At 39.8% G+C, this 72,089-nt stretch overlaps 3 protein-coding genes across 12 annotated transcripts in view; 1 reads left to right on the top strand and 2 right to left on the bottom strand.

Moving 5' to 3' along the window:
- The window catches only part of LOC105922212 (zinc finger protein 182), a 61,189-nt gene extending 39,579 nt beyond the window's left edge, over window positions 1-21,610 (bottom strand). For 3 of the 5 annotated variants that reach the window (XR_004930041.1, XM_036133477.1, XM_036133478.1), the window contains exons 1-3: window positions 21,380-21,610; window positions 10,929-10,947; window positions 795-1,445 (exon numbers count right to left, since the gene is read on the bottom strand). Coding sequence is in view for 4 of the 5 variants with exons in the window: in XM_036133477.1 (XP_035989370.1) it covers window positions 795-1,445; window positions 10,929-10,947; window positions 21,380-21,520 (811 nt within the window). In the remaining variant the exon portion in view is untranslated. Of the gene's footprint in view, window positions 1-488; window positions 1,446-10,928; window positions 10,948-21,379 lie in introns of all 5 variants that reach the window. The other 2 variants (XM_036133480.1, XM_036133479.1) reach the window with 2 other exon arrangements.
- Window positions 21,611-25,296: 3,686 nt separating this feature from the next.
- Window positions 25,297-66,950, top strand: LOC105922213 (zinc finger protein 664). 6 transcript variants are annotated; one of them, XM_036133495.1, is made up of 4 exons: window positions 25,544-25,666; window positions 32,771-32,940; window positions 33,088-33,373; window positions 65,447-66,950. In XM_036133495.1, the coding sequence occupies exon 4, from the start codon at window positions 65,470-65,472 to the stop codon at window positions 66,409-66,411; it is 942 nt and encodes a 313-aa protein (XP_035989388.1). In that variant the 5' UTR covers window positions 25,544-25,666; window positions 32,771-32,940; window positions 33,088-33,373; window positions 65,447-65,469; the 3' UTR covers window positions 66,412-66,950. The 6 variants fall into 6 exon arrangements, with proteins under 6 accessions (XP_035989384.1, XP_035989387.1, XP_035989388.1 ...); XM_036133494.1 differs by lacking the exons at window positions 32,771-32,940; window positions 33,088-33,373 and adding an exon at window positions 36,401-36,581 and having other exon boundaries at window positions 25,306-25,666; window positions 65,595-66,950; XM_036133493.1 differs by lacking the exons at window positions 33,088-33,373; window positions 65,447-66,950 and adding an exon at window positions 36,401-38,892 and having other exon boundaries at window positions 32,771-32,981.
- Window positions 44,575-54,883, bottom strand: LOC110367647 (zinc finger protein 37 homolog). Its single transcript, XM_036133512.1, has 2 exons — window positions 54,601-54,883; window positions 44,575-48,029 (listed from the first exon to the last, which is right to left on the bottom strand). Exons 1-2 carry the CDS (start codon window positions 54,758-54,760, stop codon window positions 46,960-46,962), a joined length of 1,230 nt encoding a protein of 409 aa, XP_035989405.1. The 5' UTR covers window positions 54,761-54,883; the 3' UTR covers window positions 44,575-46,959.
- Window positions 66,951-72,089: the final 5,139 nt, after the last annotated feature.

Below are 72,089 nucleotides of genomic sequence, written 5' to 3'. Positions count from 1 at the left end.
GTGAACATTTAAATGATCAATACGCGAGAAACGTTTTCCACATATCTGACAAGAAAAAGGGGTCTCACCTGTGTGGGTTCTCTTGTGAACATTTAAATTACTTAAACAAGAGAAACGTTTTCCACATGCCTGACAAGAAAAAGGGGTCTCACCTGTGTGAGTTCTCTTGTGAACATTTAAATGATCTATGCGCGAGAAACCTTTTCCACATGTCTGACAAGAAAAAGGTGTCTCACCTGTGTGGGTTCTCTTGTGAACATTTAAATTACTCAAACAGGCAAAACCTTTTCCACATGTCTGACAAGGAAATGGTCTCTCACCTGTATGGGTCCTCTTGTGAAGATTTAAATGATCAATACGCGAGAAACCTTTTCCACATGTCTGACAAGAATAAGGGATCTCACCTGTGTGGGTTCTCATGTGAACATTTAAATGACTCAGTTGAGTGAAACTTTTTGTACATGTCTGACAAGAAAAAGGAGTCTCACCTGTGTGGATTCTCTTGTGAACATTTAAAGACCCCAATAGAGAGAAACTTTTTCCACATGTCTGACAAGTAAAAGGTCTCTCCCCTGTGTGGGTTCTCCTGTGAACATTTAAATAACTCATACAAGAGAAACTTTTTCCACATGTCTGACAATGAAAGGGTCTCTCTCCAGTGTGAGTTCTATAATGCTTTTCCAATTCACTCTTTTTCTTCCAAGTCTTTCCACAAATGTCACATTCTAAAGACTTTTTCTTTGTGTCAGTACGAGAGTGACTCTCTGACCCAGTGGAGCTGCTTCCTTCCTGACCTTTGGGCTCAACTACAGGAGAGATATGAAAGGAAAGCTGCTCAGTTCTTGCTTCTCTTTCACTTTCTTGAAGAGTAAAAGTCTCCCTTAGAGCAATAGAATGCTTCTGGACAAGCTGCTCTCCCCCATGACTGCTGCAAACATCCTCCTGTCTAGTTATTAAATATTCTGGATCGTGCTGTTCATGTTTAAGCCTTGAATAATCTGGTTCCTCTTTTTCTTCCTTAATCAGTGGAAGTTCTGGTTTCTCTTGCTGTTCAATCTGTGGTTCTGGTTCCCTTTGTTCCTCTTTAGCCAATGAAGACTCAGGCACCACATTTTCTTCTTTAATTAGTGGAGGTTCTGGTTCCTCCCTTTCCTCTTTAATCCACAGAGGTACTGGTTCCCCCTGTTTTTCAATCAGAGGAGGCTTTAGTTCCATCTGTTCCTCTTCAGACCATTGAGGTTCTGGTTCCTCCTTTTCCTCTTTAATCCATGGATGTTCTGGTTCTCCCTGTTCTTCAGTCAGAGGAGGATCTGATTCCATCTGTTCCTCTTCACACCACTGAGGTTCTGCTTCCTCCTGGTCATGACAGGACCTTCTCCTCTGGTTGCAGAGCTGTTGGATGGAAGAAGCTTCCTCCTCCATGGAGACATGTGGCTTTTGGAGGTCTGTGAGAAAAAAAGAAAAAGACACTCATTATTCCCGATTATTTGAGAATTTAGTGCTGCCAATCGTAACACCTGGGTGCCAAAGCAGGCGTGCTCTCTTGTCTCCTGGCAGAAGTGTGTATTTACCTGCGTGAGAAAATACACCTGACTCTTGTGTTGCGTAATCAACCATGTGAGATAAATCAGACTGTACGATGGAAACAACATGAGTGAGACTTTTACAGGAAATAGGGGACTGTTCTCACAGCAGGGGGGCCACTGCATAAAACCCCCTTACCATGACCAATTGGTCGCTTTTTGCCTGCTGCTTTAGCTGTATAGGGGAGGCCACTCTTCTTCCTCTGCGTTGTACCGGAATGGAGTTCTGAGACCCGCCTCATATGCAGGCTGGATCGAAGCTAAGTCTGCAGTCTGTTGTCTGCGTAATCAAATGCCGGAGTACGAATCAACCTTCACAGAAACCAGCTTTTGTAACGCTGCTCAGGTTTTGCAGGAGAAAAGCTGACCCAGGAGCCAAGGTACTCCTCTGGGGTCTCCACAGTCCGAGCCCCCTCCCCGCCCGCTCATGATGACCAAATAGAGCTTTAAAGTCTTTAAAAGTTATCACTGAGCTCCCGCTAACCTTAGTGATGTTAGCTTCTACTAACTCAAGTTACCATCACTTCAGCTTGTTGTAAACCTAATGTTTGTTTTTGCTCAACCATTGTTCGATAGTGCTACAAGCTTTATTACAGCATTAATAGGGAATATTAATGTTGAGTAAATCATGTTTTGTGTAACCTTTAGGACACTAAAAGGTCACTGATTTTTACAGGGAACTTTCTTTAAAATGTTATTTCCTCAAGTAATGTTTTATGTAACTCAGATTTGCATTGTCAATGGGTTGAAACACATCAGATGTTCTAAATTAGTTAAACTAATTTAATCTCATTCCGTATTCTTTAAGATGAACTTTGGTTCTCTGAGATGTGCAGTGAACCCACAATTCACTGAATTATTTGTATGATGATGTTTTCAACTACTTAGTTTGTTCTTTTGTTTCTTTTGTGTGTACATACAGAGTCACGTGATTGAAGTCCCCTGAAATGCGGACGAGTGCCTGGGGGTGCTTTGTCTGCATTCTATGTGTATGGGAGTATTGTGGACACCCAAAGAAGACGGATGGAAACGAGTTGGAGGAGGATGGTTGCCCGACTTGCAAGTCGTGCTTTAGACCAGTGAAAGCCAGGGGTGGGAACACTTCCAACATGATAGCGCCTCTGCGGGATCACCACCCTTTGCTGCATGCAAAGTTCAAGGTAAGGACGTCCCGTCTTGAAACTAACAAGCTACCTTTAGTCTCAGGCATTACTGTGTTTTGCCCGCGTTACTAAGTCAGACAGCTGGTGTCTGCACTGGTCCCAACATTGTCAACCAGAGTGTTTTTGACTTCTTTGATTGTGTTTTATTCTTAGCTGAAAGATGAAAGAACTGAATGCCACATTTATGTACAATATCTGTGTTAAACATCACTTCGACATCTAAGAGGTCATACAACTTCCCATATTATGGAAATATATAATCAGTTTTTGTATTAATCATGTATGTTTCTTAAAGCAGTAAGAGTTACCTAAGTTCTAATTACAATTGTAAACTTTCTGAGTGGAGTCTACATAGGATGGGGGTCCCCAGGCTCACTCAAAGCTTTAAATTTACCCAACCGTCTAGTGGGATACTAGGCTAAGTGGGAGTCACATGATGTTTTATGGGGGGTACCCGTCAAGAAGGTTTATGGTAAAAGCTTTTTTATTGTTGTTAATGTTTTTCTTGGTAGAATCCTAGAAATACCTGTTCAATGAATTAAAAGATAACTCCTTGGTTGACACTGGAATGTGGATCTGTTCTGTTTGTGAGAACACAAGCACAGATAGAAAATGAGTGTGGACATACACGCCACCCCCCCACCCACCGGTCACTCACTGAGGGGCCGACTATGAAAAGATACACCCCACATGTCAGAGTTCTGCCAACGCTTTTGCCGTTTTTCAAAAAGAAAATGAAACAGCTGGAGAATATTACTCCTGGGGAACGGTTGTTTGGGGGAGTGGTGGCCTAGTGGTTAGAGCAGCGCGCTTGCACTCTGAGAAGGTTGCAAGTACCCGGTTCGATCCCAACTGCCTGCACTCTGGGTCCCTGAGCAAGACCCTTAACCCCAGATTGCTCTCCGGGCGCCGCACATGGCAGCCCACTGCTCCCCAAGGGTAATGGGTTAAAAGCAGAGAACACATTTCATTGCTTTGTACTTGTGACAGTGCAATGACAATAGAGTTGAATTCTATTCTATTCTATTGTTCTCAAGGATGTAATTCTCCAGGTCCGGAAGAGGACCCGCTTTTTAAGTCTTTGTTTTCTGTCATAATCTACGTGAAAGTATACAATATGATGTGACAATGCATTGCAGGGAAAATAACTTCTCCTTGCAGGAGATTGGAAGATATACTCAGCTTGTTTAGAAACTAGATTCCAATTAGACAGAAGAAGAAATAATCTTAAACCTCCAAACAGGAAACAGGCCTAAAAAAAAGGCACAAATCCAGTTCTCCAGTGATCCAGCAGACTTAAAGGGGTGGAGACAGGCTGCCATGAAAACCTAAACAACCAGATAAAAATCAAACTTCCCACAATGCAAAACTGAAAAGGAGCCATTCCCAATGAATGATCACAAAGGAAAACTTTGAAATTATCTGCAGAGATTTTCTCACATAGTTTGCGGCGAGGCAAACAACTCCAAAAGTGATCCCAATACTAGTCATGCCACATCATATGATAAGGCTGAAAATAATTTCTAACACAGTTTTTTCTGTTTGAATCCGTATCGATTTGGGACATAAGAAATGATGAAGGTTAAAAACAGTTTTACGATTGTGTTTAGAAATGTGTTGTATGCAGTATATACTTTAACTACGGTCAGTCGTCTGCAAGAGAAGCCTTCAAACTATAATGAACTCTTTATAGTTAGGGTCAGTTCTCTGCCAAACATGCCCCAATCCCTCAAAGAGACAAGCTTCTGATGGAATTGAACTTTGAATAAACTGTCTTCTCGTCCACAAGAGCCCAGTGACTTTACTGTCCCAGATCATGGCTGAAGAACCCATTCTGCTGGTGAAGATTCTCAGTCGTCCAGGTCATGGTCATTCCAAAAAAAGTAAAAAAAAAAAAAAAACCCAAAGCAACTGGACTTGTTTTTCGTAGTTGAAGACGTTTCACTTCCTCTCCAGGAAGCTTTCTCAAAGAACCCATTGTCAAATTCAAAAAAGGAGAATCGGCTCTCCATGATCAGATCTGAGGAGGGATGTTATGCAACAGTTATAGGGAGTCAAATTAGACTACAAGTTGTAAACTACATGAAACATGAGACTTTTAAAGGCATAATGGGACTGTTCTCACAGTTGGGGGCCATTGTATAAAACCCCATTGCCATGGACAAATGCTCGCTTTTCGCCCGCTGCCTTAGCAGCGTTCGGGAGAACACCCATCTTCCCCTGCGAGAGGATCCCCCTGAAGTTCGGAGAACCACCACATAGTGTGTGTAGGTAGAATCGAAAATAAGTGCATCCCTTCCCATTTCCAACATTGGAACTTAAGCAGCTGACTACCATGGAAACAGGCTGTTTGTATCCTTCTCAGGTTTTACTGGAGAAAAGCTGATCTGAATACCACGCCTTCCAGCTGAGACGAGGCTGCATGGAGGGGTTTCTTGTGACATATCGAATGCAGAGGTCCCCGCGTCCACAGCCCGAGCACATGGGGCCAATATAAACGGGTTCACGGCCTGAAATGCGTTAAGGACTACATTTATTTATTGTCTGATATATTAAAGAATTATTTTTGTTCTTTGACAATGTATTTTGGGAAAAACTGGTTAGTTTTATTTAGGGCTGGGCAAGTTAACGCGTTAATTTCGCGTTAATTCATTAGACTATTAACGGCGATATTTATTTTATCGCGCATTAACGCATGTTGCTCACATGCTTTCAGGCAGTGTCACACGCGCTGACTGCAGCACTCTGCTGCTCCCCCTCCCCTCTCGTACATGGCTCAGCGGCGCCAGCCAATCAGCACGCAGGCTCAACCTGGCCCGCCCAATCAGCTCGCACACAAACTTAACACACAAACAATCACATTGCTGAGAGAGACCGCAGCAGCGGAAAAACATGAACAGGGGAAGTAGCACCGTTTGGCTTTATTTTAATACCGTAAATGAAATCATGCTGTATGTTTTGTAAAAAGCCGGTTCATTTCAGTGGAAACACAACAAATTTATCTAAGCACATGAAAAAAACATGAAAACGTCGAGCCACAGAAACGGAGAGAGGAGACGAAACTTCTCTCACTGCCCCGACAGACCCACAGACGTCTCTGACTGAGGCGTTTCAGTCCTCCATGGAACATCCAGGTAGATCAGTGTTCATCTTCAGCAGCAGTTCATGTTAACTTTCAAAGTAGATATTATCTATTATATGTTACTGGAGCCCACACAGAAAATGTAATTAAGACCTTGAAAGAACCCAGTACATAAATTAAAAAGTGTCATTTAAGATAAGATAACATTAGCTAATCCTTTTAGTATCCGACAACGGGGAAATTTATAGGATTAAAGCAACAGGCAGGTGCACACAACACGGACAAAATTACATAAGGATTGAAATATATAAGAGGTGGATTAGCGAAAAAACACTGAACATAACATTATTGTTATTATTATTATTATTATTTAATTGTAATAATAAAATAAAAACCACAATACCCATAAGGTCAACAGTTTCATGATACATTAAGCTTAGGGACTGGCTAATATACAGCAGGTCAAAAAAGGCCATATTTTGGCTGCAGTGCTTGCTGTTCTCTTATGAAGAAAATATCAACTAGTGCACTAAATTCAATAGATGGGTTGAAAATATCCAGTATAAAATATGTGCTACAAATGTTACAACACTTTTGTTCATATGGCAGCAGAACATTAAAATAAAAGTGCTCTTTACACTACTTTTGAATTCATTCTTGGAGTTTGCGCATACAATGCGATTAATCATGATTAATCGGGCAAATTATGCGATTAATCGCGATTAAAAATTTTAATCGTTGCCCAGACCTAGTTTTATTATGTTTCTCATGTACCGAGAACCACATGTAACTTGTGGTGGGAACTTATGACAATGTGTTGTGAGAAAGACGGATTGTGTATTCCTTATTTTGCTTTGCTGTATTCGCAATGTTATTTTGCTTCACACACTGCTGAGATGCCGGGAACGGTTTTTGTTTTGGAAACATGTTTTGGAAATGGGACGAACAGATCAGCTGAGAGAGAGAACTGACCACTCTCACTCCCATCTGATACTTTGTTTATGGGTATAAAAAGGAGGGAACCGCCCTCAGGCGGTGAAGTCTGCCATGTGAGGATGCCCGGCCGCATTGATGTCGCTCTAACCGGACTGACTGACTTCCCAGTTCTGTGCCATGGGGAGAGACCTGTTGAACATCACGCCTGTTTGAAAGCTTGTTGGCTTTGATGCTTGCTACTTTGCTATATTCTGTGGGGAATAATGAAGGACATAGTTATTCTAGCAGAAATAGTGTTTAAGAAGTGCTTGCTGTTTTGTGTTGCTGTATTCTGTTGGGAATAATAAATACGGGCACTATTATCCTAGCAGTAACAGTGTTTGTGTTTTTATTTGTGTTTTTGCCGATCTCTTCCGAACCTGAATAACAATTTCATAAAACATTGTCATTTAAAAATTACATCGTTTTACATATTTCTTATGTTCCATGGTCAAGATAAACTCTCAAAAAATGTTGAAACACAATTTAAGTTCCTATTTTTTGTAGGGTTGGGCAAGTTAACGCGCTAATTTCGCGTTAACTCATTAGACTATTAACGGCGATATTTTCTTTAACGCGCGTAAACGCATGTTGTTCACATGCTTTTATTTTGTGAAGGTCTGTTGCTGCGTTGTAGGGGTTTGAATCAGAACAGTAGGTGGCGATAATGCGCCAATAACCTCGCTGTCAGCCCAGCCTCGGATTCAGAGTAAGAAAGGTGCTGGCCGGAAAAAAACAAAGCCGACATGCGGAAGGCGGCGTTTCCCGCAGGAATTTGCTTAGGCGAGGCGGTGAGTTGGCGGCCAGAACAAGTTTTGTGCGGAGCGGGGGGGTGGGGTGGGGGGGGGGGGGGGGTCTGTTTAGACGCCGTCGGTGAAGTCGCTTCTCGTTTCAAAGTATCCATGTATTTTTGCCTGTTTTTCCCTGCCATTCACCATATGCACGCGAGAAAGCAACAACAAAAAACCGCGTGTCAACGTCAAATAAACGCAAGCAACGCAAGCATATCGAGTTAGCAAGCATTTCAGTTTAAAGTTCTTCCAGCATCGAATATGACAGAAATAAGTTAGTTGTAACCACTGCCAAGTTAAACTTTGGTATTGAACATAAAATGGTAATGCTGCTCCCTGCTGTTACCTCAGAAATTGTTTTTGGTAGATTTTTTTCCCCATAAAGAGAATTCCCTGTCAGTGGCAATAAGCTTTAATTTATTATTATTGCTATTTTTTGTTTTACATGTTTAAGTTGAGCTTTACACTAAATATGTGTTACTGATAAGTGCTACAAATGTTACAACACTTTTGTTCATATGGCAGCAGAACATTAAAATAAAAGTGCTCTTTACACTACTTTTGAATTCATTCTTGGAGTTTGTAAATACAATGCAATTAATCGCGATTAATCAGGGCGATTAATCGCGATTAAATATTTTAATCGTTGCCCAGCCCTAATTTTTTTGCTATGCTGACGTTGGGAGAAGTCACGGAGAACGTGGAATGGTTTAATTAAAACAACAGCGTAGTCGTTCCATTAGATGGACGTGCGCGTATGTGGACGGAATGGAGCAGTTATGGAGGATGAGGGATTTCGGGGTAAGTTTTATTACGCACGTGACTAAATTAGAATTGGTTTAAGAAAAAAGTGTAGCGATGGGCTAAGCCCAGCAAATATTCTTAACACTGAAACTGTAAAAGTGGTCATCCTTACCCCCTCTGATTTTCAAATGCTTTTATTTCTGTTAAAATAAAACCCTGGTTTCTCTCACTTCACAACTTTTACAAAAAATTTATCCAGATGTTTTGTTAGTTTTCCTTAGCTTGTCCATTTAAATGTTTAAACCTATTATATTTCCAGTATTGCTTAGTTTAGAAAAGTATATATACTTTTAACCAGGTCCTTTTTCAGAAGACAGAGCAACTGACAAAACAGATTAAAATATTAGAGATGGAGCTACTTTTTCGTTTCTTATCTGTGTACGTCTTGAACAACCGCTTTTGGCAGCTAATTCTAGAAATTATGGCTTTTTTATAAATGTTGACTGAGTTAAAATTTTAAACGTCTGCAGAATGTTCTCTGCTCCGCGATTTGCAATCATGCCTTGCAGTCCCCACTTTTCTACCAACACAGCAGCGGTTTAAAGCTGTGAGTCACATTCAGAGCTGTTAAATTAACAATCATTTACCTGTATGGATGCATATAGAACACAAAGAGAGGGATAACGCATTTACATCTGATGTTAATGAAAAGCGCAAAATTTGGTTTTCTGTATAAATTCTGTGTGATAAAAATAACTCAGCAGTGCAGTTAAATAAAAAATATTGTATTTAAACAAGTGTAAACAAGTATAAAATTGTAAGACACCAAGTTGGACTCCTTAAGTGTCCATTGTCCTAAGAAAATAAATATTTGCTTAAATATATATATATATATATATATATATATATATATATATATATATATATATATATATATATATATATGTTATCTTTTGAATGATGCACAACTGCACAGGCTTTTTATTTATTTTTTATTTTGAAGCATCTATAAAATCATTATATCAGTGCAGTATTAAATTATCAATAAGATTTAAAAATGCCCCCAGAGGGTTTGTGTATGCAGCCTTCTTTAAAAGCTTGAAATGGACCTACTGTCAGGCAGTTCAGTATAGCGTCACTACAGAAGGAGCCGCTGTACAGCTAAAGATGGACGGATCACACACAGATCAGGGATAATGAAGCAACAAAGAAAAGGACAGGGTTGTGTAGTTTTGGTAAAGTTTGATATTAGTACTTACCTTAAATCAACTAGTTACTGTTGTAAGTACACATTTATGCTAAATTACATTTCCTTTACATTCAATCTCCTTCAAAATCGAGAGTATATTGTAGTATTATCTATATCATTAGCATGAACTGGAGAGTGTTCCCTACCTTATACACACACACAGTCATATTGGTCTAGATCAGGGGTGTCAAACTGATTTTGGTTTAGGGGCCGCATTCAGCTTAATCTGATCTCAAGAGGGCCACATGAGTAAACTCCTTGCAAGATTAAATAGAACTAATAAATGTGGACTTGTTGTTGATTTTTATATTAAATTAATTTCACTTTTACACAATATATTATGAATAACCTCAGCGTTTTAAGAAAAGTATGTGCAATTTCAACAATACTTTTACTCAGTTAAACATTTACTTAAGTGCATTATCCATAAGAACTGATCACAGTGATTGTACAATGTTGAAAAACATTTATTCACATTTTTTGGAACTTAAAAACACTGTCCTGCATGACAAAATACATCAAACAGATAAAAATTATGAAATGATTTAAAATCAATTTTCCAAACCTGAAGCTTAATCTGCTAATTAAAACACAGCGCCGCCCGTGGACAATATAGCAACTGCAGATTTTCAATTAAACGAAGTACATGTTTTTTCAATAATTGTTTTATCATTCTCTTCCTTTTATCTCCTCTTTCCTTCGCCTTTTCTTTTTTTCTTATTGTTCTTCCTTTCCTCTCCTACTTTCCCATTGTAGTGTCCGTATCATTTGAGATATTCCCCGCATGAATCATAATAAAACTATTCACATTCATAAATTAAGCGGAGCACTATGGCAAAAGCAGTACTGCTCCACTTGTGAAAGTCAAATCTGATGAGCTCTTTTTGGCATTAAGACAACAATTCTTATTGCCACATTGCCAGACCGGACACTGGGGAATTTTTTTTTCTTCCTAATAATGCATTTAGCCAACGGGCCGGACTAAATTGTTCGCGGGTCGTATGTTTAACACCCCTGGTCTAGATAATAAACAGGCAGCACCTGTAAGACGGACTAAATGTCACATGAATAACAGAGAGCTGCTGCAGTAAAAAATATGAGCTTTTGCTCAATGTCGCTGTACCATCCTGTTACACTTTCCGACTCGTTATACCGACTTAAAGACCGTTCTAGTTAAATCTGCCGACTACGGAGGACAAAGGGGACACCTTATCTGATCCCGGACACTCTTAGTTTCAGGTGTGAACGGAGCCTCAGAGACTGAAGTGTGGTTGGAAAGCTGAGAGCTCAGATTAGAAACTGATCAAACTGATTTATCAGACACTTTTTGTAGCTTCATACCGATTCTGGGGAGTTTTATCTGGGGTCTCCAGCAGCTTTCCAGCCGTCTGGCGTCTTCCTCGTAGCGGACGATGGTTTTCTCAACCTCTGAGAAGATTTCTTCAGCAGCAGCAGTTAGTCGCTCTCTGATAAACTCTCTCAGATGCTAAAATTAAGACATTGTTGCTGAAAAATAGATACAACACAACCGTCTTCCAGCTGAGCTGCTGCTGGAGCCTTTCAGGTTCACTTCCGGTGGACGTCACTGAGACAAAGCCGCTGATTGGTCCATTTACCGCCCCCTGCTGGACTGGAGTGGAGCAGCAGAGCAGAATCACAAACAAGGATTCTGAGTTCGGTTTCCAGCACTTGCATCATAAAACAATGAAGGAGAAAACAAACTAGAATCTGTAATAAAAACACTTTGTGGGGAAATGCAGGAACAGCAGTAGGATGTACAAGAGAAGGTTTTACAAACATAATCATGACTGATGTTCTATCAGTTCCACCTAGTCAGATTTTCCTGCTTTAATGGTTACTTTTGTTGTTCTTTTTATATCTCTCCTTGCATGTGTAGAAGCAGACTCAGAGGATGTTATATTACTCTCTACCTTTCCCATCCTTCTTATATCACCTTTTCTCCTTTTTAGAATTTTGTCTTATCTTTTTCTTATTTTTTCTCTTCTACCTTCCCGAGATCTGTTGAGCTCTCTTTGGCATTGTGACAACAATTCTTAATGCAACACTGCCAGACAGGACAGAAAAAAAGAATGATAAAGATGTATGATAAACAAAGAACGTCTGGGATAAAAAGTGTTCAAGATATCTTTAACTTAATTTTGCCAATTCATTATTTGCTTTCAAGATATCTGAAATTTAATTTGCACAAAACAAATCTTAGTTGCTGCCTAAAAATATATTTGAATTATTTTGAATTATGAGGTAATTTAAGGCATCTTTAATTAGAATTTTGACTAATCAAAACATAAAGCAAGCTATCCTCAAATGTACTTTTTGACTAGTCATTTCTTCTTATGATGTTTACTGGCAATTGGCAAAAAACATTGAGGTGTGCATTGCTGCCATTGACTGGTCTGGAGTGTGGTTTATAATGAATTGAAATCTATTCACATACATACATACATATCATAATATTGTATTGTTGTAATATTATACACTGTTTAAGGTTATTTAATGTTTAATAAATAACTCTCTGTTTGTTAGGTATTGTCCGGTGAATATCAGCCCAAACAGCTGATATCAGGACAATAGTTAAAAGGGATGAATTCGAGCTTTGGCGATCTTTTAACAGCAAACTCTGCACACATGTAAAATAAAGGAGTGACAACTTCTCTTAAAGTTCAAGAATTTAATTCAAATAAATAAACATCCAGAGAACATCACTATGTAACGCTGTTTATCTGAATGAACAATATATTTCAATCAACAAATCCTCTCTACTAGGCTAATGAAACTTAACACTACTAAGCAGAATGAAGATAAAAGGAAGCTAAGAAACTATGTACACAAAAGAAACAAAAAGACAAAGTAAAATAGTTGATGACCATCATTAACAATGTTCCCTGCAGATCATAGTTAAAGAACCAAAGTCCACCGTAAAGAATGTGGAATGAGGTTAAATTACCTTAACTGGTCATGGTGTGTGTTTTAACCCCTTCACAATGCAAATTCTGAGTTAAACAAAACATTATTTGGAGAAATAACATTTTAAAGAATGATTTGCTCAGTAAAATCCGTAGCTTTAGGATGCTTGATTTTGTTAATGCAATTATTCCTCTAGGAAGCTAGGGGTCGCTGTAGCAATCGGTGGGTGAATCCTAAAGTTGTACAAAACACCATTAAATCAACATTAATGTTCCAAATTAATGTGGTAATAATGCATATAGCACTATTAAAACAAAACTCTATTTTTTTAAAGGCCTTAAGCTGCATTTATTCTTAATGAGCGGACCGTAGAACACATACATCATTATCCCTTCAACGTATAAAACACTTATGGAAATAACGTTTGTTACAACCGTAAAAAACTCACTCATACTATATCAGCAACGCTTGGCTTCAAAGATGATAACGGTAGCTATGCCTGTTAGCTTCATGTGTTTTAAAAACACAGTGATCTGTCCATCTCCCGCTCCATCTTCCCTTCATTCGTGAACAAGACCCCAAGATACTTGAACTCCTCCACTAGGGGCAGCACATCCTCTTTTAAAACCTCAGTCCAAGGTTTGGTGAAAACTTGGCATATCATATCCGTTTGTTGCTTTAAAATTGTCAGTGTTGAGAGATAAAACATGAATTTAAATTTACATATGGGGAAATTCCATCATACTACAATAAATTTTGATCACTGAAGTCATTTTGTTGTCATTAGCCTGAAATCATACGTGAATTCCCCCGTGGATGCATGGCTATGGGATACATGGGTGTGGCTATACAAGTCACCTTTTTCTAAAATTGGTAAAAGAACATGGCAGTCTCATGAATAACCATTATCACTTTGAACTGGTGACACACACCTTCAGGCGGCATTACCATGCACTGAGTCATGTCTACAAAACCATACTGTTCCGATGCAGGATTGCCATGAATCTGTCACAAAAGTGATTGTAGTAGCCTTATTTCTTATCTGATTCATATACAATATGGCTTAAATAAAGCTGAGAACATTGCATATTTTATGCATTAATGTTTTAATGTGTAAAATATGCATTCTTCATTAATATAAATCTACAAACAGTTGGGTTTCGATGAGTTCGGTCAAGATACTAAACAAATGTATTCTATATTGAACAGTAATTCAATTTTACACAATTGCCACTGTAGGAGACATAGTTTATTACATTTTAATAAACAATAGCTCCACTGCTTAATGATATATTTCATCCTATGTCATGACGGTTAGGAACATCGGCACATTCAACAAACAAACGAGTGAATTAGTCCAGTTTTTGTCCTTTATTAAACTTTTAGAAATCACAGCGGCTGCGGTTCTCCACAGCAAAGGGAAAATAGTGAAAATAGAACAACTCAAAACCACTTGTATTGTTTTTACCCAATCTCTGTCATCCTTACTGTTTGCCATAGCAACCAACAAAGCAGAGATTAAATTCAGGTGTATCAGGAGTCAACGGCAAAAAACATGCAAGCATTTGCCGCACAAAGAAGTAGATCAACACAAACAGAACATTTAGTCTGTTTTCACTGTTTTTAGTGTTTTCAGGCTTGATGAGTATTCTGCTGTTATTAAGTGAACACATGAACACCAGCGGTGGTTGATTAGCTCTACTGATTAACTGTCAGAGAGTGGGGGGGGGGGGGGGGGGGGGTCACACCTTGTTTTAGTGTTAACTGAACTGAAAAACACCAAATGTACATGTTCAGGTTGTCAAAGTGAAGCTAGCCGACCTTACCACTTTCTTGATTTTTTTTTAAATTATAACTTTTTACTGATCTGTGAAATGAGAGTTTCACCCCTGGAGCTTGTTATCTAGTTGTTGGAGCGTTAATAGCAAAGAATTGTGTCTATTTTTCTAATTCTTGGCATGCTGTTGTAATTTTCCCACATGATAGTCATGGGAGGTCCAATCCATTAATATTTATCAATGGATGTGCATTTTCTGCAACATTTTCAGTGACGAGAAAAAAAACAGTCATGACATTTGGCTGTTGTGTTTAGAAACTCTGTTTTCATGCTTGATAAAAATGTTGATTTGAAGCATATTTATACGCTTTGCAGTTTAAGATGGCACCTCACATCAGTCTGACTAAAGATGCAACGCATCACGTTATTTGGAGAACGGACAAAATACCAAAACTAGAGGTGAAGTACATCAACGCAGTGAAAGGTAAGATACCATATCATACAGCAAATTAAATCAAAGATAATTCAAGTCAAACTTTCCAGTAGCTAAAGAACATTTTAGCAACTTATAAATAGAACAAACTTATGTTTTATAGGCTGTGGTGTCTTTGCAAAAGGTTCAATTTACGAGAGTTTCCAGTTGACTATCAGGGAGAGAGGATGACAGCAGGAGAATCTGAGAGGAGGAGGAGAGTGTACCACCCTGCTGGCTTTATGCTGGCTTTATGTTTACATTTAAGTGGCAAGGCAAAACATGGTGGTCAGGGCTGAAATATGAAACATTATGATAACTTTGCATAAGTTTTTTATTCTTATTTCTGCTTTTAATCTGTTTTTGTCCTTTAAGCTTTGATGCCTCCAGAGAAGATGGATCAGTTGGTAAACTCAGAAATGATGATCACAGATGACCAAACTGCAAAATGAAAAAGAAAAAATGTGAATTATTGTGAAGCAGGGCTTAGGGAGCTTGTCCTGCAATTGGCAGGTTGCCGGTTCAATCCCTCCCAATGACTGCCTCAGTCGTTGTGTCCTTGGGTGGTGGTCAGACGGCCCAATGGCACCGATGTATGGCAACCTCGCCTCCATCCGTCTGCCCCAGGGCAGCTGTGGCTACTAGCATAGCTCACCACCGTCAGCATGTGAACGGATGGGTCATCGGACTAATACATGGCTATACAAGCACAAGCTATTTACAATTTGTTTGCCCAAACAAGGAGAAGAAATCACATAATTATGGAGCTTCAGACGGCCATGGAGGACACAGGTAAGTAGCTCAGTAAGTGGTGAAGAAACGAGAAGCTTCGCTGAAACAATCAAGAATTCTGGTCAATGTAGAAATACAGAATATATTAAACATTTCGCAATATATTCTATAGACAGTACAGTGGAAACATGTATGAACTAATTTTAATTCTTTGAGTTAATTTAAAAATGTAGGTGCATTTGTTTAAAATATTAGCCTCTATTGAAGCATGTGGTTGTCTATGTTTGTGTACCAACACTTCAGTTAGTTCAGGCCCTCAGAGGAACAACAGTGACTCTGAGGATGACACAGCTCCTAAACAGCTAATTACTTCAGATTTAGTTCAGCGCTTCAAACTGTTTGGTTTGTATGTCCATTTAAATCTGTTACATTCTGTTTCTCAGAGAGAGTTTTAGGGAGTAATTGTATCTGCATTTTGGACACCTATAATGTCCCTGTGGCCGTTTATAGGCAGTGTTGAGCAGGATTTGAAATCTTGGATAATAGTGGTAATAGAAACAAATGTACCAGTGAAGGTCAGATGTGCTTATACAATGTGATGTGTGGACACGGTGTAGGGCTGAGTGACATTTGATGGCCAGAAGGCCTTAAAACCACTGCAGCAAACGGTTGAATCTTCTCTATGTAGAAATGTAGTTGCAGTTCTACGTCTGAGTAAAGTTTAATCCGGCACTCTAGTTTCTAAATCTGCTTATTAATTCTTCTTAGACACTCATGGTATCCCCACAGCACACATTAACCAGCGTTAACTGGAAGAACTGGAGGAAGTTTAGCCCCCAGGAGGACATGTTACTGACTGAGGTGTGTGTGCAACACTAAAACCAGCTGCAATCCATAAAAAATGTAGACGTTTCGATTTATGTCTGTCATATGGATAATTTAGGACTTTTTTCACCCTTTTTTCAGGATTCTTTGACTTAATTTAAAAAAAAAAAAAAAGTAGCTGCAAAATATTAGTCTCTATTGAAGCCAAAAGGTGGCAGCAGTGGGTCTCTGCTGGAAAACTACCAAGAAAATAAATAATCATATTTATGCTTACAAATCTGTGTAAAACAAGCAACAAAATAACCCCGGCTACTTCTCACATTTGTGTTTTCGTTTCATGTGAAGATACAAACCGCCCCCTTGAGTGAAGCTTTGTCCACATATTCCACATAAAAAAGGTCTCTCCCCTGTGTGGATTCTCTTGTGAACTTTTAATGAACACATCCGAGAGAAACTTTTTCCACATGTCTGGCAAGAAAAAGGGATCTCACCCGTGTGGATTTTCATGTGGTTTCTTAAGGAAAACATGTGAGAGAAACCTTTTTCACATGTCTGACATGGAAAAGGCATCTCACCTGTGTGGATTTTCTTGTGAATATTTAAATTACTCATACGTGTGAAACTTTTTCCACAAGTCTGACAAGAAAAAGGGGTCTCACCTGTGTGGGTTCTCATGTGATTTTTTAAAGAACACATGTGAGAGAACCTTTTTCCACATGTCTGACAAGGAAAAGGTCTCTCTCCAGTGTGGGTTCTGTAATGAGCTTTCAAATGACTCTTCGTCTTCCAAGACTTTCCACAAACGTCACATTTTAAAGATCTCTTCTTTGTGTCAGTACGAGACTGACTCTCTGACCCAGTGGAGCTGCTTCCTTCCTGGTCTTTGGTCTGAACTACAGGAGAGATATGAAAGGAAAGCTGCTCAGTTCTTGGTTCTCCTTCACGTTCCTGAAGAATAAAAGTCTCCATTAGAGCAACAGACTGCTTCTGGACAAGCTGCTCTCCCTCCTGACTGCTGCAGACATCCTCCTGATCCATTCTAGTTGGTAAATGTTCAGGATTCTGCTGTTCATGTTTAAGCCTTGAAGAATCTGGTTCCTCCTTTTCTTCCTTAATCAGTGGAAGTTCTGGGTTATCTTGCTTTTCAATTAATGATTCTGGTTCCCTTTGTTCATCTTTAGCACATGAAGACTCAGGCTCCACCTTTTCCTCTTTAATCAGTGGAGGTTCTGGTTCCCCTTGTTCTTCAATCAGAAGAGGATCTGGTTCCATCTGTTCCTCTTCACACCACAGAGGTTCTGCTTCCTCCTGGTCATGACTGGACCTTCTCCTCTGGTTGCAGAGATGTTGGATGGAAGAAGCTTCCTCCTCCATGGAGACATGTGGTTTCTGGAGGTCTGTGGGGACAAAGAAAGAGATCATTAATATAAATTAACTGATGACTGTCTCAAGGTTGGTTTCTGCTTGACGCACACATGTTCCACGTGAAAATGCTGCATTTATGCTGTGCGGTTCTTCCACTCAAGTAGCACTTCTCTCCTAGACTCTAGAGGGCAGCATTTCACTCCTATGCCTATTCTAGTTAGAACATTTCCCAGGTGTGCAGTGCGGAAACATTTTACCAGGAGGAGAGGCATAGAATCCAAAATGATGCAGTATAGCGGGACGGACCTCGCGGATACGTCACGTATAAACCAGGCTACACATCAGCCTGGATGTTCCGGGAAACCCTGGACTGTAGCTGTCACACAGTTAAAATTAGTTTGTTGTGTTTCATTTCAAAGAAGGTGAAGTTTTCAGGGTAAAGTGTCCTCCGTGCTAATTAGCAGCCCGGGTAAAGATTTTCAAAAGCTTCGACCCAAAAACACACAAAAAATGAACAATTAAACTTTAATACGACGAGATCTATTCAGCGACGAACAAATGCCACACTTAGAAAAAAACATTTTTAACTAATTTTTAATCTCAGAAGCCACAGTTATTGGCGCCACAGACGGTTCTTATTAAACTAACATGACTGAAGCATTTTAAAGACTCATTCTGGTTTTCTGGGGGATAAAAATGACGAGACACAGATTGATCTCTCTATGCCACTTTTAAAAAAAGAAAGAACATTTCCTTTAAATAAGGCAGATGTGTTGATGTTTAAAAGTGAGAAAATGAATTAAAGTGAAGATCTACTGGCATAAACCTTCTCATATCTACAGTCAGGGCGATAATGAAACAATTTAAAACAACTGGAAGTGTGAGGACAAGGCTGGTTGAATTTATCTCACTCACCCAGGGAGGAGTGCAAACTTTTTCTTTTCTTTTTTTTATCTTTTTCACGCTCTAATGTGGGAAAGAACCTGTAAATATTACGTCTGCTGTACATGAGTGCCATTTTATTTGCTAATTTTGTTCCTTTTTTCTGTAAATCCTGAGCTGGTCTGCCTCAAAGGTAATTTCCCCATAGTAAGACACCCAAAGGATTAAAGGGACTAGAGGGGCTCCTGGTCTCAGGACGATTCTGGTGCGTCAGCGCGGGATCAGATTTGAACTTTTCTTGTCATGAGACGGTGAGATGATTATTTTTCCGCACTCTTTAAATGCAATGCTTAAAACCGCTTGCAAGCTTTAAATTTTAAACCCTATCTAAAATACTGCAAGAAATTTTAAAATAAGAGTAAAATCTGCAAAACTGTAACATAAAAATAGTAATACATAAAAGCCTATAGAAATAATTCATTATATTCAATCCTTAAAGCAAATAAAATAGGATTCACAAATACAGAACAGTGACTAAAGTCTAAGTTAAATTACATTAAATTAAATTACATTTTTCAGCCGAAATACGAGCACTCCTGCTGGGAGGTGGGGTTGATTATTTTCACCTGGAAACAGAAGGCCTCTGGTCAGGGGGGACTAGAGGCTGTCTAGTATTCAGTGCTGGATGAAAACAGCAGGAGTGCTTAAGCATCTGACTTGTATCTGGACGTTAGGGCTGGACGATAATTCAATAACAATATATCGACTGATAGATTTATATCAATGATAGACAAAAAAGGGTTAATAAAAAGTTCTATATAATAACAGTTTTCCTTCCTTTTCTATTTTAGCCTATAATGTATATAATAGCCATTACTTCCCCCCAACCAATCACGAACGCAGACCCAGGCTCCGCCCCCTTCAAAGGGTTCAGAGAGCACGCATTCTATATTCTGTTTTAAAAACTTGCAGTTTTGGTAAGAAGTTGGTTGAAAAATGGCTTGAGATTGAATTCAGTGTTTGCGTGTTCTGTTTCTAAAAATAGATCGCAAAGCAACCACATAATATGGCCAGGGTTACACTTAAAATATGTGTTTTTAATTTGTTGATAATTATCAATATCGATCAATATGATTTCTATTTTATCGATAAGATTTTTTTATACATCGTCCTACCCTACTAGACGTAGGTAGATTTGAAAAGGAGAATTCTCTCTCATTATTTCTGAATGGCCAATAAGTGTGAAGCCTTTCATTTGGTTGGTCGACCTCACAGAGGACCTTTAAAAAAAAAAAAGAAAGAAAAAAAAAAAAAGACGGGGGTCTGAATGCAGAGAAGTCTGAATAATGGGACAAAGGTAAAGGTTCCAGGGCCAATCCTTTCCCCAGGGTGAGATGTTTGATTTAATGCTGAAAGCAATGCTAAGGCCTGAAAGCATGGCACGCATAAATAATTGGATTAAACATGCACATTTTTCACAAGGGGGTTCATTTAATATTGCAGTACTAAAAAAGTTGAAAAAATAAAAAGTGGAAATGGAACTAAAAGAGGCGCAGCGTTGCGCAGAGGACGCGTTTATAGGGATGGACCGGTTACAATTCCACCACGAATAGCTAGAAAAAGTACGCTGAATATCGACGTAGAATATTAAAAATGGATAAGGGTCCAAGTGTCTGCGAGATAAAGAGATGAATCCTTAAGGAGCTGAAGCGTAAAACTGCGTGTACGTCGAATAATGACCGTCGGGGGTCGGTAAATCTCACCCAAATGATGCTCTTAAGATATTAAATAACTATATATTTCGGCGTTGGCTCCAAGTCGAAACGTTTCAAAAATGAAAAAATAGTGTGGAAAAAACACAGACTGGATATTATTATTATTTAATAATAATAATTAATACTCTCCACTGTCGCTTCATGCATGCAGTATGAAGCAAGCATGCATCTTTATGAGCGAAGAATCAATATTTGTTACATGGCTGTTCACCTGTTATATATATATATATATATATATATATATATATATATATATATATATATATATATATATATATATATATATATATGTGTGTTTATTCTGTCTTGAAAAAAGATTTTATAAGTTACTATACTATAAAAGTTACTATAAAATATATTGGTATGTAGGAATAATGGCAAATTTTATCTTGCCTGTAAATTGACATTAGTTTGATTCAAGTCTCTGACTTGGTATTTCTCTGAAAATCTACAGTAGAATTATGAAATATTTACTCTGGTTACAGTCTGTGTGAGAAAGTAGTAATTAATATATACACACACACACACACACACACACACACACACACACATACATATACATATATAGATAGATGTAGATAGAAATAGAGAGAGAGAGAGACAGAGAGGAGAGAGAGAGAGAGACGAGAGAAGAGAGCGAGAGAGGAGACACACAAAGAGAGACACACAGAGGAGACACACACATATGAGAGACAGAGACAGAGCGAGGCAGAGAGAGAGAGAGACGAGAGAGAGGAGAGAGAGAGAGCGAGCACTACACGAGAGTAACACAGAAGAGACAACACGCAGAGAGAAGAAGAAGAGCGAGATAGAGATAGAGAGAGGGAAAGCTAATCTTCACCACAGAGCTAACGGCTGGATTGACCGCAGAAACCAGAAAGCAGCAGCAGAGGAGAACTGGGAGGATGTTAGTTTCAGGTGTGAACGGAGCCTCAGAGACTGAAGTGTGGTTGGAAAGCTGAGAGCTCAGATTAGAAACTGATCAAACTGATTTATTAGACACTTTTTGTAGCTTCATACCGGTGCTGGTGGTGTTTATCTGGGGTCTCCAGCAGCTTTCCAGCAGTCTGGCGTCTTCCTCGTAGCGGACGATGGTTTTCTCAACCTCTGAGAAGATTTCTTCAGCAGCAGCAGTTAGTCGCTCTCTGATAAACTCTCTCAGATGCTGAACTGAAGACATTGTTGCTGAAACTACGCAGAGATTCAGCTGACACTCCACAAATGGACCCTTAACCGTCTTCCAGCTGCTGCTGGAGCCTTTTAGATTCACTTCCGGTGGACGTCACTGAGACAAAGCAGCTGATTGGTCCATCTGACTCCCACACGTTCATTGACTTGTAGACGCGTCGTTGGCCGGGTTCTGCCTACGCTACGAATGCGTCAAAGCGTCCGCCATGTTGAATGTGGCAAATCTGCAGTTAGAATCAAACACTTAAACAGTATCAGATGGACTTTAATCTCAAAATATACTTCATATTCATAATATTTTTAGTTTTGCAATATTACGAGTTTATTTTCGTATCCCTTTGACTTTATTCTCCTGATTTTATTCTCGTAAAACATAAAATATAATTAAAAGAATATAACCTGGCCCAGGCCTGAAATAGTTCTGCAAACTGTGACTATTCTGGAAATGTCCCCCTTAATTCTCATAATATGACGTTTTTCTCGTAATATTACCACTTTATTCTCCTATGACTTTTTTCCCCCTCATATTAGTAATTTCATCTCTTCAATGCTCTCCCCAAAAGTCTGTTGCTAATCTGAGTCTATTCCAGATCTTAAAAGGTTCACATGGTTTTATGAAATAATGAAGACCACAATGTTTAGCTTTAACCAATTGATTTTTATATTCACCATACACATATTTATTTATCTCTCTCTCTTTCTATGTCCTCTCATATATATATAGTATATATTGTATATAAAAGCACCTTATTAGATGGTAATAAGGTGCTTTTGTGCAATGACTTGAGGGGGGGGGTCGTGGCCTAGTGGTTAGAGCAGCATGCTTGCACTCACAGAAGGATGCAAGTACCCGGTTCAATCCCCAGTCACGGCACTCTGGGTCCCTGAGCAAGACCCTTAACCCTCAATTGCTCCCCAGGAACCTTACATGGCAACCCACTGCTCCCCAAGGGGATGGGGAAGATGCAGAAGTGAATTTCTCCATTGTGAGATCAATAAAGTTCAATTATTATTATTATTATTATTATTATTATTATTATATCATCAGCAGTTCAAGAAGGACCCTGTTTGACGTCACAGGTGTCATGTGCGGGTCTGGATGGGGTAGAGCGTTTTGTTTGCATAACATCCAGGAGAATTTGAGATAGCCAGCTCCAAGGCTAGCCATCAGGCATCAGATTTAATAACAAGGAGACTGTTTTGTGTCAGGCTGGCCGCAAAATTTGTGTCAGCATTCAAGTCTCTGCTGGTCCGTCTTCATGGCAAGTCCCAAACAGTTGAAATTGTTGGACTTTCTACCGTAAACCGAGCTAGAACCTTCCTCAGGGTCTTTCCATTCCACCATTCAGTTCAACCGCAGCTTGCATGCAATACTGTGCAAGTATGGCATCCAGCTTGCAGCGTTGTTCACTAATCACTAAGTCTGGGTGATCACGGTTCAAACATTCACAAACTCCCAGCAGCCTTACCTTATGGCCTAAATTAGCACCCAGATCTTCTGTTTTTCTCAATATATAACGTAACAATCAGCTCCAATAAGCAGAAATCCTGTTATCAAAAATCAAATTATATAATTATCTTCCAAATCCTCGATGGACAAAATAGACAAACACGCCATCTTCCAAACTCCTTAGGAATCCACGATGTACCCAGCAGCATGTCTCAGCCGGACAGTTTGTCTCTACTGCGCCTGGTCTTCTCGTTGAGACAATTGGATCAATTGTGTTGAGTGACCTGTTGATCAGATCCATAGTTTTCGATTTGGATGATTTGCAGATAAAGCACTTAGAGAGTTACACAGCGGCATGCAGACAGAGCACAAGCAGGAGAGGTCTGGGGAGGAGAGGTGCAGAAAAGCGTCTACCTTCACAGAGAGCAGGAATAGATGGCCAGAATCATCCAGACAGCGGCAAAGGCAGGCAGGCTTGGTCCAGATACAGAGATGAGAGTCGGATTAGGGGAAAGCAACAGGCGAGAATGCACAAGACAAATTGGTCACATACAGGGAGGCAAACAAGGACCGCTGAGCTGGTCTATTCACATGAAGGCGTTTGAGAATCTGCCAGCAACGCACTGACTGAGGCAGGCATTTATAGGCAGCAGCCACATAAGTGATTAACACAGCTGCAGGTGTAGTTGATCAGGCTAATCACAGAGCAGGCAGGGCATGACGTCACAGTCACTGCAGAAACTCACAGGTAAAAGTTCAGATCATTACACACAATAGAAAAATAACTTAAGATGTGACAAATAAGAAAATATAAGATGCACAAAGCGAGTTATATTGTTAGTTTTTATACACTAAGAGCATTTAAAGTGTTTATAGCCTTTTTACTGCCAGAATCCAAAATAGTTTCTGATTTGACGTCCTTTACCAAGAGGCAAAAGAGTTGTTTCCTTTTCATTGTTTTAGTTTTGAATGAAAAAAAAAAAAAAAAAACAGATTAATGAGGACAAAAAGCAAACAAATCTCTTATGCTGAACTCTGCTAGACCAAACAAACCTTTTTCAAAAATACAAAAGAAAATCAGGCTTGATCGTATTAGAGATCAGAGTAATTACATCTTTCCATAAGTTCTGTAATCAGTGACATTTCCAAAAAAAAAACATGATTTATTGTCACTGTGTGTTATCATGGTGAAATTTTTTTTGGACACTCCAGCTAGGAGTGCACACAACCTGCAACGGGCAATAAACAAGGGTTACGTTTTTTTTTCACATTATAGCGTGCACAGATTTAAAGAAAAGATCAAAAGATTAAAAGGTGTGTTAGAGTCCGAGGGCCTTATTAGGCCCATCGGGAATGAAAAATGTCACAGATAACATCTAACAACTACTGAGGTAATAAGGTGCTTTTGTGCCATGATTTGAGGCTAAATTTACAAAAATGTGCATTTAGACATTCCTGAGGGAAGAGTGTGCAAAATAGGGAACAACAGCGAGGTGATTGTGATATTTGATTAATTATAACATATTTGACATTAGCTGGATTGCAACATGTGGTTGTGACATGTAATAAATATTTGATGGACAAACTCACAGCTGGGGTATTTCTGTTGAGCAACCGCAGAAATAACAATGGAGAGATTTAACCATGATTGACCACAATTTCTCAGCAGGGGGTGATAGCCGTCGTAACTCTTGGAAAGAAGCTATTTCTGAGTTTATTCATTCTTAATTTGATGCTTCTGAAGGGTTTACCTGATGGGAGAAGGGCAAAGAGCGTCCTCTGTGGAGAGATTTAATATTTACCTTTATCCTCTTCTCTTGGTGTTTCTTTAGAGCTACCTTTAGATTAGACTGGTTTGCACTTTTTCTTCTTCCTCTCTTTTTGTCATTGCTAATAATTATATGTAACTGTCCGTGTGTATGGCACTGTCACACCCAAATTTCCTTATTGAGGGAAAATAAAGGAAGTCTTATTCTTCCAAAAAAGTTAAAAAACAAAACAACTGAACTTCCCCGAAGTTTGAAGTCTACAATCTTCGAGAAAAAGTCCAGGTTTTTTAATTTTTTTTTTTTATTTTATTTTGGAATGACCATGACCTGGATGACCATGATCTTCTTCTTCTTGGATACCCAGAGAGGAGGAACAGCTGACTCTGCTCCCTCCACATTTATTATTAGAATGTAACACATGGAGGAAAGCAGGAAGACTCTGAAACAACTGAAAATAATATTTACTGTAGAAAAATGTTCTGAGTTCATATCCACTCCATTAATGACAGTTTAGAAAAGTTCTGCTCTGGTTCCGACTCTGTTGTTGCTGCCGATCTGCTGCTCCACTCCAGTCCAGCAGGGGGCGGTAGATGGACCAATCAGCTGCTTTGTCTCAGTGACGTCCCCCGGAAGTGAAACTAAAAGGCTCCAGCAGCAGCTCGGCTGGAAGACGGTTGTGTTGTGGAGTGTCAGCTGAATCTCTGCGTAGTTTCAGCAACAATGTCTTCAGTTCAGCATCTGAGAGAGTTTATCAGAGAGCGACTAACTGCTGCTGCTGAAGAAATCTTCTCAGAGGTTGAGAAAACCATCGTCCGCTACGAGGAGGAGCTCCATGGTCTCCGCAGGATGATGGCTATCAGCTGGAAACCAGAACTAAAGCTGAGCAGAACCGCCATGGAGCTGCAGAGACAAAGTTCTGGTAGGTCCGGATAACGGTGCTGATGTGTTCCATGGAGCAGTTGCTGATAGTTGCTGCAACTGCAGCTGCTGTTGCTCAACAGGGCTGGACAGCAACTGGGTTTACTCAGAGCTCTGGTGCTGCAGAGGTTGATGGTTCTGAAAGGCTGCAGCAGAACCAGAACATGTCTGGTACCATCTGTTCAGTCCAGACTGCGGACTTTAATGCTAACCATGCAGTAAACACAGAAGAAGAAGAAGAAGAAATGATGACGGATAAACATGTTTTCTAATTAAAACACATTACATCGGGTTTTGTGTCTCAAATTGCCACAATTTAGAATGTAAAGAAGACTTAAAGTACAATTAAATAAGAGGAAAATCTGAAGTGATTGAAGTAAAGTTGGGTTAAAAATCGTTTGAACATCTGATAATGTTTATAATATTCGGGATTTAATAAATAGTAAATTAGAAAGCTGCATTTTTTCCAAGTTGTCTTTTGATAAATAGATTTTTACATCATAGTTTCTAGTTGAGAGGAGTTTACTAAAGCCCCTTATAATATAATATAATGATAATGACATGAAAGCAAACAGAGCTCTGGTATCGGCAGATATCCAGCCCACCGGATCAGAAATGGAAACATCTGGATCGGTGCATCCCTCAGCTTCCTCGACCACAGCTGACGGCTCGTATGCACCTCAGCGCAGGAGATGTTAGCAAACTGCGTCAGCGTAGAAACATGGAAGTCTAACCTTGGTTTCCGGGTCCCTGCAGACGTGTTCTGCAGAACATGGCCCAGTTAAACGGGTCGGGTGACTCCAACACGGAGGACAGAAACATCTGGTGGTGTTCCTCCACAGCATCCAGTTGGTGTCTGATGGTTGGAGATGTTCTGACCCACTCCACCGTCCTCCTCACTGGGTCTGGTGCTGAAAGCGTGTTGGTGCTTAAAGTGCATCACTGAGCTGACATTTGAACTTTAAACAACAGAAAAGGATAACAAAAAACTATTTAAAATGCTCCTCTGGCTCCTCCTGATTCAGGGAAACACATTATATGTATAAATGTGTGTTTAGGAAAACAGATCAGAGACAACATAACGCTTGATTTAAGGGTTAATGTCCTTATGGAGATATGCACCTTTGATTGATCAAGTAATTCTTCTTTTATTATAATCTTTTATCTTTAGTGACCAACCATGCCTCCATGTCTGTGTGTATTTGCTGTTGATGTAGATAAAGTTTAATGGTGCGGGGAAATAGTTCTAATAAATTTATCCGGCGCATACAAAGCAAATATCTGGTCTCTGCAAATGTATTTGCAGGGAACAGCAAAACAATGTGCAATTGTTTTGCTGTTTTACCTGTTTTATTATTGGCTGCGTTAGCTTCTACTGCAGGGGTCACCAACATGGGGCCCGCAGGCACAGAGTAGCCCACAAGGATCACATGTGGGGCCCACAAGGCTGTTTGAAAAAAAAGAAAAAGCACAACCCACCAGTGAGCTGCATCTATCTTATTCTAGGGCTGGACGATAATTCAATAACAATATATATCGATCAATAGACGTATATCGATGATAGAATAAAGGGTCAATAAAAGTTCAATAGAATAACAGTTTTTTATGCATTCTAGCCACGTAGGTTAATATTACAGTCTTACATCCTCCCAACCAATCACAATGCAGAACCAGAAACCAAGCTCCGCCCCCTTCATAGAGTTCAGAGGGCAAACATTCTTTTACCTTTTTAAAAACTTAATTTTGGTTAAAAGTTTGTTGAATTATTGGTTGAGTTTGAATTCAGTGTTTGTGTCTGTATCTAAAAACAGGTTGCTAAGCAACATCATAAAAAGGTCAGGGCGGCACTTAAAATATGTTTTTAATTTGTTGATAATTATCAACGTCGATGAATATGATTTCTACTTTCTAGATATGATTATTTTTCTATATCATCCAGCCCGGTCTTTTCCCGTTACTCTTCCTGTTTATTCACATTTGCATTTATATAGATTTAAACTGACAGTATCTATGACAAAGCATTAAAAGTAACATTTATTTTACATAAATTGAAGGTGAACTCTGACTCTTGTAGGTCAAAGGTCAGTGCTGGCGGCCCTTCGTGTGACACAGCACCAATGAAGTAGGTCTCAGTTTGACAAAAGTTGGTGACCGCGGGTCTGAGGCCTTTACCAGTTACCAGGCAGATAAACTAGTTTGTGTGGTTGTGACTGTGTAGCAGCAGACTAAGTCATCAGCGTGTTTCTGCTCACTGCAGCAGAACGGAGGGTCGTGTGTTTCAGAACGGCTCACCTGGAACCGGATCAGAACCAGATTTATCTGCCAGGTATGTGAATAGACAAGGAATCTGACTCCGGATTATACAACGCTCGTACTGACCTACACTATAATACAATAACTAGGGCTGGGCAATAGGTTTAAAAATAAAATCTCAGAATTTATTAGACCAAGTCCTATTAATCGATTCATTTCGTATAAGCAAAGTTTTTATAAATAAAAAAATTATTTATAAAAACTTAAAATAATAAAAGAAGATGGCGGCTCTGCCACTGTAAACAATATATAACACAAAATGTTTGCTGTTAGTGGTTTGCGACGATAAGCTAGTTTTCAGGATTCATCTATGAAAAGGCTTCATTTCACTGGTGTAACTTCAAACCTAAAGATATAAGTAAATGAATAACTTTTTTTGTTGCGGTCACAACAGGTTGCAGTGGGAGCGGTGAGAGATGGGTTCTCGTGCGTTTGAGAAATACGGCGGGAATTCATCTTTAGGCACCAACAGTGGCTTTTCAGTTCGCCATAAAACTAAAGCAGAGCAACAGGGAGTGGATCAGTTCAGGTTCACGGTGGCTCAGTGCGCTGCAGGCAGTTTAACAAACCAGAAAAAGAAAACATTGGAGTTTCATTCTGCCGCCTCCCGAATTATAAAACACGTCGACAGGTTTGGAGAAATGAGCCACAAGGAAGACATTAGCCTCCGGATTCAGGCGACCGTCTGCGCAGCCACATGCTTTGATGAGAGCGTCTTCAGCAACAATCCTTCAGTACCGCGGTGGATTAGGAGCTTTTACCAGGAGCTGTGGCTCCCGAGTGTTTTTATTATTCAAAGAAAGGCAAAAGAAGAGGAGGACGAAGCCACTGGGAACGAGACGGAAACAAAGAGGATCCCACCAACAGCTCGCCTCATGCAGGTATGACTACAGGGAACATAAAGATGTCTAGTGTTAAAACTATTATATCCAGATGTCATTAGATTAGATTAGATTAGATTCAACTTTATTGTCATTACACAGGTACAGGTACAAGGCAACTAAATGCAGTTTAGGTCTCACCAGAAGTGCAATAGCAGCAAGTGCAGGATAAACAATGGTTCCATAAGTACAGAACATGGGTTATTACTGAATAAATATAGATATGGATACTATTATAGACAGAATTTTACTGACAGATTTGTCCTATGAATATAATATATAGATGAACTAAATTTACAGCTGGATATGTACTGAATATAATATACAGGTGGATATTACTATAAAATTAATAAATAAAGTTTGGACAGTAGCGATCTGAATTAAAGTGCAGCGGGAAGGTAATTGCATATTACAGTTAAAGTACGGTATTGTAAATGTAAATGTAATGCTGTCTATCTGATGGTATTATTGACTGCTGCCCATTTGATGGGCTGTTTTTTTTAATGTGAAGCTGCTTATTTGGGCTTGACTTTCTCTCTGAGTGAAACCTCTTTATTATCTCCCAGCCCCGTTTGCTGGTCATCATGGCCGTCAGTGTTGATGGCAAACCAAACACACTGATGCCAGAGAGGGACAGGAACATGGCGTCGCAGTAAATGGGGAACATGTGGGAGAAAAGAGCGATGAAAGCCTGGATCCGGCCTCAGAGGCCTACAGGCCATTCTGACGTGCTCACCATGCCGAGTTATTTTAGCATGCTAATATGGAGAAGCACAAAGAACCTGCACACTTTTTTTTATTAAGCCTTTAACCAGCAAAGTCACTAATGAGATTAATAATACATTTTTCAGGGGAGACGATTCTCTTCCATGAAGTTAGCAAACACAGGTTTATTGGTCTCATTGCAACAAACATTAAATACCTGCTACCATATACGCTGAAATCAAGGACATATTTGCATTATTCCTGTTGATCTGGTCTCGGTCCAGTCTCCCAGATTAGCTCTTGTTTCTCCTCCACAGACAGAACACGCATCGTTCTACAGCCCCAGAGACAGTCCAGCACCAAATCTATTACGACCACGTCTGCAGTCCTCCTGAAAGCAAAAGAAACATCAACAGCGCCTGAAACCAAAGACATCTCAGTTCAGCAGAACATCTGAGTTCAGCGTATGCGTCTGACTCCCGCACCAGACGAGGAGTGCCGTTACATCCTGACAGCGAGGAGGAGGACGCTGCTGGGGACCTGATGCTGAGGAATCCTAGGAGCAGCAAAGTTCCTCTGTGATACATTTAGCATCAGAAAATATTCTCTGTGTGATCTGCTAATACTACCACTTGTGTATTTCTGCTGTTTTGTAACAAATGCTTTTATATGAGAGGTGGTGAACATCCATCATCTGATGTTGTCCCACTAATATCGACGAGCTTTAAAATAATCGTTTGGTGTTGAAGTGACCTTGAAGATGAGGCTGAGTCCCGCCTATCAGCTGATTATTAGTAGTATTACTATTATTGATTATTTACAATCTGAAATTAATCTTTTTTTCTTTTAGTGCCATGAAGAGCAGAACAGTGGAGCTGAAGGGCCTGAAATGGACCTCTTCTTCATGGAGCAACATGCTCTCAGTGTGTCTGAGTCCATGAACAAACCTCCAGGTCCACAAATGGCTGAGGATGGAAAAACCAAACCTGAAACACGGGTTTGACCTACGGCACATTTCAACCAGTGAATTCATCCATGCAAAGCAATACCGTATAGTATATAGTCCAATAAAACTCACCTCAGTAATATTGAACCCAAAGACTGAATAAATAAATGAAATTGTTAACATATTGTAATAAAAGTATTATGGATCAAAAATCGTCATCTTGTAACCATAGGGAAGTTTTAGTGAGGCACCAGAATTCACACGGACACAGAACAAGACATGATGTTCAGATGACTGGAGTCAGAGCGATGGGACGATGGTCACTGAGGCAGGAGATGGTTGGTTTCTGGGGGACAGGAACGATAACGGAGGACTCCAGACAGACAGGAACCATGGAGAGCTGCAGGGAGAGGATGAAGATGTCCAGAAGGACTCCTGCTAGCTGGTCAGCACATGATTTAAATGTCTGGGCTGACTCCATGTCTGGACCTGCAGCCTGGTTGGTGGTGACCTTCTTCAGGGAGGAGGTCACCTGGTGGAGCTGCAGGAAGAGAGGCTGATGGTTCTCCTCTGGCTGGGGGAGATGTTCAGGCTCCCTGCAGCTTGGAGAGTCAAAGCTAAGACGCTGTCTGTGATGGTTCGAAGTGGTCCTCAATGCAGCAAGTTAATTCATAAAGCACTTTTTAGTTATAAGACGATTGAAAGTGCTTATCCTCTGCTGTCCGCTGCAGTCCGGGCAAAACAACCTCGAGTTTTGGCGATTTGTAGTAAACTCCCGTACTTGATTTAACCATGAAATTATGATAACACAAACAAAAACACAAAGTCAAACATAATGAGCTGAGAGCCTGGGGCCTCTATGGGGCCCCACGATGTGGAAGCATCAATGTAGTGCTGATATGTACATCTGACAAGAAAAGAAGCTGTTTGCTGTCGTAGTTACCACAGACATATATATATACGTAGACGCGTCATAGGCGCAGGTTCGCACGTCAACGTCACCGCCATATTGTATGTGGCAGAAAAAAGTTGAGTTCTGTTATTGTGAACGTGGATCAGAGAAGATGCCTCATTCCTGTGCTGCAATAAATACACACACAGACACACACACACACACACACACACACACACACACACACACACACACACACACACACACACACACACACACACACATCTAATCTAAACATTGTGGTCTTCATTATTTCATTAAACCGTGTCACATGTGAACCTTTAGGAACAGACTTTTTGGGGGAGTATTAAAGAGGTAAAATTAATAATATGAGAAAAAAAAGTCCTAAAGTAAAAATAAACTAACAAACACAAAAGTGATAATGTTATGATAAAAACATCATATTATGAGAATTAAGGGGGAACATTTCCAGAATAATCACAGTTTGCAGAATTATTTCACTCCTGGAGTAATAGGGCCAGGTTAGATTAATTTAAATATTTTTATTCTTTAGGAGAATAAATTCAGGAGAATGAAGCTAAAGGGATACGAAAATAAACTTGTAATATTACAAAAAATAAATACTACGAATACAAAGTATATTCAGAGATTAAAGTCCCTCTGATACTGTTTAAGTGACTGAGTAACTGCAGATTTGCCACATTTAAGATGGCGGACATCTTCCTCCTATACTGCTGCGATGGCATCGCAGCATAGGCAGAACCCGCCCAACGACGCGTCTACTCTTATATTATGTCTATGGTAGTTACTATGATGTCTTAAGCATTGCTTTTTTCATACATCAGCAGATCCTAGCAGGTGAACAATAAAACATTACAGTAATCTTAAAAAGAAAAGTAACACATTGCATGCAGAGCGATTTTGGTAGAGAAGCAGCAGGCCAGAAACCGGACGGTGACCTGCGGTGGACCTTCACGTATCATTTAAGAGCGGGTGTGCAGTGGGCAAGTCAGTGAAGGAGTCAGTCACAAATGTTTTTTTGATTATACAAGGCAATTTACGGAGAAGCACTTTTTTTATTCGACATCTTTTCCCACCTTAACACACACAGAAAAGAACACGTTGCTCTCTTCTCCCTGATATCGGACAAGAGTTAATCTATGCAAAACAGATGTTGCAAGGTACCTAGAAAGTATTTGCAGTTTGGAGCAAGATTTAAAAAAGTGACTTTCCTGCGTTATCTGTTGGAGCTCATATGCAGGTTTGATGCTTCTATTATTCACTTTTGTTCTTGTGCTTGAAACTTTGACTTGTGTCCATTTTGACACATCTGACATATCATTCCAGACTAGACCAGAGAACGGACGGAGCTTGTGTGGCGGGTGAGGCTGAAGTTTCCCCACAGATGAAGATTTTCCACTTCCAGACGCTCCTGTTATCTCAGACATGCAGAGAACCATCGCTGCTGTCAGGGTTCTCTGTGTGTTGGTGCTCTAACTCTGCCTTACCCAGTCGTGGTACGACGTGGCCTCTGACCTGATCCTGGAAATCTGTACTCGTGAGTCTCTGTTCTCTGACATCTGACTAATTTTGGATCTCCTGTTTTTTTCTTAGTTTGGCTTTTTGGATACTCGCCCACCTTGACTTCTCGTTTGACGAACCAGCCTCTCGTGAATCCACTACGCTCAGATGTTGCTCTGGCATTCCTCCTCTTACTCCCTTGGCGTTACCAAGTCGGGCTCGAGGTTTCCCCTCCCTGGATTCTGCTGGTTCCCTTCGTTCGCTGGTTAATCCATCTGTCACCTCTGTCTGCTGTGGCTCGCTCCGGATCCCTCGCCGAGTTACCATCAGCCCGCCCTCCTTCTGCTAGCCACCTGTTAACCATCGTGAGCATTCGACCCCAGAGTTCCCTCGGCACTACTTCCCCGGTTAGATCAGCCCAACTAAATGGTAAGCAGCTTGGCTTCTGGAGATTTCCCTCTGGTTCGACCTCTCATAATCCATCTCCTCTTTCTTCCCGCAGTTTCTCCAGCATTGATGTTCAGACCTCGATAGATCCAGTCAACTGTGTCGTTCTTCAGCCTGAACATAAACATCTTAAACTGCGCTCTGTCCTCCGTATTGCGTCTGCATGTGGGCAAAACATATAAAAACCATGACAGCTGCACAATAGTCAAGATTCATCAAGACAATGTCACAATGACATCCAAAAAATAAATGTTTTTGTCAACTTTGATGCGTTTTGTGAAGATGTCAGATGTTAGTTAGATGTCAAGTGTTGCTCACCAAGCAAAAACTTCTCAACCAATATCAGCCCAGACAAAAAAGTGATGTGCACCACATGATTTACTTTCACTGGTTCACCAGTTAGTGCAGGGGTGTCAAGCTCCAGTCCTCGAGGGCCCGTGTCCTGAAACTTTTAGGGGTTTCCCTGGCCCCACACACCTGAATCAAATGGCACAATTAGCTCCTCGGTATGCAGTCAGGATCTTCAGAGTCCTGCTAATTACCTGATTTCTTGTCTCAGGCGTGTCGGACCAGGGACACATCTAAAGGTTGCATGACACCGGCCCTTGAGGACTGTACTTTTGACACCCGTGAGTTAGTGCAAACATAGGCGGCACAAAACACAGCCATATGCTGGTCTAGAGTAGGGAGACCCACCCAATATGGCGGTGATGTATATGTCTTTTGTTCTGAATCCATTTCTAAGTTTCCTCTAACTTCCAAAACAAAGTTAATAATGTTGGGATTTAGGAAGACCCTAAATTAAACTTTGCTATTAGAGACAGCAATAGATTAAGGAAAATATGTTATTCCGTGTTTTGCTGGACCTTGAGTTATCATTATTTTTTTTTTGATAAATGTTCTAGATTTTGACACATATAGTTCTAAATCTAATTAAATCTCTTTGCCTAAGTTTGCTGTCCGTCTCTTTGTTCGGGGTCCCTGGGAGGGGTGGGGGAGGGGGGGGGACATGTTTGTGAAACTACAAATAGTTCAAAATAAAGCAGCTGGGTTTGATGTGCTTTTAGAAGTAACGTGATGCATACTAGGTTGTCTTGGCTAAAGGTTGAATCTAGGTTTATTTTTAAAATAAAACTCATTAGAAATGTTATAATTGCACAGTAGCCATTAGCAATACATTTGAAATAGTTTGTTAGTACTCAATGTTCTGCCAGAAATGTTTTTGACAGCTTAGCGGTAAATATCATGGCAGAGATGGGGTGGATTTCATCACTCCAGTGTTTAATGACGCAGTGGAGGGTTGCATGGTGCCGCCCTGCGCTGCTCAGACCAACAGAACCACGTCACTGGGCTGGCTGTCAAGCTAACAACAGCTAGCATTAGCTTACATTGTCCGGGAGGTTTACAACTTGTCAGTGAAAGATACAGAAGCTTTACTGACCTTTTTATGCTGCTCTCAAACATCTGTGATGTACTGTTAGCTTAGCATGTAGCACCATTCAGCGTTTTTGTTTTTGTTGTCTATCTGCCAGGGAAAGTTTCTCCAAACGATGCGTTCTTGTTGCTTATAAAGAGGGTCACATGTTTTCTTCTGCCTGTTCGCCATATGTTAACAGACTTTAAGACTTCCTGATGTGAATGGCTCAGCGGGGGAAACCCAGTGGAAAAGGAGCCCGGATGTCTGCCAGTCAGCGTCTCGCTAAAACCGGCACACAGATTCACCTAGATACATCCACCTAAACAAGTGTGCATGCCTGTAGCTATCAAAATAACACGTTTTCATTGTGCTGACCCGAGTTCCTCCAACAGACACGTTTCTCATGTATATTCACAAATAATTAGCTAAATGTGTTCAAAAACAGAATGTACACAGCTTGACAGAGATGGCCTGATCAACTCTGGTACTGATGTGAGTGATTATCAGGGGTGTTGCCAGAAATGTTGGTCCCTATAACAAAAAAAAAAAAATCAAAATCATCCCAAAAGCTGATAAAGATCAGTCAGTCAGGGGCCATTGGAGTTGGCCTCTGACTAACTTTCCCTCCTATACTGCGCCGCTAACAATTATTAAGCCAGACACACAATTGAAGGTGGATTTACACTACCAAATGTCACAAGTTCCTTTAGGATGTAAACCTTTACATGGGACACCTTACCTAAAAATAGAAACATAAAGATGCATTGGAATAATGAATTTCAAGAATCTTTTATTGTCACCATGTTTTACCATGATGAAATTACCTTTGAGGCACACAATGGCTTAGGATGTACATGGATACATGACATACACAGACAAAACATATTTAGTATTTACAGGATTTTTTGTTCCCCCGACACATTAGAACATGCAATTTCATATCAGAGTCTGAGAGCCGAGTGATATGAGCCGTGTTACATGGATTAGTGCCTCCATCATGGAGGAGAGAGGCTGTTTACAAGAAAAGGGTCATACAAGTGGTCATATTGATTGTGTATATTGTAACAGTGTTTTTGTGAATTTTTTTTGTAAAACAACAAAAATCATAATTGTATTTGATTTGTTAAAATGTATGACCTTTTTTTTTTTTTTTTTTTTTACAGTTTTTTCCTTGTGGTTTGATTTTTATTGTTTATGTTTCATTTGTAGAACCCAAGAAGAGTAGATTCTGATGGGGATTCAGATAAAAAAATAACTGGGACAGCTGAGTTTTAGTTAAAAACTGTTTTTCTTAATGTAGGATGAGTTCCCCACTGAATAAATGTTCTCAAATATTTGTTAATTCTTTCAGTGGAAAGTTTTGCTTTTGGAATAAAATCTGGATTTCTTAAAAGCTTGGCAGCCCTGGTAAACATCTTTACCAAGTCTACCAATTAGTGTAGAGGACACCTTACCCTGCAAACTTCACCTCCTCTTAAATGAAACACAACAAACTAATTTAGAACCGTGTGACGCCTTCAGTCCAGCCTGATGCATGAGACAGTTATCAGTTAATTAAATTATATTAATGATCTCTTTCTTTGTCCCCACAGACCTCCAGAAGCCACATGTCTCCAAGGAGGAGGAAGCTTCTTCCATCCAACAGCTCTGCAACCAGAGGAGAAGGTCCAGTCATGACCAGGAGGAAGCAGAACCTCAGTGGTCTGAAGAGGAACAGATGGAACCAGATCCTCCTCTGACTGAAGAACAAGAGGAACCAGAACCTCCTCTGATTAAAGAGGAAGAAGATGATGCAAAACCTCCTCTGGTTGAAGAACAGGAGGAACCAGAACCTTCCCTGATTAAAGAAGAAGAACTAGAATATCCACTAATGGAAGAAGTAAAGGAGGAACCGGATTCTTCATGGCTTGAACATCAACAGTCGATGTCAGAGCATTTACCATCTGGACAGAACCAGATGGACCTCTGCAGCCATCTGGCGGGAGAGCAGCTTCTCCAGAATCAGTCCATTGTTCCGATAGAGACTTCTATTCATCAGGAAATTGAAGAAGAACCAAGAACTGAGCAGCCTTCCTTTCATATCTCTCCTGTAGTCGAAACCAAAGACCAGGAAGGAAGCAGCTCCACTGGGTCAGAGAGACAGTCTCCTACTGACACAAAGAAAATGTCATTCAAATGTGACATTTGTGGGAGATCCTATAAGACAAAGTATAACTTGAAAGTCCATCTTCAAACACACACTGGAGAAAGACCTTTTTCTTGTGAAACATGTGGAAAAGGTTTTTCTAGACGTGATAAATTAAACGTACACCTGAGAACTCACACAGGTGAGAGGCCATTTTCTTGTGAGACATGTGGAAAAACATTCTTTCAAATTTATCACTTAAACAATCACAAGAAAAGTCATACAGATGAAAGGCCCTTTCCTTGCCAAATATGTGGCAAAGGTTTCTCTACAATTCATCGATTAAATATCCACAAACAAATTCATACAGGTGAAAGGCCCTTCTCTTGTCAAACATGTGGGAAAGGTTTTTCTACAATCAGTATTTTAAATGTGCACAAGAAAATTCACACCGGTGAAAAGCCTTTTTCTTGTCAAATATGTGGGAAAGGTTTCATTGGACGTTATCATTTAAATGTGCACCAGAAAACCCACACAGGTGAGAGGCCTTTTTCTTGTGAGACATGTGGAAAAAGTTTCTCTCGAATTGATAATTTAAAAATTCACAAAAAAATCCATACAGGTGAAAGGCCTTTTTCATGTCAAATATGTGGAAAAGGTTTTTCTACAATAAGTAATTTAAATGTGCACAAGAAGATTCACACCGGTGAGAGGCCTTTTTCTTGTCAATTATGTGGGAAAGGTTTCATTGGACGTTATCAATTAAATGTTCACCAGAGAACCCACACAGGTGAGAGGCCTTTTTCTTGTGAGACATGTGGAAAAAGCTTTGGTGAAGTTAAAACACTGAAAATCCACATGAAACAAAAACACAAACATGAGAAGTAGTCATTTGACTACATCATTTATAATGAGAAATATATCACCTTTTTTCTGTAGTTTTCTCTTTTTGATCCACTTTATATAGACCTCAACTGAATGGCTTCAGTGTGAAAAAGATGTCTCATTTAAGCAAGTTAATACAGTATCTGTGTGATGACACTTTTAAGAGAATATGTTAAAATGTGTGAAAGCAAAGAGCTGAGCATAGGTAACTAACGGTGGGAGGCTAGATGGAAAGTTCTGTAATAACGGAGGAATTGTCAACAGGTGACTACTTGTCTAAGTTGTTATTTTCATGCTGAAAGAAGGTAACAAGTAAAGTATGAGGACATCTTGACTCTAAAGTCTGCCTGGAAGACTGGGACAATCAAAATCAGAATCAGACATACTTTAATAATCCCAGAGGGAAATTGCTTCTGTAACCCGCTCCAGATATTCAGATATACAAACAGAACGTGGGATGATGGGGGGGATTCAGGACTTATCTAATCAGAAACTGTTAAGCAACAAAACATGGCACAATGCAGAAGCTGACCAATCAAATAGAGGAACTGTCTGGTTCCCTTGCAGAAGACTTTGAGCTCAGACCAGAGAGCGCTTCACATGGTGCGGAGGACCTTAGCCAAGGGACAAAGCTGCATAACTGCATGAGAAAGGGGTCCAACCCATGAAGAAGTCAATCCAAACTTGGTCAGTGGACTCTGCATACCTGATTGCTTCAAGTGCTATGCTCTCAGCTCTCCTGGACAATCCTTTTCACTGACTGAAGGTATCATTACCTTGACTTTGGCTAGTTTATGATCAAGAACTAACATCAATGCTCTCCCACTCAGAAGAAGAGACCACTGATAACAGTTTGCCTTCGTTCCAAAAAGTCAACATGCCATCTGCCCAAGGATCTTTTCTGACTGGGGTAAAGATCTCCGTCCTCCATCAAAGCCTTCATTAAAGTTTCAGCATTAGGCAGACTTAAGTGATCTTAACTATTTTATATAATGTGATCCTTCTGTGCTGCCAGATTTGTACTGTAACCAATTCCTGTAAAAGTATTACTGATTAAAGAAGCATGAAATTTTAGAGGACCTGTGGAATTCAATTGTTTTATGCAGTCACCATTGCTGTGTATCTATTAATAGTGGTAATAATGCCTAGGTGCTGGGTTCTTAAATTTTGAGCACTTCACTAAAACCCCTGACCAACCAATAAAACTAATCTAGCCTAGCTACCAAGTGCAAGTTGAACAATGCAGTTAAATATGAATTTATTTAAATTAATTATCCTATACATTGAACTCAGAAGCAGTGCATATAATGCAACATTGTCAAGTGGTTCCAACTTTTGGGATTTTAATCTGAAATCACCAAATATGTGCAACTTTTTTATTTGTGCAACTCCACAAATAAAAAAGTCTAAATGTTAACTCTTAGTATTTGTGTGAATTTGGGCTGGACAATAATTCAATATCAATATATATTGAGTTATAGATGTGTGGTGCAATAGGAACAAAAGGGCAAATAAAAAGTTCAATAGAAGAACAATTTTCTTCTTGCATTCTAGCCTGTCATGTAGGTTAATATTACAGTCATTGCATTCTCTCAACCAATCACAATGCAGACCCAGGAATGCTCCTTCACCAAGCTCTGCCCCTTTCAAAGAGTTTAGAGAACACATGTTTTTTTCTTTTTATAAAAAACTTGCAGTTTTGGAAAAATAGTTGTTGAATAAAGGGTTGTTTTAATTCAGCATCTGTTCTTAATGTAAAAATACGTCATTAAGCTGCAGCATAAAACGTCAGAGCTGCACTTATAATATATATAGAATTTTTTGATAATTATTGATATAAATATTTCTATCAATATAAATATGATTTCTATTGTATCGGTATGCTGTTTTTCTATATCATCCAGCCCTAAAACCTTAAAACACCTTCTCCCATTTTTAATGTGTTTGAATTTAATTGAATTTCTTTATTTGTCCCCTGTGGGGAAGATTTTATTTCAGTACAGCCCATCAAGAGAAAGACATACCTAGACATAGACGCCCCCCTCCAGCCTTAGTCTTAGATAGTATATTATCAGCAGTTCAAGAAGGGCACTGTCCGAGGTCACAGGTGTCATGTGCGAGTCTGGGTGGGGGTAGATGGTGTTGTTTGCAAAACATTGAGGAGAATTTGAGATAGCCAGCTCCAAGGCTAGCCATCAGGCACCAGATTTAATAACAAGGAGAGTGTTTTGTGTCAGACTGACCGTGGAATTTGTGTCAGCCTTCAAGTCTCTGCTGGTCCGTCTCCATGGCAAGTCCCAAACAGCCGAATTTGTCGGGCCTTCTACCTTAAATCGAGCTAAAAACTTCCTCAGGGTCTTTCCATTCCACCATTTAGTTCAACCGCAGCTTGCATGCAATACTGTGCAAGTATGGCATCCAGCTTGCAGCACTGTTCACTAATCATCTGAGTCTGGGTGATCACGGCCCGGTTCAAACCTTCACAAAATCCCGGCAGCCTTACCATGGCCAAAACTGCCACCGAGATCTTCCATATTTCTCGATATTTCTCATAACAACTAGCTCCAATAATCAGAAATCCTGTTATCAGAAATCCAATTATATAAGTGTCTCCCACGTCCTCGATGGACAAAATAGACAGACAAGACATCTTCCAAACTCCTTAGAAATCCATGATGTATCCGGCAGCATGTGTCCCAGCCGGACAGTTCATCTCTACTGCGCCTGGTCTTCTCGTTGAGACAATTTGATCAATTGTGTTGAGCGACCTGTTGATCAGATCCATAGTTTTCGATTTGGATGATTTGCAGAAAAAGGTCCTGAGAGAGTTACACAGCGGCATGCAGACAGAGAGCACAAGCAGGAGAGGTCCGGGGAGGAGAGGTGCTGAAAAGTGTATCTATAAAATTACATATAAAATTTCTCTTTGGCTTCTTTAGTTCTCTAATCAAGGCAAACTGACAGACAGGCAATGAGCAACAGGTTACAGATTGTTAATTGGCCTCTCTAAATTCTCCTTAGGTGTTAGTGTGTGTGTGTGAGAATGGTTGTTTGTCCTGTTTGTCTCTGTTACCCTACGATTGACTGGCGACCTGTCCAGGGTGAACCCCGCCTCTCGCCCACTGACAGCTGGAGATAGGCACCAGCAACCCCTCATCAGACCCGGCTGCAGAAACAAATTAAAGGGGGGGCTTCTATTTTTTCAGGGGGGCACACTTTTTCAAAAAACATTTTATATGCTTCAAGCTGAACAGTGGCTCTGGGACTACTCCTACAGTGCTCAGAAGTAAGTTCTCAATAAAATCCCAAAATCGAAAAAATCGAACAAACAAACAACAATAGTGTAGTCAGTGTTGCCAAATTAGGCAGGTTTCCACCCAATTACGCTTCTTTTGAATACATTGAGCTGGAACAAAAATAGCTTATGGGCATGTTGTAAAAATTTCGGAAGCTTTTCACAACATTTGTTAGGCTTTTAGAAAGAATTACCAACAAAATATATCAAAATAGTTGTCAACGTCTGGCAGAAAACTAAAAGAATTTTAATAAAATGCAATCTCCTTAAACTAATTTTACCAATCAATTTATTTTTGAGTCGAATCTGACACTATTATCAATGAATAATAGTTCTAATGAATAATATTAATAGTTATAATAAAACAAGAAATAATAATGGTTAATCAAGTGTCACTATGAAATTGTATTGGTCAATGTAAACGCCAAAGAGGGGTTGCGTTCTACTGATCAGCTTAAAAATATTTCATGGCTGTGAAAGAGAAATGTTTGATCGAGCTATACTCTGTAAGAAAAAATAAGTTTATATTAAGGTAGATTTGCTCTTCATGTTGGGAAGCTATTGATAAAAGTGTTTTTTCTCCCTTTAATACATTATGATTGTTAAAGTGATCTTGTGTGTTATTTGGTTGCCTGGTACATTTTGCGCGGAGCCCGTATGCACAAAGTTTTTTTCTTTGCTGCAGCGCAGTTGTGTGCTAACGGCATGTTCTTAAGTTTTTAATAGTTTTGTGCTTTTAACATGATAGAGTTTGAGATATGGGGTTCTTTTTTTTTATATTGGGCAGGTTTTATGCTGTTTGGGCTGGAAACTAACAGTGAGATAACCTGTAGCGCTATGTCTTGACTCAAGAGTCAAGCGTAAGTGTTAGAATTAGTTTTACTATTCTCTATGTTTTTAATTTCCGATATTCATCGTAGTTATCATGTATTTATGTTTTTAGGTTTGAGTTTATTCAGATAATAAAGTGTCTTTCTGATGACTAATCATTCTCTCCTATGTGACAGAGTAAGGTTTCTGAAGAGAAAGATTCTCATGATATAAAGTTGTTTTTCAGCATCTCACCATCTGTGGCAACTCCTTTCGCTGACAACTGAAGTGCTTTGTTTTATTTTGAAAGTCACAGAGTTGTTTTGCTTCTCCCTACTCCCTAGCTTACAATGTAACCAGGGTTCCCTGTGTGGAAATAAAAAGAAAGCGAGCAGGATAATTGTAATCGACGTTTGTTTGTGCGCTCTCCTTGCAAGATATTATTAACTGACTTCCCTGTTGCCTCTCTTCCTTGTGTTGTTAATTAATGTTTTAGGTGTTTGAACCTGAAAGTAAGCTTCACGCTGATAAACATGAGCACTGGTGTCAGGCTGAACACTGAAGTAAAAATTCATACTAGAAGAGGTTCTGTAACTACAGCAGCTAGGAGAACAAGGACCAGAACAAAGCAGAGTTCCCTTCTACCTGCAAGTAACCCAAGTTTCTTCAGTTCAGCAGTTTTCCTGCTTGGTTCTGCTCCTTGTGCTCCTAGCTGTTTAGCTAACCCTCCTAGCATGAATGTTTGCTCCAGTGTTGACTTCAATGCTGATATTTCAAACAGAAACTCATAGCGCTGGCTCTCCTTTGCTTCTTTGTCGCGTCTTGTAATTATTTGGTAATCAGACCGAATATCCATCCCGCACTACCGACACGTCTGACCCAGCGACCCGCCCCTCTCCAGCTGTGATTGGCTAGCATGTTGCCTTCAGTCGTTGATTTGATTGGTTAAATTGTATGATTGAAAAATCAAAGATAGAACTAATAAAACGATGGCCACTCTGAGGTAAAAAAAAAAAGAAAGACAGCTTCCAGTCCAGGGCGGGCAAAGCCCCCCCAATGCCCACCCACGCTGCCGGGTCTGCCCCTCATGACCCCAAAAGGGATAAGCGTGTCGGAAAATGGATGGATGGATAAATAATTGGTTTTAAAGAAATCCGGACATCAACTTACCTTTCCGACCAGAAGTACAGTGTGTAGCTCACTGTGTGTATTTAGCTTGGTGCTAAATCAGAAGATACAAAGTATCAAGATTGATTGATTGATTTTTCTTCTTCATTTCAGAACATTTTTGACTGTTTGAAGTTAGATATTAAAGGGACCCATCCATCCATCCATTTTCTGACCCGCTTAATCCCTCATGGGGTCGCGGGGGTTGCTGGTGCCTATCTCCAGCGTTCTATTAAAGGGACCATGACAACAAATTTTAATTTTCTGAGTGTTTGGGGGCATAATATGATCTGTTGTGCATTGATGAGGCCATGTGAAGAGCGGGCACCAGAGGATCTGCTTATGGGCGGTCAGCTTAGTTTTATTGCTCAAAAAGGGAGATCAGATCAGAAAACAGTTTATCTTTCTACATAACTTTCTACATTACATGAGAGAGTATGCCAATGAGCAATAAGATGTGATTGTAACATTTGATGGAATTTAACATATTTAAAATTAGATCCATTTTAAAATATGGTTGTAACAAATGAACATTTGATGGACAAGCTCTCAGCAGGGGGTCTATTGCCCTCTGCTGAGAAACCGTATGGGAGATTGGAACAGACTGGAATGTTCCAGGCTGCTAGTAGGGGTAAAACGAGGACATCTGGACTCTTGTTGAGTTTTGTTGATGTAAACTTGGCCCTGTATTATACTAACACTGAAGATTCTCCTAATGATATCAAGGGTTATTAATGTTTGGCTATTTCCTGTTTTTTTCACAATTGAACAGTTATATAAGCATTCTTTCCAGGAATGATAGGAAATATCTGTTGTGATACGTAACTAGAACACCCCACATACACATCCATGTAAAATAAGCCCTATAAAAGGTGACAGTGAAGTTGTGACTGTAAGTCTTGGAATAGAAATCCCCCTGCTGGCTGATAAGAGGAGCAGCTTTGTCTCGTCTCTACTTTTTTTCAGTTCTTCCCAAGTTATCCTTCTCCAACAAGTGCTGCAATAACAGTGGATTGATTTTTACCAAGTATTGGACCACAGCCTCCCAGTCATGGGGCGATAGCCCTCACAGCTCTACTGACCTGTAGAGCTATGAGTTTCTACTGAGTGTAAAAGGGCGTTAGAAACGGAAACTGTCCTGTTCTTGAACAAGTTGCTCCAGCTGATGGGGCCACACTGTTGATATGAGAGATGGCCGAGCAAGCTGAGATGTTATATTAACGTCTGATTTCCCCTGTGCTTTATATGGGTTCAGCTACGCAGTATCAGCACTTTTAAATTTCCCCCGTTAGCGTTCCAGGCTTTTTTTCAGCGTATGCCGCGTATCGGAGGCTCATCCTGCACCTAGGAGGATGGGCCTGGTATTAAATCAGGACGTTAAGTTATAAAAAGATTTGTAAAATCATGACTGCAGAAATCCTTCAAGCAGACAAAAAAGAAATGATAGTGATAAAAGGAGACAAGAATAATCCCCATGTTTACAACATTTATTAGTTTTCCAACAAAATGTCAAAATAGAAAAAAACAACATTCAATATAAAAAAAATAAATCAGTTTAGATTGTTGAATGGATAAAATCCTTTGAGTGTCAATATTATTGCAGCGATCAGCAGACAATCATTGTGTTCTCAACCCAGGAGGCTCATAGCCACAAACATTCTGGATAGTGAAAAACAAACATTAAGTTTATTCAAGTAGTAAAAATATCATTAGTAAAGATGTTATTCAATGTGTCCAGTACCACATTTGATTTAGAGGGCGCATACGGCTGCAGGAGGTCAGCTACACCAGAGCCTGTCCCCTCAGTGCCACATAGGTTCACAGAATAAATTAATTAAAATGAATACCAAAGTTAACTCTAAAATGAACAGGGTGCCAAAGAAGCAAGGACTGGGAAATAATAGTCACCCCTGTTCATTTGGTTTAGAAGACCAGCTGCAGTCTTGTGAGGCGGGCCTGACATGTGAGATGAGTAACACCAACATATAAACAATAGCAATAATCCAGTTTGGATGTAATAAACACCTGCTCAGAGTTTATATGTGATAAAAATTATTTCACTTTGGATAAGTGCCTCAGTTTAAAAAAAGGATCGCTGTCAAATTGAAAAATTGGTTTAATCACATTTATGGTGAGACTCTAACCTGATAATTTTACTTATAATTGTAACAAAAGCCTGTCCTGATCCAGAGAGGGGGAACACTGATCACCTCTTGACCCAAACATAATGACCTCTTACTGAACTTAAGGAGATTTGAGGTGAAATAATGGTTTTATTGAGGCAAAACATTTACCCTTCAGCTGAAGATACATCTGAGTGTCATCAGCATATGAATCAAAAGAAATTTGTTTTCTGAAAATTTAGTAAAAGGCAAGATATAGAAAATAAAATTGGCCCAGGAATAGATCCCTGAGGAACCCCACAAGTCAAGGGAGTTGAAAAATAAGCAGATTCTCCAAGATTGACAGAATAACTCTGAACTCTAGATCAGTGCTGCAGTTGAGAGATTAAGATAATATGATCAACAGTATCAAAGGCAGCTGACATATCTAGAAGCAAGAGAACAGGAGAGTCTCCTGACTTAGCGGCCAATTAAAGATCAATAAAAACTTTCAGAAGTACAGTTCTTGTACTATGACACCAGGCTGGAATTTTGAACCCCTTAAGCCCAAGTACTGATACGAATGGGTTTAAGGGGTTAAAGGACACTGTGCGCTTTTAAAAAGGACTGTAGCTGCAAAAATCACTATTTCCAGAAAAAATAAAAGGCAATAAAAGGCCATTTTGAAATGGGCTTAAATCAGAAACACAGAGGCTCAGATGAGTCAAGGTTGGGTATTTATACACAGGCTGCACAACTGTATGTTTAAAACAGGCAGACAACACTTGAGCTGAGACTGCTGTTAAAGAGAGGCCTGATCTGACAACCTTAAAGAAAACAAAAACTTTTCTTAGGAAAAATGTGTTGGAACAACATCGTTTGGACAAGATGATGTCTTCAATGTTTGTTTTTCCACCAGCTTAAAACATCGACTCGAAGTGATTAAAGACTGCAGACCTAATGATATGTTAGAGGCATCATGTGAAGGCAGGGAGATCAAGGACCACGGCTTTTTTTTAATCTTGTTGCAGAAAACCTGCAGGAGCCGATACAGGAAGCTAGAGGAGGATTCAAGAGTCAATAATAAAACAACAAAAAAACAAAACACCAGGCGATTATCGGTACTGTTCACAACCCTCCTTTTTTCAGATACCTATAAAGTCTCTCAAACCAAAAAAAGGTTAAAGATGAAAACAGCTGAAGGCGTTTCTCTTTATAGACACGCTGGCGAGGCCTTGTTAGAGCTTAGATTCACCTGGAACTGGTCGCCCCAACATTGGAGAGTCGTTAGGCTCCTCGTTAGCCTGGCCCAAAGGAGGAATGTTGTGGTCACATGCATGTAGGTGTGAACTGGGGTGAAACTTGGCAGGAATCAAACCTATCGCTGTGTTTTAAGTTTTCGACAGTTGAAACCTGAGCCCTCCTCCTCTGTTTGAAGTTGGGAGTGAAGGAATCCATTTACATAAAGCGAGAAAAAAACAAATAAAGTTATAAAACATGGAAATCCTCACTACTCCAGACATTTTGAATTGAGAAAGCTTCCTGTATGGGGAGAGAAACGTCTTCAGCTTCAGAACAGAAGTCCAGTTGTCTTATTTTTAACCCTTTTTTGGATCGATCATAACCTGGATGACTGAGAATCTTTACCAACATAGTTTCTCAACAAAATAAGGCACTTACACAGCAGATGTTTAACCAAAGGACTGAAAGTAGATCTTTTCAGCCTTTAAATTAAGCCCGTGTCACAAATATTGAGGTTCTGCTCAGTCAGACGGTTATGTGAGTTTCCATGTGCATGAGCAGACTTGCTCTACGACAGAACCTCTCCCCACACGTTGGGCAGGAGTATGGCTTCTCGCCTGTGTGAACTCTCATGTGAACGTTCAAGTTACTGCGCTGAGCAAATCCTTTCCCACATATACCGCATGAGAAAGGCTTCTCACCGGTGTGGGTCCTCACGTGCTTCAGCAGACTGGAGTTAAGAATAAACCTTTTCCCACACATGTCACAAGAGAAAGGTTTGTCGTTGTTGTGACTTTTCATGTGGTACTGGTATGAGCTCTCATGAGAAAACATTTTTCCACACACGGAACAAGCGTAGGGCTTCTGACTGGAGTGAGTGCCCATGTGATCAGTCAGATGCCTTTTTGAGCTTAAAGCTTTGCCACAGATCCCACAGACGTAGGGCTTCTCACCTGTGTGAGTTCTCAGGTGAACCTTCAAATTGCTGCTTTTGGAAAAGCTCTTCCCGCAGGTTTTACAGGGAAAGGGCCTCACACCTGTGTGAGTTCTGTGGTGCTGAACCAAATTGTTTTTGTGCTTAAAGACCTTTTCACAAAAGTCACATTTTAGAGATGAATCAGTGAATGTATGAGACGAACTCTGCAACACAGTGGGGTTGTTTACTTCTGGACTTTGGGTCTGAGCTTCAGAACTGTAATTAGAGTAACACTGCTCCATGTTCGGTTCTCCTTCATCTTGCTGATAAGGTGGCGGGTCCATAAATGCTTCCTCCTTTAGTACCAACAGCTTTCCATCCTGACCGTCAGAGGCTGGTGCGTACAGCAACTGTGGTTCTGTATGTTCATATTCAATCTGTGGTGCTGGTTCTCTCTGAGTAACTATCACCCCTACAGGTTCTGGTGAGTCTTGGTTTCCCTCCTGTAGACGTTCTGATTGATACGGATCTCCCTTAATTCCTCTATATTCTGGGTCCTTCTGGTGTTCTTTAATTTGTGCAAACTGTGGTGCCTCCAGGCCATCTTCACTTAGAGGAAGTTCCGGTTCTTCTTGTTCCCGTTTAATCTGTAGAGGGTCAGGTTCGTCTTCATCTGGACCTGAAGGAACAAGGAAAAAAAAAAGAAAAAAAAAGAGCATGAATCAAATTGTCACTTAGAGGTCCTTGCTTTGGGGTCTTTGACATTTGGGTTTGGACCATTTGATGTTTTTGGTGCAGAAAATAAAGAGAAGATAGAAGAAATCTTGAATTATGTAAGGTTTTGCCTTTTATGGGGTTTTACACAAACGGTATTTATTAAATCAGTGCCTCCAAATCCGAGACCATGGTCTTGAACCGGAAAAGGGTAGAGTGCCTTCTCTGGGTTGGGGAGGATGTGCTGCCCCTAGTGGAGGAGTTCAAGTATCTTGGGGTCTTGTTCACGACTGAGGGGAAGATAGAGCGGGAGATCGACAGGCGGATTGGTGCAGCGTCTGCTGTGAAGCGGGCGCTGTACCGATCCGTTGTGGTGAAGAGAGAGCTGAGCCAAAAGGCGAAGCTCTCGATTTACCGGTCGATCTACGTTCCTACCCTCATCTATGGTCACGAGCTTTGGGTCGTGACCGAAAGAACGAGATCCTGAATACAAGCGGCTGAAATGAGTTTTCTCCGTAGTGTGTCTGGGCTCTCCCTTAGAGATAGGGTGAGGAGCTCAGTCATCCGGGGAGGACTCAGAGTAGAGCCGCTGCTCCTCCACGTCCAGAGGAGCCAGTTGAGGTGGCTCGGGCATCTGGTCAGGATGCCTCCTGGACGCCTCCCTGGTGAGGTGTTCCGGGCACGTCCCACCGGGAGGAGGCCCAGAGGAAGACCCAGGACACGCTGGAGGGACTATGTCTCCCGGCTGGGAACGCCTTGGGATTCCTCCTGAGGAGCTGGCCCAAGTGGCCGGGACCCCCTAATAAGCGGAAGACAATGGATGGATGGAGTATTTTTTTTAACAATAAATATCAGTACCCAGAGTTTTTCTAGGCTAAGCCACTCGGAAGCATTGCTCGCCTTGCTTATTGTTAAAAAGTTACAAATTTTAGTATCTCCCATGTGTAAAAGAGCTTACAGAACTGCCAGCCACCGCTGCTGTGCGCACAGTGACGCACAGGCAGTGTCTCACAAGCAGCAGCTGTGACCAACTAATGTTACTTACTGTCAACTTTCTGCTGGAGGTTTCAATGCTGTAATGCAAGAGAGTCCTCTGTTGATCACATTTATATGTACACAGAACTTTGACTCTTGGAGTTGCTCTTTTGCTAAGTGTACATTTTTGGTTCCCTGACTGGGAAATAAAGGCTCGTGCTAGACTGGTTTTAAGGTGAATTTGTCTTAACTCCCTTCTGGAGTCACTCCATTGGTCCCAGATGGGGACAAAGGGAGCACAATCTGTAAATAAAAAACAACCAGTAAGTGCCAGCCAGTAAACTGGCAACTGAACAGGGACAGAGTTACTGGGTTATTGCTCAGGAAGTTTTTTTTAAGAATAACAGCAGAACTCAGAAGTTGCTCATTAACATTCATGAAAAGCTGATATGGAATTTCAAAATAAAAGGCCTTCAAAATATAACATTTTTATCTAAATTGCTGGGGATTATGTTTGTACACCATGACACTCCATATGTAAATATAAATACCTGAGTCAAGGTGCTGAATTAAATTAAATAAAAAAACAACAGCAAAGCCCAGACGATTTACATCGATGAGAGTAAAATGTTCTGAAGCATTGACCGTTGGTTTCAAAACACAACAGGCAGATCCAGCTGGTTTCCTTCACATCTGTCAGGACATCTTCAGTTAAGTCTGGACTTAACTGAAGAGTCCAGACTCTTCATTTACATGGTCATAGGACCATGTGAGTGATGGTCATAGGACCATCTCTCACATTGGACTCAATGTGCCTGCAAAATCAGGTAAAAATCATATTTATGGAGGAGATTGACTGCTTGCTTGTGTGTTTATTTAATCTTTATATAATCAAATTTTGTTATTGAATAATTAATTGAATTTGGCAAAACTATGAATGGTTTATTTCAGACAATCCAGCAAGATAATACATTTAACACAAATAATGATATTTGGGGGAAATTTGCATATCTGTTCATAGATTTGGGACCCAGGCTGTAGGAGAGCTTTTGAGACAAATAAAGTTATTAAAAATGGTGAATAAATGTTTTTTGGAACTGAAAATTACCTTTATAAAATGATTTATGAATTTTATTACATTGCCTAAATCCACATTACATAAAACAAACTGTACCGAAAACACAGTTATCAGAAGCACACAAAGTGAAGAGGTGATTGTAGCTTTGTGTGAATCAAATTCAGGGAGTAATTTAGTTCAACAGTTTCAGAGACAAAAAAATACTATTTTAAGAAGTATATTGATGTTACGAGGCAACATCAGCCGTTGTGTGCCTGTAAGACAGCTTTACCGAAGCCACCAGTCGGTCTGGAGGCGTCACTGTATTGCCTGTCAGAAGTGAGAGCTGCTATTTGGTTCCTACTTCCCTCAGAATCAACATAAATTGTTGATTCTGAGGGAAAACTCAGAAACAACAATCAAAAAAAACTTTTTTTTCTCCATAAAGTTTAGGAAACTTTATGACAAAAACAACATCGATCTCCGCCCTGAGACCCTATCAGCAATAGGCTGTGGGCCAGAATCTGTAGGACGTCTCCTTAAGAAGTTTCCTATGAACTGTCAGGGAGCAACTTTCTTTCACTTGGATAAGTTGCTACACATAGCAGTGATCTCAAAACACCAATGTTCCCACGTTTTCACCTGCACATTAATAAGTTATAGTCGATAAAAAATATAAACTGTTTCACTCCGGTCCAAGAGATCACATGAGTCAAGTTTTGCTGCTCAGCCAATCCGATCGCTGTATTGTCAGCTGAGCGAGTTCAACCAGTTCATCATGGCTGCATCCGTAAAGTGTTGTTTGCATCTGTTTCCAGATGAAGAAAGCCAATAATAGCATTTTCTGGTGCCAGTTGGCAAAGATGTTGATGGCAAGGAAAAAGAAATACCCCAGTCCATCCATCCACTTTCTAACACGCTTATCCCTGCTGGGGTCATGAGGGGTGCTGATCGGGCTCTCAGGATCAATCAGTCCACCCAGAACTTTTCCTGCTCCGCCCCGTAAACCTCTCTACAGCAGGATCTGAAACTATCCACTGTGACGGGAGGATTTAAATTTATTTTAAGACAAAGAGAGAAATCATCTTGTGCAACTTGCTCTTTTTAAGTAATTTTATTATCTTGTTTCTTTCAAATATTTAAGAACTGTGTTTAATTTTTGTTTTTGTTTTATCAAACTGGTCTCTTTAAAACTAGATCTTGAATCTCATTGAGAATACTTGAATAAAGGTTTAATTATAATTAGGGCTGGGCAAGTTAACGCGTTAATTTTGCGTTAATTCATTAGACTATTAACGGCGATATTTATTTTATCGCGCATTAACGCATGTTGCTCACATGCTTTCAGTCAGTGTCAGTCAGCACGGCAGCACTCTCCCGATCCCCCTCCCCTCTCGTACATGGCTCAGCGGCGCCAGCCAATCAGCACGCAGGCTCAGCCTGGCCCGCCCACTCAGCTCGCACACAAACTTAACACACAAACAGCTGAGAGAGACCGCAGCAGCGAAAAAACATGAACAGGGGAAGTAGCACCGTTGGCTTTATTTTAATACCGTAAATGAAATCAAGCTGTATGTTTTGTAAAAAGCCGGTTCATTTCAGTGGAAACACAACAAATTTATCTAAGCACGTGAAAAAACATGAAAACGTCGAGCCACAGAAACAGAGGAGAGGAGACGAAACTTCTCTCATTGCCCCGACAGACCCACAGACGTCTCTGACTGAGGCGTTTCAGTCCTCCATGGAACATCCAGGTAGATCAGTGTTCATCTTCAGCAGCAGTTCATGTTAACTTTCAAAGTAGATATTATTTATTATATGTTACTGGAGCCCACACATAACATGTAATTAAGACCTTGAAAGAACCCAGTACATATATTAAAAAGTGTTATTTAAGATAACATTAGCTAATCCTTTTTTTATCCCACGACGGGGAAATTTATAGGATTAAAGCAACAGGCAGGTGCACACAACACAGACAAAATCACATAAGGATTGAAATATATAAGAGGTGGATTAGCGAAAAAACACTGAACATAACATTATTGTTATTATTATTATTTAATTGTAATAATAAAATAAAAACCACAATACCCATAAGGTCAACAGTTTCATGATACATCAAGCTTAGGGACTGGCTAATATACAGCAGGTCAAAAAAGGCCATATTTTGGCTGCAGTGCTTGCTGTTCTCTTATGAAGAAAAGATCAACTAGTGCACTAAATTCAATAGATGGGTTGAAAATATCCTGTATAAAATAAGTGCTACAAATGTTACAACACTTTTGTTCATATGGCAGCAGAACATTAAAATAAAAGTGCTCTTTACACTACTTTTGAATTCATTCTTGGAGTTTGCGCATACAATGCGATTAATCATGATTAATCGGGCAAATTATGCGATTAATCGCGATTCAAAATTTTAATCGTTGCCCAGCCCTAGTTTTATTATGTTTCTCATGTAAAACCGAGAACCACATGTAACTTGTGGTGGGAACTTATGACAATGTGTTGTGAGAAAGACTGATTGTGTATTCCTTATTTTGCTTTGCTGTATTCGCAATGTTATTTTGCTTCACACACTGCTGAGATGCCGGGAACGGTTTTTGTTTTGGAAACATGTTTTGGAAATGGGACGAACAGATCAGCTGAGAGAGAGAACTGACCACTCTCACTCCCATCTTTGTTTATGGGTATAAAAAGGAGGGAACCGCCCTCAGGCGGTGAAGTCTGCCATGTGAGGCCGCATTGATGTCGCTCTAACCGGACTGACTGACTTCCCAGTTCTGTGCCATGGTGAGAGACCTGTTGAACATCACGCCTGTTTGAAAGCTTGTTGGCTTTGATGCTTGCTACTTTGCTATATTCTGTGGGGAATAATGAAGGACATAGTTATTCCAGCAGAAATAGTGTTTAAGAAGTGCTTGCTGTTTTGTGTTGCTGTATTCTGTTGGGAATAATAAATACGGGCACTATTATCCTAGCAGTAACAGTGTTTGTGGTTTTGCCGATCTCTTCCGAACCTGAATAACAATTTCATAAAACATTGTCATTTACAAATTACATCGTTTTACATATTTCTTATGTTCCATGGTCAAGATAAACTCTCAAAAAGTGTTGAAACACAATTTAAGTTCCTATTTTTTGTAGGGCTGGGCAAGTTAACGCGTTAATTTCGCGTTAACTCATTAGACTATTAACGGCGATATTTTCTTTAACGCGCGTTAACGCATGTTGTTCACATGCTTTTATATTGTGAAGGTCTGTTGCTGCGGTGTAGGGGTTTGAATCAGAACAGTAGGTGGCGATAATGCGCCAATAACCTCGCTGTCAGCCCAGCCTCGGATTCAGAGGAAGAAAGGTGCTGGCCGGAAAAAAACAAAGCCGACATGCGGAAGGCGGTGTTTCCCGCAGGAATTTGCTTTGGCGAGGCGGTGAGTTGGCGGCCGGAACAAGTTTTGTGCGGAGCGGGGGGGGGGGGGGGGGGGGGGGGGGGTCTGCTTAGACGCCGTCGGTGAAGTCGCTTCTCGTTTCAAAGTATCCATGTATTTTTGCCTGTTTTTCCCTGCCATTCACTATATGCACGTGAGAAAGCAACAACAAAAAACCGCGTGTCAACGTCAAATAAACGCAAGCAACGCAAGCATATCGAGTTAGCAAGCATTTCAGTTTAAAGTTCTTCCAGCATGGAATATGACAGAAACAAGTTAGTTGTAACCACTGCCAAGTTAAACTTTGGTATTGAACATAAAATGGTAAAGCTGCTTCCTGCTGTTACCTCAGAAATTGCCTGTTTTTGGTAGATTTTTTCCCCATAAAGAGAATTCCCTGTAAGTGGCAATAAGCTTTAATTTATTATTATTGCTATTTTTTGTTTTACATGTTTAAGTTGAGCTTTACACTAAATATGTGTTACTGATAAGTGCTACAAATGTTACAACACTTTTGTTCATATGGCAGCAGAACATTAAAATAAAAGTGCTCTTTACACTACTTTTGAATTCATTCTTGGAGTTTGCGCATACAATGCGATTAATCATGATTAATCGGGCAAATTATGCGATTAATCGCGATTAAAAATTTGAATCGTTACCCAGCCCTAATTATAATATATCTTTTTGTAATACACCCGCTACCTCACCGGTGTTAATACTGTTCGTGTGACCAGAACCAGCGCTGTTAGTTGACCCATGACGTCACGCCAGGTCTTTACTTTTCAGGGATATAAAACCGGAAGTTTTGGATAAGATGACAACTCCATAACGTTTCACAAACACGCTAAAACTCACCAACACTTGATTTGGGGAGAAAACGAGTCAAACGTTTGATTAAATCAGAGTTCAGAGCAAACTGAAAGCAGGAGGTCTGACTTCCGGGTTTAAACGCTCCGCGGATCTGACTGAGAAGACCTGAGACTGAGAGACTGAAGTGTGGTTGGAAAGCTGAGAGCTCAGATTAGAAACTGATCAAACTGATTTATCAGACACTTTTTGTAGCTTCATACCGATTCTGGTGAGTTTTATCTGGGGTCTCCAGCAGCTTTCCAGCCGTCTGGCGTCTTCCTCGTAGCGGACGATGGTTTTCTCAACCTCTGAGAAGATTTCTTCAGCAGCAGCAGTTAGTCGCTCTCTGATAAACTCTCTCAGATGCTGAACTGAAGACATTGTTGCTGAAACTACGCAGAGATTCAGCTGAGAAACGAAAACACAACCGTTTTCCTGCTGAGTCCACACACGCTGCTGCTGGAGCCTTTTAGTTTCACTTCCGGTGGACGTCACTGAGACAAAGCAGCTGATTGGTCCATCTACCGCCCCCTAGTGGACTGGAGAGGAGCAGCAGCTCGGCAGCAACAACAGACTCGGAACCAGAGCAGAACTTTTCTAAACTGTCATTAATGGAGCAGATATTAACCATGAATACTTTTACACAGTAAACGTTGGTTTTTCATTAGTTTCAGTGTTTGTTTCAGAGTCTTCCTGCTCACAGATATAAAATGTAGACGTTTTGTTGAGGGGGGTGAGCCGCTGCTACGTCAGATCGTCCGCCATGTTGGATAGGGAAGATCTTTTGATTAGTAAGAACATTAGCTCAAACAAAGTTGAAACAAACCTCAGAAAACCTTTTTTCCAGAGTGGAAAATATAACATAGAACATCATCCTGGACCCTCTCTTGTCATCAGTATAAATATTTCAGTTACTAATACTGTATAAATAAAACTGTATCTGTGTTTTATTTTGAATAAACCTATCTTGATTTATTAGATTATATAATATTACATATTACACATACTGTTTTTAAATAAAGGAATAAATTAATCTGTAAGAGTTCTTTGCATTTGTGATCATTTGTGATGGTTAATTTATTTTTATTACTGCACCTTATAACAACCCGGAGCTGAATGTTTTGAATCAGGACATAAATGTGGCAGAGAAGGAGGTTCACTTTTAAATTTACTCTGTAGATACTTTCACAACCTTTGCACACATCCTTGTCCTGTCAGTAGAGAACTGGACCGGCTGCAGGAATGAAAACTATTGTGATGATCTAAATTACCTTTAACTGCTTTTAGCTACTCCAGGAATCAGTGCTTTAATCTTCACCAAGCCAAGCACCATATTTTCATATCTTGATGCAAATCTACCGGGAATCTCCTCCTTTGGTTATGCTGGAGGACCTGCACATAGGAGAATTAGGAGGAAACTTGGTTTCAGCGTTCAAAGGAACGTTCAAATTTTCTCTGGTCCCCTGCCTGATTTGACCAGTGATGACATGTTTAGCCGCATGTCATCATTCAACCGCTGGTTGTCTAGGTGGTGTCCTGAAAACGACGTGGGCTATATTGATAACTGGAGAACTTTCTGGGGAAAACCTGGTCTGATCCGGAGAGACGGCATCCATCCTACTTTGGATGGTGCAGCTCTTCTTTCTAGAAATCTGGCCGGATTTATTAGTCCTCCTAAATGCTGACAACCCAGGGTCCAGACCAGGAAGCAGAGCCGTAGTTTAACACACCTCTCTGCAGCTTCTGTACTGTTACCCATCCATTATCCTATTGAGACGGTGTCTTTCCCACGGCCAAAACTTAACAGATCAAAAACTTATCTAAAAGGAACAAATCATAAAAACCTAATAAAAATCAATACGGTTCACCTTGAACCTAAAAATAAAACAATTAAATGTGGTCTATTAAATATAAGGTCTCTCCCTCCAAAGACTTTGTTAGTTAACGAATTGATTTCTGATAAACATATTGATTTGTTTTGTCTCACAGAAACCTGGCTACAAGAGGACTACATTAGTATAAATGAGTCAACTCCCTCCAATTATTCAAATTTCCACATTCCCAGATCTGTGGGAAGAGGAGGAGGAGTGGCAACCATCTTTCAGTCTGATTTATTAATTAGTCCCAGGCCAATTAATAACTACAGTTCTTTTGAACATTTAACCCTCAGTTTCCCTCATCCAAACTGCAAAGCAATAAAACCTCTTCTGTTTGTTGTTTTGTATCGTCCACCAGGCCCTTACACTCAGTTTTTGGATGAGTTGTCAGATTTCTTATCTGATTTGGTGTTAAATACTGATAAGGCTATTATAGTGGGTGATTTTAACATCCATGTTGACACAGAATGTGATAACCTTAGTGTAGCCTTTAAAACTATCCTAGATTCAATTGGTTTTGCTCAAAATGTGCATAAACCGACGCACTCTTGGCTCCATACTTTAGACCTTGTGCTGACATATGGCATTGATTGTGAAGAATTAACAGTATTTCCTCACAACCCTGTCCTATCTGATCATTTTTTAATAACATTTGGGTTTAATCTAACTGAGTTCTCCACCCCCAAAAGAGGGTTCCATTATAGTAGATCTGTATCGGATAATGCTGTATCAAAACTTAAAGAGTCTGTCCCCTTTTTAATATCCTCCGTATTGCAGAAATGCCCTGTAGATGGCAGCAATGTTGTTTCTTACCATTCACAAATAGATGTCTTTGTAAACGGTATGACTTCGTCATTGCGTTCTGCATTAGACAATGTAGCTCCCTTGAAAAAGAAGGTGATTATTCACAGGAAGCTGTCTCCTTGGTTTAATTCAGAGCTGCGTTCCTTGAAGCACAATGTTAGGAAATTGGAGAGAAAATGGCGCTCTACACACCAAGAGGAATCCTACCTAATCTGGAAGAACAGTCTATTGTTGTATAACAAGACCCTTCGCAGAGTTAGAGCAGCATATTTTTCATCATTAATTGAGGAGAATAAGAATAATCCTAGATTTCTCTTCAGTACAGTTGCCAAACCCAGAGCCACAGCTCTGTTGATCCATCCATTCCCTTAGCTCTTAGCAGTAATGATTTTATGGGATTCTTCATAAATAAAATTGATTCTCATAAAAATAAAATAATTGGCATCCTCCCAAACATGATTACCTCGTCCTCAGTAAGTGAGGCAGCATTGGAGGAATCCTTAGAACCTGCGCAGTGTCTGAACTGTTTAAAAGCAGTAGAGCTTTCTGAGCTATCTAAAATTTTAGCTTCATCTAAACCTTCTACCTGTATGTTAGACCCAATCCCAACCAAGTTGTTTAAGGAGGTATTCCCTCTGATCAGTGGTCCTATTTTAGACATGATTAATCTATCCTTGGTAAATGGATATGTACCACAGGCTTTTAAAGTAGCTGTTATTAAACCTTTACTTAAGAAACCATCTCTTGATCAAGATGAGTTAGTAAATTACAGACCTATATCTAATCTTCTTTTCTTATCTAAAATTCTTGAGAAAGTAGTTGCTAATCAACTATGTGAACATTTACAAAGTAATGACCTACTTGAGGAGTTTCAGTCAGGCTTCAGAGCTCATCATAGCACTGAAACAGCTCTGGTGAAGGTCACTAATGATATGCTCATGGCCTCAGATAATGGACTTGTGTCTGTACTTGTCCTGTTAGATCTCAGTGCTGCATTTGATACAGTTGATCACAATATTCTCCTACAAAGACTTGAGCATACTGTAGGGATTAAGGGAAAAGCATTAGGCTGGTTTAAATCTTACCTGTCGGACAGATTCCAGTTTGTTCATGTTAATAATAAATCTTCCTCAAACTCTAGGGTCACTTGTGGAGTACCACAGGGTTCAGTCCTTGGACCAATTCTATTTACTATATATATGCTTCCGATTGGCAAAATTATCAGACAGCATGGGATTAATTTCCACTGTTATGCTGATGACACTCAGCTATATTTATCCATAAATCCTGATGAATCCAATCAGTTACTTCGACTGCAGTCATGTCTTGATGACATCAAAAGCTGGATGACTTTAAATTTCCTGCATTTAAATTCTGACAAGACAGAAGTTGTAATCTTTGGGCCAGAGTCTTCAAAAAATAAACTTCTTAACCAATCACTTAATCTGGATGGCATTAACTTGGCCTCTGGTAATAAAGTAAAAAATCTTGGTGTTATTTTTGACCATGACATGTCATTTAAATCTCATATTAAACAGGTTTCCAGAGTTTCTATTTTTCACCTCAGGAATATCGCCAAAATTAGAAACATTCTGTCCAGGAGTGATGCTGAAAAACTAGTCCATGCATTTGTTACTTCAAGGCTGGACTATTGTAATTCTTTACTATCAGGAAGTCCACAAAATGCAGTTCAAAGTCTTCAGCTGATTCAAAATGCTGCGGCAAGAGTTCTGATGAAAATCAACAAGAGGGATCATATTTCTCCAATTTTAGCCTCCCTTCATTGGCTTCCTGTTAAATCAAGAATAGAATTTAAAATTCTCCTTCTAACGTATAAAGCCCTTAATAATCAAGCTCCATCATATATCAGAGCTCTGATTACCCCGTATGTTCCTAACAGAGCACTTCGCTCTCAGACTGCAGGTCTGCTGGTGGTTCCTAGAGTCTCTAAAAGTAGAATGGGAGGCAGATCCTTTAGCTATCAGGCTCCTCTCCTGTGGAACCAACTCCCAGTTTTGGTCCGTGAGGCAGACACCCTATCTATTTTTAAGACTAATGTTAAAACTTTCCGTTTTGACAAAGCTTATAGTTGGAGTGAATGCTGCTTGTCGGGACTTTGATGCAATCAACTGGTTTCCTTATATAGGACATTTTTTACCAATCTGTATAATCTGACCCAATCTGTATAATATGATTGAACTTGATTTTGTAAAGTGCCTTGAGATGACATGTTTCATGATTTGGCGCTATATAAATAAAATTGAATTGAATTGAAATTGAAAGTTTTTCTGACTAATAATGACGATGCTGCTTTAGACACTGAGCATTGCGTTCTGCTAGAACTACAGGGAACAGTGGCTAAAATCCACAGGTTCTGGTTCCAAACCTCAGAACGCAGAGTTGTGCTCGCCATGCAACGCTCAGTCCAGTTTCCCGTCAGCTTCTTAAACGTATTTTTGGTGGTGGGGGGTCAGATTATATCTGAACGCATAGCCTCAGAGGAATTTCAACATGAAGCTTAGTGTGAGGCTGTCATCTGGGTTTATAATCATGTTTACTTTCTAACATGTTCTTTGTAGACAACATCTGTCCTTTTACCTCTAATTTACACATTTTATAAACTCCTCTCCTCTCTTTTTCACAGTTTCCTTTGTTTTATCTCTGTGGTTGTCATTTCACCAATTTTAATCAACATTAACATTCACGAGGTGCTTTGCATCGACTGTTTGTGGTTGAATCTGGGCGGAACCTGAAGAGGAGCCTCGTACCAGACGTTCAGGTGTAGATGTGATCTATAAGGTGAAATAGCGTGCGCATGGTTATTGAATCTGAATGTGCTTTCTGGCGTACGCAATTTTCATTTTTCTTGGCGTAGGTACACTTTTAGTATGGATTTGTACGCCAAGCAGTCTGTTGTTGCCATAGACATAATATAAGAGTAGACCCCGCATTGACTGTCGCTGCGCAGGAATTACAGCCGCCATCTTGGGGCGGTCGACCTTCTACCCTATCCTGCTGATTCAAGCTGAACACACTAATGATGCCTCAGCATCAAAACTTTTCACAAGTAAGATGAAAATATATTGATTATACTTTTGATTAGAATGTGAGTTTTCTAATATTAGGTAGAGAGATACAGGTCTACACGTCCAAGTCTTTGTGACTTAGTCTCTCCAAAATTGCATCTGCTCAGTGAAGGCATCAGAACATGTTTGCTTATATAGTAATAGAAAACTTATAAAAATGTATGAGTGGCTGTGTTTTGACACATACATACATCCTGTCAGAATATTCTATTTCTGGTAACCCCACTAAGACTATTTAAACCCATTGGACCATTTATTATAATAGCTCTAGTTTTAACGTTTTAAGCAAAATAAACGTGAAAATTAGTTTAACATTCAACGAGTTATAGTTGATTCTGCGCCTGGTCAACATTACACTGAGCTGAGCTGTTGACCGCCCCAAGATGGCGCCCCCAAATCCCGTCAGCGCACATAGGTGAAAGCGGTCGATGCGGGGTCTACTCCTGTATGGATGTTGCCGCCGAGCTGCTGCTCCTCCCCAGTCCACTAGGGGGCGGTAGATGGACCAATCAGCTGCTTTGTCTCAGTGACGTCCACCGGAAGTGAAACTAAAAGGTTCCAGCAGCAGCGTGTGTGGACTCAGCAGGAAGACGGTTGTGTTGTGGAGTGTCAGCTGAATCTCTGCGTAGTTTCAGCAACAATGTCTTCAGTTCAGCATCTGAGAGAGTTTATCAGAGAGCGACTAACTGCTGCTGCTGAAGAAATCTTCTCAGAGGTTGAGAAAACCATCGTCCGCTACGAGGAGGAGCTCCATGGTCTCCGCAGGATGATGGCTATCAGCTGGAAACCAGAACTAAAGCTGAGCAGAACCGCCATGGAGCTGCAGAGACAAAGTTCTGGTAGGTCCGGATAACGGTGCTGATGTGTTCCATGGAGCAGTTGCTGATAGTTGCTGCAACTGCAGGTGCTGTTGATCAACAGGGCTGGACAGCAACTGGGTTTACTCAGAGCTCTGGTGCTGCAGAGGTTGATGGTTCTGAAAGGCTGCAGCAGAACCAGAACATGTCTGGTACCATCTGTTCAGTCCAGACTGCGGATGTTAATGCTAACCATGCTGTAAACACAGAAGAAGAAGAAATGTTGCAGGTAAAGATGTTTATCAGCAGACAGAGCAACTGGTTCTGAATGATCAGTGAAATGTGATTTTTCTGCATGTCTTTATTTTCTCCATCACCTTCTGGATGGAAAACAAACTCACTTCCAGCTGAAGCTGGTGAGAAATGTTAGAACCAGCCACTGTTTTAGTTTAAAAAAATACATAAAGTTTCCCCTGGTTACAACCAGGCTAAAATCATTAAGACTGTATGATGTATTTTAAAGGTTGTCTGAAGAAACTGATTGTAGAGGAAATGTAAGAATTAACCGTAAATGTGTTTAATTGGTGTGACTGTATAATTGTGTTTTTAGGTAATTAGCAACATCAAACTGTAGCAAAACGTTTTTCTAATCTGATTCCCATTCATCAGGTTTTTATTTTAATAAAAAAGGGTACAGCTACACAAACTCTGGTGATGAGTTAATATTGCAGTAATATGGAATTTATGAAATCCGTATCATTTTCCCCCAAAAGCCCCTTATCCACCCCCCCCCCCTCAATTCCACATATTCATTCTAGCCATATTCAGTAACCTGAAAAGTAAGTGAATATAAAATGACAGAAAAATAATTAGCCACAAAATAAAAAATTTAATGACTTATTTCACTTTCACTAATAAAACCAAATGCTGTGGTTCAGCAGAACATTACATACTTATGCAAGTATTTAAAAGTATTTACCCGTCCATTTTATAGAACCAAAAAAAAAAATTTTATGCGCAAGACATAGAATGTCACATTAAATGGTATTATGTTATAAAAATGCTTTAGAGTCAACCATAAAATGTCTCAAAGAAACATAAAACCTACCTACAAACTAAATAATTGAATAAGTTATATGCTCATATTTATTTCTTCCTACTGTCAGACGTATTCAAACCAATACTTCTTTATTTTAAAGTAAAAACACAGTTAATGTGCGAAACAAAGAATCTCAACGTTAATTCATTCTAGGAGAAAACGTACAGGATTGCCTCTGACTCTGAGTTCAGCTCTGTCAGTGATTCCTGCTCGTCTCTGACCATTCTGCTACTGAAACAGTCAACAGCTGACAGGAAAGTAGAACTTCTGCAACCTTTGGGAATCTCCAGTATCTCCAAGCTCCTAGCCGGCCGTTAGAGGCTCCCTGGACACGGGATGTTGAAAAGCAATCCGCTGCTCTTACAACCCTGATGGGCTCTGAAGGGTTTCCAGTTGTGCAGAAGTTAAAAAATCCTTTTCCATGTTCGGAGGCTGCCTGTGATCAAACCTCACCAACCTGCACACTGCTTTGATGAAGACGATCCACGCTTAAAGTCTGATATGGTGTGAAATTTACCGTCTGAGAGGAATCATCATGCAGTTCACCACTTTACCATCATTTCTCATGGCTCAGAGTTTAGCTGAGGACCGAACCGTCTCTGTTGGAAGGTAAGGGAGGAACGTGACCTCAGAGCTGAGGAATGGCTTCCTGAGACACTTTGCCTTTAAAACCTTCAAGTCAATCGTGTTCATATCAAAACCATAACTTCTTGAGTTGATCTGCAAACAATACTAGTTTTTCTTTAATGAATAAGAAATATGTTATTATGAATATGATTAAAAGCAGCTCTGTCTGTTTTGATCAGTTTCCTCTTACACTGAGCGACATGCGTTCCCTCTGGTGAAACAGTGTTACCTCTTGCTGCATTCAATGTTGTAGGACAGAAGAGGTTTGCAGTCATAAAGTTAGTTATGCCATTAACTGTATCTTGAATTCATAGCTGCCAGCTGACGTAGCAGCAGGGCTGGTCAGGCTTTCTTTTAGGCTGCTCTCCTTTGGATAACTGCCCTGACTCCCAGCAGTAGGACCGGACATCGGTTAAAACTTCAGGAATAGATTCAGTTCTGATTTTCAGGATTTAGAAATAATTCTTTTCGATGCGATCTTAAATTGGATTGCTGGTATTTAAAAAAAAATTTTTAGTTGTTACCTGACTTTCATGACTGTGTAGTTATGCAACATATTGATACTAGTATCATATTAACATTTAACAGCAAATAAAAAAGTAATGGTAGCTAACATCAGCTGTAGAGACCAAACCCTCTCCCTGAACGTTGAGACAATAGTTTTCACAAACATGCTGTGGGGCAGAATCCCTGAACAGATCCAGGGTAAAAAACATAGACATTACAGATATATGCAGCTGATATTTCTATATAATTCAATAATAGTTTATTAAACCAAAAGGGACACTAAAGGCTGGTTCACACGGCGGGATTTTAAAATAGTCGGCTGATTTTTCAAAACCTGAGAGACGCCACAGTTAATGATAAAAAAAATCACGTTAAATTACATAAAGAGGCTTAAAGAGTGTTTTAGGTGCCTTAAAACCTCACATGTGTCTCAAATCAGGTCAAGTGTGGTCAATACACCAATCAGAAGCTTCCAAAGACATGACATCATCATCTGGGCGTTCCTAAATTGATCAGGACATGTTCAACACGAGATTAAAGCCAGTGCAGCAATATCAAAATGTCAAAGTTTCAAAATATATACAGTATGAACATTTAGAGTTAAGGTCCTTAGAGTTATGTACAGTGTAGAAATTAGATTGCTGAATAAATTGTTAAATATGTGTGTGTAAATATTTCACATTGTAGGATAAAGACTGTAAATATGAACATTGTCATAATTTATCATTATCATTGTCATGTATCTCAAGTTTTCTCGGCCCGATGGTAAAAATGACTTTATTGCGACCATCGAGTGTAAATTTTCATGGCAAGATTTAATTAAACCAGCTGTAGAGCTGTTGAAACTGCCGTCTTGTTTTGATAAAAAAACATTTTTTTTTTTTTTAATTTCCCAGCACCTAAAGAGCAACGGAAATATTTTTTAATTGCTCTGAATATGTAGCTGCGACTGGTCAGTTGATTTTATAGTCATTTTTGGGAATGTCACATTTTTAATCATACAAATTTTTATGTCTTAAGAACAAAAGAGCAGCTTTTATTTCAGGTTTATTTTGTGTCAGATTTTTCCTCGGTGTTCCTTTTGGCCGCTGGGATGTTCTGTTTTTAAGGTCCAGTGTTAACCATGAAAGACTGATGAAATGTTTTGGTGAGAACAGGAGCTAAAGTCCTTTGATTTAGATTTATTACTTTACTTTCTCTTTAATAACTGATACCATCGTAAAAGTAGGAGCATCACAAAGCAGAGGCTGAAGGGGAGCACATGTTACCGGAAAAGGTTGTGGTAGTTTTCTCGCCGAATCCATAAAGTACTGATTGAAAATGTTCACAACAATTTGGCTTTCAGTTTGGACTCAACATCCACTTTGACCTGTAAATTATTGCTTATATTCTTTTGTTTTCCACAGAGTTTATCCATTGTGTTCCACAACACTTCTTTTTTACCCGTTGCATATTTTCTCAAATTCAAAAAAGAAATTGTCTTTTGATCTTCTTAAAAGAGATGTAACTTTATTGATTGTTAATCTGTTTTATTAATAAATCTTCTTTTCATTAGTTGCTGCAGTTCATCATCAAACCGTGGTAAACTAAGTCTTTTTGTTTGCAGCTGCATATTTGTTTCGGTAAACTTTAATTTAGCATTTTTTAAATTTAAATCACAACATTGTACATTTGTTAACACGATTTACTTTCTATTATTTCCTTCCACTTAATTTGCTTTATTTCACTATGAAGGAGAAGTTGATACTTTTGTGAATAAATGAAGTTACACATGCAAATGTTTTTTGCTGATGAATGTGGATTTTGAAAACGTGATTTAGACTTTCTTGAGACCAAGGTAAGATTATTATCAGATAAGCCAGTAATTACACATAAACATGTATTTGAGATACAGAGTGACTGTGCATTGACTTTGATTCATTTTAAACCCTTTCTATGGCCTAACCCTGATCCTAATCCTAATCTCTACCAGTATATACCTAATCCTCACCTAAACCTAATTGACACTTTAGTCCTAGATCTAACCCCTAGCCCAAAAGAAAAGTGAGGACCAAAAAAGGTCCTCACTTTTCATCAAAGTCCTTACTTTGGTGTTAAAATACCCCAAACATGATTCTCACTCTTCACACTTCCCTTCCTTTTTAGTAAGGAACAAAATTTAGATAAACTGTGTGACGCCTTCAGTCCAGGATCTCCAGGAACAAGCAGGCTGATGCATGAGACAGTCATCAGTTGAATTATATTAATGATCTCTTTCTTTGTGCCCACAGACCTCCAGAAGCCACATGTCTCCATGGAGGAGGAAGCTTCTTCCATCCAACAGCTCTGCAACCAGAGGAGAAGGTCCAGTCATGACCAGGAGGAAGCAGAACCTCAGTGGTCTGAAGAGGAACAGATGGAACCAGATCCTCCTCTGACTGAAGAACAAGGGGAACCAGTAACTCTATGGATTAAAGAGGAAGAACCAGAACCCCATGTACTTGAAAGAGAAAAGGAATCAGAATGTCCATTAATAGAAGACGTAAAAGAGGAACCAGATTTGTCATGGCTTAAACTTGAAAAAACAGTATCAGAACATTTACCAACTAAACAGGACCAGGTGGACCTCAGCAGCAGTCAAAAGAGAGATCAGCTTGTCCAGAAGCAGTCCATCGCTTTGATGGAGACTTCTACTCTTCAGCAAGGTGAAGGAGAACCAAGAACTGAGCAGCTTTCCTTTCAAATCTCTCCTGTAGTTCAGACCAAAGATCAGGAAGGAAGCAGCTCCACTGGGTCAGAGACTCAGTCTCGTACTGACATAAAGAAAAGGTCTTTCCAGTGTGTGGTTTGTGGGAGATATTGTCAGTCTAAGTCTAACTTGAAACAGCATTATCGAACCCACACAGGTGAGAGACCTTATTCTTGTCAGACATGCGGAAAAAGTTTTACTCAAATTGGTGGTTTAACTGTTCACAATAGAAGCCACACTGGTGAAAGACCTTATCCTTGTCCAACATGTGGGAAAACTTTCCATCGAAAGGATCATTTAAAAATTCACAAGAGAATTCATACAGGAGAGAGACCATATCTATGTCATGTGTGTGGAAAAGGTTTTATTGTCCGCACTGAATTAAACATTCACACAAGATACCACACAGGTGAGAGGCCTTATTCTTGTAAAATGTGTGACAAAACCTTTGTTCAAGTTAAATCACTGAATCTCCACATGAAACAAAAGCACAAAAATGAGAAGTAGACTTTCCACTTTTTTCACAGGTTTACAGTCAGAAATACATTAGCTTCCTTTGGTAGTATTCTCTCAGTAAAGCATATATAGAAAATTAAAAGTCAATCTGTTTACACAAGTTTAGGATGGAAGATGTTGGGTTTCTTTAAGCTTGTTTCAGAAAGGTCTCTAATTCTGTAAACACCGGCAGCTTGGACCTCATGGACAAACAGACCTGTTGAGCTCAGATTAATCATTGTTTCATTACTGCCTTCTAGGGGACATTAATACCCAGCTTTGTACACAATCTCCTCAGAAGAAGAAAATAACTAAAAAGAAGGCATGAAGGGAGTATTCATCAGATTATCAGAGCAGGTTTTGGATCTTTGTGGTTCCTGAGTTATAAATGGATGAGAAGAAAAGATGAATAAAAACTCTAAATCCCAGAATGCTCAGTGCTAAGGCACCTAAGCAGAACCTCTTTTTCTTTAGACCCACAGGCCTCATAGGGCAGCGTGTGAACCTCACAGGCGGAGATGCATCTTAAAAGACGCCTTGGATCCTATGTGTGTACGGGGAGTGGTGGCCTAGTGGTTAGAGCAGCGTGCTTGTTCTCTGAGAAGGTTGCCAGCAGTGGCGGCTGGTGAAAAAAAATCTTGGTGGGGCTGGCCAATAGATTTCCCTGCCTAACCCAGTACATGCATTTAAATTAAAAGTCGGAAAATTACTACGATTCCACAATAAGCATTTAATTAATAAAAACATTGTTCACAAAGGATTATTTTGGTGTTTTTGTTTTATTAATCCTTTTCACAGACTCATGCCAGAGGGTTTGCATACATTGTACATGTACGTATATTATTACGAAACAAACGTTAACATCTTGACTTAAATATGTATCCTAATTTTTTATTTATATAATGGTTTAAGTAGAACAATGACTAGTGCAAAATTGAGTTGTATTTACCGGAGATGAAGTGTAGACTGCAAATTCTGTCATGGTATGATGGCTCCCCCAGTCCATTGGGATTGTCTGCCTGCATCCTTTTCATTGAAAATATCCATTTCTTTCTTCTTTCTTCATCCTTCGGTAAACGACAGAAACGTACATCCAACGATTTGGAATGCCTCTGTGGGCAACCGGGAGCACAACAAGTCATAGGCATTGTTTAGATTCCAAAAATAAACTAAAAGTACGCTCTAAATCACCCGTTTTGTCATGGTAGTAGATGGAACAAGTACTGTTTTTGCCGACCACCGTGACCCGGATGTAGCGCGGATGTAGCTCGTGACGTCACGCGTGAAGTGCACCTATCACTGTGCAGCTAGGGCTATGACTCCAGGAGCCCCGAAGCCATTCATTTTGGCGATGCTGATTGGCCAAATATTTATAAATCTTCCCTAGCAACAGTATATGATTGGTTATTTTGCTACACTTGTAGGGCTCCTTGAGTCACAGCCCCAAAAGTGTAGAAGAAGAGAAATGATACGTTCTGTTGGTGGAAATGCAGTTAAATGAGTCAATTGGTAGAAGCGTTTTAATAATTCTTATTACATGTAGCCACGTACTATTAAGTAAAAACTGACATTAATAATACATAAAAAAAATCTATATATATTTTGACTTTTCCCTTCCACATCTAGGGAGGGCAGCACCCGAGCGCCCCCTATGGGCCAGCCACCACTGCTTGCCAGTATCTGATTTGAACCCCTGCAGACTGCCACTGTGGGTCCCTGAGCAGGACCCTTAGCCCCAGATTGCTCCCCGGGCGCTGAGATGGCTGCCCACTGCTCCCTGAGTGACAAGTTAAATGCAGAGACAACATATCCACTCTGTACAAAGTACAAAGTAGTAATCTGTTGAAAGAAATGGAAGGTTAATGTAGAAACTAATGATAATACTGATAATCCAGTTGGAAACTGGAGTTGCATACACATAATACTGGAGATAAATGCAATATAAATTCCAATAAATTCACATTGTCAAAGATTGTAGACATATAGGCTAGTTTTGACTGGTTATGTTTTTCCATGTGTGCATATGTATAATTATCAGCAAGGGAAAACTGGAGTTTGACTGTTTAAAGGAAAATATACCTCCTTTCTTCCTTTTCACATTGAAATCATTCAGTTGTTGTTTATATTAAGTAGAACTGAATCGCTTTGGTTTGAATTCTTCGTTAATTTACCCCACGTTCCCGATTTTTACTTCTGTTCTGTGGAGCACCTGGGAGCAAGGTTGCTGGTTTGAAACTGTGTCTGTGTCACTCTAGGTCCCTGAGCAAGACTTGTGACCCCGAATGTCTCCTCTGTGTGACTATAAAGGGAAATAGTGTATATATCGTTTATTACAGTAAGTGTTTTTGTTCATTGAAGTTATGTCAGTAGTGAAATGATGCTTCGCATCCTTTTTTCACTAAAACAATAAAAACATCCAAAGGTTTTTTCTGTTTCATATGTTTTTTTTTTTTTTTCATGGTTTTGTTTTCAATGACGAACCGGAAGCAACAGACATGGAGACAGAAGAACGGTTTAAAGGACGGTAATGATAGAGGGGACGTGGACGAGAATACTGACCGGCTGGGAGGGCTCTGGTCACAGACGGTGGGGAAGGAGAGAAGAGGTGGAGCTCTGACCGGCTGGAGAGGCTAACTTACAGGGCGGATGATGTAGGATGAACCTGGGGAAGTTAGTCCGGCTGTGGTGATCAGTGACAGACTGAGGTGTGGTTCCAGATCTGATGAGACATTCAACGATGGAGGGTGGAAAGGCCAGATGTTCAGCAGGAGTGGAGGAGCTTCAGGTCGACTGGAGTGACAGGAAGGATCGAGGGATTTGGAGCTTTCAGAGGACCAAGATGATGATGATGGTGATGACCAAAGACTTGACATAACAGAGCAGCGATGGATCTAGGGAGGAAAACCAAATAATCAGTTTGAGGAAGCAACTTGGAACAAGGTTCTGGTCAGGTACCGCTCAGGTGAGCTAAAGCTGACGCCCTCCATCTGTCTCCAGCCGCCTCTTGATTGACTGATAAACGCCTGCTGCCATGGTCCGCCTGTCGCACCCTGCAGGAGAAAGGTAGAGACCACAACCAAACACCTCTGATCCCATTAACCACACCTGACAGATTTTTCATCAGCCTGGTTTATTTTTGCTTCCCTATGCACAGTGTGTGTGATGTATTAGGGTGCAGAACCAGCGCTGTCTAGAACCAACCTGTCATTGTTAGATATGTTTATTTCTGACTGACTTTCATCAACAATGGCGTCTGATACCTTTTTAAGGCGTTTGGCCGACACTAAAGCAAGTATCTAGTCATTTAGCAAACGGAATGGGTATGAGTTATATAAAAGGCAAATGTATTCTTTTCTGCTTAGGAACTGAAGTGAAGTCTTGTGTGAGAGTAGTTTCCTTTTCCAAGCTTTCCATGTATACCTTCAGAAAAAAAGGAGCCAACTGTTTGGAAAGCAGTTTGTAAACTTGGATTTTAAACCATCTACACCAGCAGATTTTTCAGGCTTGAGGTTTTTAAAAGCATCTAAGATTTCAAGCAGATAGATTGTCTAATTGCCATACAGTCTGTTATCATCAATGTGTTATTTTCCACATTGCATAATAAACATACCCTTTGATAAAGTCTTTATTTCCAATTCTTACCAATATTAATCAACGTGAATACACCTTCTCCACAAGGATTGCTTTTATTGTTGAAATTAAGACTGAAAGAACTCCATTAATTCTCCAGGTTTTTCCCAGTAAACAATCCATGTATTACCATAAAACGGGCTGTATAAAAAAAAAAAAAACTGGCTGATGAAATGGATGAAAAACTATTTTTGCATGTAAGACTGTAATAAAATTTAGACCAATGTCAAACCTGGCCTTTTTTTGTAACCTTTGTGTTCATCCTAAACGGCTCCACTAAGTGCTATGAAGGACATGCTGCAACAGTTACTGATCAAAGTAGTTAATACTGGGAACTAAAACGGTTACATATTAAGTTATTTTTATCCATCCATGGGTAGTCTTGTGATGGAAGTCGGCGTGTCTCAAAGCAGGTTGATGACCTGGGGCCTGTTTCAGAAAGGAGGTTAAGTGAAAACTCTGAGTATGTTAACCCTGAAATGAGGGAAACTCTGGGTTTTCTGTTTCAGAAAGGGAGGTAAGTTAAACCTGAGAAAGCAGAGTAAGTCAAGCCCGTTTCTGAAAGAGAGGTAACTTATACTCAGAGTCAGTTACCATGGCAATTTACTCTGTGAACCTAACCTGGTCGGGAGCAGGTTTTCTTCAGAAAACCCAGAGTTTATTTTGGTCTCCTCCCCTTTTTTAAAAAGGAAGTGGTGTTTAAACACCTCATTGATTTTTTGGGGACATATTAATTGCGCACATTTCAGTCACGCAGAGCGCATCAAAGGGAATGAAATGGCATGACCTTTTATGGATGATCCTGTTGACGAAGAGGCTGTATTACTTCGTAGGGAGTTACATTTACGTTGGGAAAGGATTTTGAGGCCCAGAGTGGATTTTTTGTCATATCCCTATCCTATCACAGCAATTTATATGGTGTTCTTCATTTGCTAAAAAAAAAAAAAGAAAACAAAAAAAAATATTTTAAAATAGTTTCAATATTTCCTAGAATTCACCTGTGACCATACACTCACCTCTAGCTTTAGCTTCAAAATGTCGATTTCCAGATCTGCATTTTGGATCTGGCAGTCCAAGTATACAAGTTCTTTGCTGTTTTTTTTCTATCTTTTTAATAAGAAGAAGTCTATATAACTCCTTAACTGGCAACTGAAAATACATTAGATTAGAGTTACATCATGAATGCAGTCTAAAATTCAGAATGAAACTGTGGCATTTACTGTAAATCACTGAACTGTGTCCATCTGTGCACCAGAAGTTGATGGACCTTCCTCCTGCTGTTCTTCTAAGTCAAATGAGAATGAACATTTAGACCTATGTCAAAAATGCTGCTGCACTGCTAGACACTGAATGCCATTTAGTCATTTAATATGTCAAATGTTTGTAAAGCCAGGTAGCTACTCCTATGATGTGCTCAAGGCTTACCTGCTTGAAGTATGTTTATATATTTCATTTTCAGCTGCTGCCATGTTCTTTTGATGCCTGCAGGATTGCACCTATCCATAAAAATTAAATTAGGTTTAATAAAATACTGTTCTTCCAGTTTCACCTCTGATATTATAACAGTTGGGTAAGTTACTCTAAAATAGTTCTTAATTACTAACTACAAATTTTATCTTCGACAAGTCTAATTAGATTAATGTAATAATTACTGTCACTAGAAAGTATTGGTCTACTTACTAATTTGTTTTACTTACTTATTAATTACTTTCTAAATCCCAAATCAACCTCAACCACTTGAACAATACAAGGAGAGACAAGAAACTGCACTTCTAATGCTTTCAAATTAAAACAATATTCAATTGCATGAATTAATCTTAAATTGACCAAAGTGTGTAACTAGAAGGAGAAAGTTAAATTAAAAATATACCTTTTAAAATTTGATACTAAATCCACTATTGTTTTATAGACTTTAATTTAATCACAGTATTTAGATGACTTAGTAACTTAATTCATTACACCCAACACTGTATAAAAGTAATTAAAATGTAAACTTACGCATTGACTCGAGCAGCTATTTTCACCCAGGCTAACTCTCTCTCCTTTGCCGCTGCAGCCGT

Source organism: Fundulus heteroclitus, unplaced genomic scaffold (assembly GCF_011125445.2).
Source record: "Fundulus heteroclitus isolate FHET01 unplaced genomic scaffold, MU-UCD_Fhet_4.1 scaffold_63, whole genome shotgun sequence".
Classification (NCBI taxonomy): Eukaryota; Metazoa; Chordata; class Actinopteri; order Cyprinodontiformes; family Fundulidae; genus Fundulus; species Fundulus heteroclitus.
Note: the sequence above shows the minus strand (reverse complement) of the source record. Positions and strands in the feature narration are given on the sequence as shown.

What these genes read in the sequence shown, in the direction of transcription:
- LOC105922213 (XM_036133491.1), top strand. Translation starts at nt 25,468, where the DNA reads ATGTCTTCAGTTCAGCATCTGAGAGAGTTTATCAGAGAGCGACTAACT. An exon ending in GCTGCAGAGACAAAGTTCTG is followed by an intron (nt 25,667 to 36,400) that starts GTAGGTCCGGAT and finishes TTGTCCCCACAG; the next exon opens with ACCTCCAGAAGCCACATGTC.
- LOC110367647 (XM_036133512.1), bottom strand. Translation starts at nt 54,760, where the DNA reads ATGTCTTCAGTTCAGCATCTGAGAGAGTTTATCAGAGAGCGACTAACT. An exon ending in GATAAAACTCACCAGAATCG is followed by an intron (nt 48,030 to 54,600) that starts GTATGAAGCTAC and finishes TTGTTCCTTCAG; the next exon opens with GTCCAGATGAAGACGAACCT.